Source organism: Pholcus phalangioides, unplaced genomic scaffold, assembly GCF_987345545.1.
Source record: "Pholcus phalangioides strain wild (caught in Gottingen) unplaced genomic scaffold, Ppha-v1.0 ptg000013l_1, whole genome shotgun sequence".
NCBI lineage: Eukaryota > Metazoa > Arthropoda > Arachnida > Araneae > Pholcidae > Pholcus > Pholcus phalangioides.
Genome location: NW_028301606.1, coordinates 13,983,537 through 14,055,625, shown reverse-complemented (window position 1 = coordinate 14,055,625; position 72,089 = coordinate 13,983,537). Strand labels below are relative to the sequence as shown.

Here is a 72,089-nt window from a genome sequence, read left to right as displayed (position 1 = left end):
CTCGGCCCAACAGAAGCAGGTCAACGCCATCAATAATGGGGGGGGGGGAAATCAGTGCTTAAAGCTCAGTTGTGAGCAGAATATGTGGCAGCAGCACCATTGTGCAATCACAGTGATATGTGACAAAGTTTAATGATGAAATAGTGCAGAAAACGTTTTGTCCAATCGCTAACACACATGCGTGGGAATATGCAAATAAGACATGAGGGAATGTAACGAAATTGCTACAGCTATAACCGTAGATGTGATTTTGTTTTTATTCAGTCGTGGACCCCTCACCCCCTGAATATTAATTTTTAAAAAATGAATAAGAAATACTGCGGCTGAGTGCAATGAAATATATTACAATATTTGTGAATCAATAAATGATAGCAAGGCCCGGCGAGCCGTTATTATTGTCAACTTGATGCACCTGAACCGCATTTGATTAAATCAGAAAACTTTTTCATAATGTCTGTTATTAATATTATTTCACTAAGCCAGTTGAAAACCCTAATAGACAAAAAAGGCAGTATAATGCAGTTGGAGCAGGCAAGCACAGAAAAAAATAAACAAGCGTTTCCCAAGTGGCTCATTTGACGACATTCTGAAGTTTATCTAAAACACACATCAACCCTGCCTTCCTTATTTGATGCACTGTCGCAGGAGGAGTGAATAACGTGAAATTTTTAATATTGATTTGCTTTTTTGGAACCAATTTAGTGGCAAATTTTTGGGGCGAAAACAAGGCTTTCTTTGAGACAGACTTGTCTTAAAAATGGAAATGTTTTCTCATCAGATTTGATATTCGTCCATGGAAAACTATAACGAGCCAAGGATATATATTTTTAGTGAGCACAAGCGCAAGAGAGCTGGGACACTGATGACGATGGGAATTAAAAGTGGGGGTAAAATTATAATGATAGGAGGTTGCCAATGAAAAAATTGTATATAACCAAATCACTAAGGCTATTGGTAATGGAGGGGAACCCACCTAATTGGCTGTAACCCCCAAAGCAGAATATTTTGTGGTGTTCTGCAATGAGCCCTCAGCTGACTTAAAATGTTCTGCGGTAAAAATTTGCATATACATAATAGTGTTTTTCTACACACTTTTCTTAAAATTCTTCCAGATTGTTCTGCACCAGCACTGGTTGTTCTGCGATGTACGTTGCACATTTCGGCATATTCTGCTTTAGGGGCTGTAACATCACTCATAAAATCATAGCCCTATTGTAGCGCATCATAAAGTTATTTATGTTTTTGGCTTATTCTCTTGGCTATAAAAGAAACCTCATCAGTGCCTTAGTGATTTAACTTTATGCTATAATGGTTCTCAAACTATTGGTGGGGGGGGGGGGCCATGATTTTGTAAGCAGTGAGGTTGCATCGTACTAGTCTGCGTTTATTTTTTTTATTTTTTCATTCTTCTCCGCCAGCCAGTACTTTGGCTCCTTCTAAGTATTTCATTGGCAACTGAGATGCTTTTGAAGCCTATGCGTCTTAGTCCTATTCATATCGTTTTGCCATTTTCGATTCTTACTTCCAACAGTGTCTTAGCTCTCTTGCGTTATCGTGCTTGTTACAAATATGCATGCTTGTGCTCGTTATTTTTACCATGAATGAATATTTTCAAATCTGACGAGAAAACGTTTACGTTTCTAACAGAGGTTGGTCTTCTACCAGCGAAAGAAAGCCTCATTTTTTGCCCAAACTTCTGCTGTTAAAATAGTTTCAAAAATTGATCTGTGCAAATAATTGTGTCTGCGATACATTTTTGGTATATTTTGGGTTATATTGTGTTTGATTTCTGAGGGAGCATACCTTTTTTTTCTTTCGTGATTTGCCTTTTTTAGCTGTTGGTGCTTTTCTTCCTGTCAGCCACTCTGCGACATGCATCCAGCTGAACAGGGATACAAATGCTTGCATGGGTACATCAGCGCCATTAATTTCTTGCCGATATGGCGAGGCTCTTCGAATCAGGGTTAGTACAATGTTATTATACTCATTTTAAGCACGCATGAAAAGTGCTGTGAATATTCATGCTGCCATCTACTACTGTTGTATCTTCCATATAATATATCAAGTAATATAAGTTATAAAATATATTTAAATAAAAAATATATTTTATAACTTTATCATAGAAATTTATACACCTTTTAAATTGACAAAATATCTAGTTACATCCCTGATGTGGCCCCCAGGATTGTAACGCAGAATTTTTTCATGGAGCGGCAAACATAATTTTGCAGCTGTGTATCTCCTAAAATTTTCTGCCCGAGGCATACGCTCCTCCAGGACGTCAAAGTCTGTCACTGCATTACCTATGAGCTCTTCACTTTCATCATTAAGTAACTTTTCAGAGATTTATGTCTTGATTATCGGTTTTTCTCACTTTTGGCATTTCTTGCGATATAATTACAACTACTACACTAAACCATGCATGTAGGCTACCTCGTCCATATTGCTCTGTGGAACCTCTAACGAATTGGTACATGTTGGAATGTACGTGTAGTGAAACCTGACATGAAGTTTGTTTCTGTATAATGCTTGTTATGTGTAGTGCTGCAATCTCTCTCTGCCACCAGTTTTTTCTAACTGTAAGTGAAGTGTAATGATTGAATAATTGTATCGTTGTAGGAAAATCTTGCGAATGTAAGTACAAAAGTACAAATTGGGAATTTGCCCACGTCATCGCGAATTTTTGTATTTTTGCCCCGGGAAATAGGGTATGGTTGACCTCTTATGGTTGTTCAGTAATTTGTACGCTTTTGCGAACGATTCTTGAGCTGCTTTCACTGGAATCGGTTTTTTCAACGAACACAAAGGGAAGAAAGGATCACGAACGACCCACAAGTTGATTAGAACCGCTGCGGAGGGTGGGGGGGTTGTGCGTTGCAAGATCGGCGCGCTAGTGTATACGCTCCTTTAGAGGTTAGTCTAGTATACCAAGGTTTCTAGAATATTTAAACCTTGTAGTGTAGTAATGAAATTTGAAGTAGCCGTTTCTGCCTTTTTTTTTTTTAGTGGCTAGTTTTATTGGTCTTCAGTCTTCTCAATAGTGGCGACATCTATTTTGAAAATTCGGAAACGTGACGTCACTAGGGTGCGCACGCAGGCGTCGTCTTTCCTAAGTTTTTGAACCAGGTAACCCTACATATAATCGAGCTGATATTACTCGGAATTCTTTTTCGCTCAGTGCTCGTCATCGAGCTTATATTACTTATTACTAGGGTGACCATACGTCCCGTATTTCCCGGGACAGTCCCGGTATTTTCTGTTTTTTTGGCTGTCCCGACTTTTTAGCAAAAGTGTCCCGGTTTTTCCCGTATTTTGCACGAAGCCTACTTGAATTTTTATTCTTTATCGAAGTCGAAGATTGAAATTATTTTCAACTTATAAATTATATTATGATAACTGCAACTATAAATGAGTATATGAATCTCCCACATTTGTCTTAGTGAAAAATTTTTTTCGTGGAATTCATTTTAGCCCACTGCAATTAGCAGTAATACTGCATTTCCCGCCATTGCGATTTCTCCGTTATTTCAAAAATATTTGGCAAGTTTGTTCGGTTTTGGCGTCATTTTTGGCAATAATTAGCGATGTCCTGTATTTGGAATCCCAATGTCCCGTATTTCTCTCGAGGAAATATGGTCAGCATACTTATTACTAATATAAGCGCGATGCTATATATAAACAAATAGATATTTTTTATATCTTATCCTTTATGCTGCCATCTATCCAGAAATCTAAGAAACAGTGATGGATAACAAACAAAAAAAATTGGCTGCCATCTATCTGCAAATTTAGGAACGTCAATAACGGACTACGAAAAGAAACGTAGGACTTGTGCTGCTATCTAGTGTTGCAAAGTCAAACAAGAACAACCTTCAACAAGTACAATTTCTAAATCCTAGATGGCAGAGATCGTATGAGGTTTTTGGCTCACATGATATTTTTCTTTTTTGTTGAAAGACATACTAAGTAACCAATATGGCGACTTCCTGCGCGATTCATGAAAGAAACAAATTTAAATTAAAGCAGCATGGAAATGAATATTTTTTTTAATGGCGGCTAGAAATTTCGAACTTTTTTTTAACTTCAAGTTATCGACCTGCCTGTTTTTCCTTCAAAAAATTGCTTGATTAAAGCTGCGGTTCTTCGATGTAATTTATATGGGCCCATAATTATGTAAAACTTTTCAATGAGTAATTAATTACTCATTGAAAAGTTTTCCATTCAAATAAAATCGCAATTAAAAGTATTTCATTTATTCAACCAGTAACGATTAGGCCTAGGGTAATTTTGAAACACCCTCTGAAGGTTCATTAACAAACGTTCATATAAATTTATCAATACGTTATATAAATTGTAATTGCATCCATCTCGTGTTTTTTACGGAAGATCAGAGGATTCGTGATATCTGTCAACAAGTGAAAAAGATGCAATGAATTCTTTGGCGTGTATACATTGAACTAAAGAAATGAATTTCTTTAAATCTTTTTCTTTTCGATAATTATAAATAACGCAAATAATTATATCTATAATTATTGCATTTTTGAAGGATAAAAGAACAAAAGGCGACGAAAAATCACTGCCATCGGCTAAACTCAGAGATTACTCAATGGTAATTGTAATATAACTAATCAATACTTTTAAACTTCACTAAATAACACATGGTGATTACTGCTACAATAGCGCGATCGGTAGAGGCATGGTGAGATACATAGTTAGACTGACCATATTTTTTCTAGAGAAATACGGGATATCGCCAAAACCGAACAAAGTTGCCATTTATTGTTGAAATTACGGAAAAATCACTATGGCGTTAAATGAAGCGTTACTGCAATTTGCAGTGGATTATAATAAATTTCACGAAAAAAAACGTTCACGAAGACAGATGTGGGAGATCGATATTTTCATTTATAGTTGTAATTATAATATAATTTATTAGTTGAAAAATAATTTCAATCTTTGACTTCAATAAAGAGTAAATATTCAAGTAGGTTTCGTGTAAATTTTGCCAAAAAGTCGGGACGACCAAAAAAACAGAAAATACCGGGACTGTCCCGAGAAATACGGGACGTATGGTCACCCTAGGTTTGAATCAATACCTTCTTGCTCTAGAAGGTGTTGGTTTGAATCCGACCAATGCCAAGAAGTCATACTTTTTTTTTTTTTTCGTCTCTTGAAATAGCGCCATCTATCTTCTGAAATTCGAACTATTTGCAAATGGTCAATTTTGAACGTTTCCAAAGTGGACATAATGACCATTTCATCACGTCATGTTTGAGACATTTTATGACTTCCAAAAACCGTTTTTATTGACGTCAGCCGACAACTTGGGACCTTCGAGGAATCATATTTTAACAAATGTACAGGACATCTTCCTGTACATTTTAACATGATGCTTACATATGGCGTATAAAATTCAGACATTTATTTTTTCACTTCGAAAATATGGAAGGCAGATGGCAGCACCAGTGTAACATGAAACAAGCAAAACCCTGACAGCATAGATACATTAGGGCCACGAACAGACACACACATAGCATGTTCCTCAATGTACCAATTTGTTAAAAATGCTCTGGATCAATGTTTATGAGGTGCATGTAAGGGTAAGTATTAGTGCTGCTTAGGTGGTCGTAGTGACAGACTCGCACCCCGGGTTCGAGGACCACAGTGGTGGTCGACTGAAGTTGGTTTTCTGTGGTTTCCAACTTTGAGGTGCAAATGCGAGAGCAGATCTCCCCATTAAAAAGTCTCGCCACAGAGAGCAGCAACACAGGCCTACAAACAGTACAAGTATTCAGTCATTACACTTCACTCACTTAACTTCTGAAATATAGATGGCATTACTGAAAAATCGAACACAACTAGAGAGGCACTCAGACTATTTAGGTACAAACACTTATTACACTTCCAGCATAACTCACTAGGTAGTAAATTGCACATGGCGATAGACCTGAGTTGTGATCATTTTGAAGAAAAAAAAAGATTAATAGTGAAAATTCACACGACTATATTTTTTCTACACAGAAAAGTTCTTTCCCATCCCCTCGTTTCCTGAAAATATTTCCCAAAGATTGTTCTGCAATGTATATGCAGCATATTCATGGGGGAGGGATGGGCTTAGCCCCAGACTGGCAAAAAATTTAAGGAATGATATTATAGTCGAATGGGAGAAATGTGTTAAAATTTGTGTAGCATATAGGCAGAATCTCCCCCCCCCCTTGCGTAGACAGTGAGAGACTATGTAAGTGAGTAACTTAGGAAGTTTGCCAGAGATTAGTGATCAAAAGAGTGACCTATAAAGTGAGGGACCATATCACTGAAGACCAAAAACTTAACCTAGAGAGTTTTCAAGCTTGGGATATGTAAGTGACCTACAGAGCAACGCACCAGATCAGAAAGTAACCAAGACTTTGCAAGCATGTGAGTGATCAAAGGAGTGACCTAGAGCATGTGCAAGCCTGTGAATGACCAAAAGAGTGACCTAGAGATTAAGGGACCAGGTCCGTGAGCAGCCTACAGATTTCGCAAACATATGAGCATAGGCATACGCAGAATTTTCTCGAGGGGGTTCTCAGATTTTTTCCCATTCTGAGGGGGGAGGGTTTACGCTTTTTCCTGCAAAATAATACTATAATCTTGACTCAAGGCCCCCCCCCCCCCTTTGCATACGCCAATGCATGTGAGTGATCTACAGAACAAGGGATCATGTCGTTAAATGACTAGAAAAGTAATTTAGAGAGTGTGCAACCTAGACAGCAAGGGACCAAATCACTGGAAGAGTTTCCTAGGAAATTTGAAAGCATGGGAGTGATTAGAAGAGTGACTTAGCAATCAATCACTAGAGTTTGTAAGTATGTGAGTGATGAAAAGAATGGCCTAGATCATGTTCAAGAATGTGAATGACGAAAAGAATGACACACAGAGTGTGGGACCAGGTCAGTGAGTGACCTAGAGTGATCAAGAAAATGTGCAAGCATACGAGTGACTTGAAAACGGGGGTTCTAAGCTAGCTATAGCTCAGGGTGCAAATGCATAGAGAACAGTAAAATTTGTACAGCAGACAGTCTACAAAACCAAATACTAAATCGAACCAAATACTAAAATGATTTTTGGCTTATTTGATTTTGGAGGGAGTAGACTCTTTTTTTGGATTCACCTCGACACCAGAGTTTCTTTCGTTTACGTACTGGATTGAGGAAAAATCATCTTTCTCTCTATTATCTGCAATGTCACCCTCAATTTAACAAATTTGATGTGGGTCCAACATTACTGACCAACGTGTTGTGTACACTATTTCAAAAGACTGTCCATTTTGGAGTTTAGAAATTTTCTCGAATTTGCAAAAAAGACTGGGCGAATCATTCTAAAATTTTGGTCATATATAAATTATATTGATACTCACCATTTTCAGTGAAAATTTAGTCATGAGTGCTTGCTGCAGAGAGCAACAGGCCTACAATTATTAATTCATTACACTTTACTCAATATAATTTCTGAAAAACTCATAGTTAAAAAAATTGATTGCAGATGGCAGCACTACACATAACAAGCATTACACAGAAACAAACTTCACAGAAGGTTCTCTATACATACACACAAATTCCAGCATATGCCAATTCGTTAGAAGTTCTGCAGAGGAATATGGACGAGGTGCATGTCTGGTTTAATAGTAGTCATGAGTGCATTTAGGGAACCGACAAAAAAATTAAATAAATAAAAGTTTTTGATCAACACCCTGTATGAAACAAAGCTGCAGATAACTGGCAACTTCAAAAAAATGTTGCACTAACTTTGTGCAATATTTGGGTGCATTTCCCCGAGAATAGCGTGTATATTCACGAAAAAATGTGAATGTTTTCTACAAAACTTCCCATTTTCATCACGCATTTTTTACTTAAACATGCAGAGTTTTCAACTAATTTTTTGAAAATCCACAGAAAACGTAACGCTATACATAAGACATACTGTGTAGGAATTTAAAATGTGACAAATTATTATTTGATGAGATACGAGTATTTTTAGTAAATGACTATTAATTGCACATGTACAGAAATATGAATTTTATTTTCCATAATTTGATTACCAGATATATAGCGCAACTTATATGAATATTCCAGCTGCATTTTGTGAAAATTCAGAAAGGTACACAAGATGTGGTGAGCTATAGTTTCGAAATTTTATGAACATAATTGGATAAGGGATTTCCACAAATTGATATGCAATTATTTTCTGGTATTTTATTTTGAGTGTGGCGCTGCTTGTCTCGTGCAATTTTTATATTTTTATTATGTTTTTATGATCAGTAGCTAGGCATTATCTAGTGTCTTCTTGTATTGGAGTTCAGTCTGGCTCCAACTGTCGACCGAACATGTAGCAAAAATCTCTCTCTTCTATTTCTTCTATTAAATAACTTAAAAAAGAAAAGGAGTCATGACTCAGTATGTTTCCAAAATAACGAGACATCCACCAGCACCTCGCGTCACCACACGAGAGTGAGCCCATAGCATTATGCGATTGCGCGAAGACAAGTGTCTGATGCTATGTAAGAGAAGTGCTTTAGCGTAACAAGCATGTATGATGTCAACATGAACAAACTGTTCAGCTTGTTTTGTCAAAGTGAAAAATCAGCAAATAATCGTATATTAATTTGTAAAAAAATCCCTTATTATTCAGTTATTTTCAACAAGTTTCAAAATTACAACTCTTAATAAAAAATTACATATATCTTTCTGAATTTTCATCACATACAGCTGGAATTTTCAAATAAATTGCGCAACATGTCTGATAATCAAATTATGACAAATAAAATTTCTATTTCTTGTGCATGCAAAATTAATAACCATTCATTAAAAATACTCATATGTCATCGAATAATGATTTGTCACATTTTAAATTCCTACACAGTGTCTCATGTATAGCGTCATGTTTTCTGTGAATTTTCAAAAAATTAGTTGAAAACTCAGCATGTTATAAGCAAAAATTACGCGACGAAAATAGGGAATTTTTATAGAAAATATTTATATTTTTGTGAATATACAAGCTATTCTCACAAAAATGCGCAGAAGTATTCCACTAGTGTTTCCTAAAGTGGGCAATAATATAGAAAGGTCTAGGGGGGGGGGGGGGATAAAAGCTACTGGTTTAATATAGGATCCTATGGGTTTGGTTGAGTAGGGGGCGATAGGAGAAAAAAATTTCTGAAGGGGGCGATGGAACAAAAAGTTTGAAAAACTATGTACAACCTCTGACAATAAAGTTCGGTCAATAGTCCTGTAACATTAATGTAGATGAAATGTTAATGAAAGTTACCTTACTGTCCTTCGAAATAGTCACCTCCCATTACTATGCACCGCTGAGATCTCCTATACATGTCCTGGAAACTTTGCAAGAAGTCTTCTTTTGGGATGGAGTTCAAAAGCCTCGTCACGCTTCGGTGGATGTCAGGAATATCGTCAAATCTCTTTCCTTTCAAAGCGAGTTTGAGTCTTGGGAATAGGAAGAAGTCTGGAGGATTGAGATGTGGCGAGTATGGTGGATGTTCAATTTGCACCACCCCTTTTTTTGCCAGGAACTGTTTGACGATATTGGCTGTGTGAGGGCGAGCATTGTCGTGAACAAGAAACCATGAACCTTGTTGTGCATACTGAGGTCGTACCCTGGATAGACGTTTCATGAAACAGGTCAAAATTTCAATGTACCTTGCAGCATTCATCGTCGTTCCCTCAGGTAGAAATTCCTTGTGGATAATGCTTTGACTATCAAAAAAGGTAATTAGCATCATTTTGATGCATGATTTTTCTGCTCTGACCTTTTTCCGACGAGGTGATGCAGGAGAACGCCATTCCATGCTTTGCCGTTTCGTTTCAGGGTCGTACCTGAGACACCAGGACTCATCCTCAGTTAACTTTTGTTGCCACTGCGGAGGTTGAGTGGGCATAATGACGGACTCGCGTCGCGAGGATCCGGGTTCGAACCCCACCGTCACCGCAGTGGTGGTCGGCTGAAGTTGGTTTCCTGTGGTTCCCAACTTTGAGTTGCAAATAGGAGCCGATCTCCCCATTGAAAAGTCTCGCCACACAGAGCAACAGGCCTACAACGATTAATTATTCAATCATTACACTTCACTCATAGTTAGAAAAAACTGGTGGAAGATGGCAGCACTACACATAACAAGCATTACACAGAAACAAACTTCACATCAGGTTTCACTACACGTACACGCACATTCCCGCATGTACCAATTCGTTAGAGGTTCCGCAAAGGAATATGGACGAGGTGCATGTCTGGGTTTAGTAGTAGTAGTGATCTTTTTGTTTGTTCATTTTCCTGTTCTCAGTTAAGAACCAACGCACTAAAGAAGCACTTTGTAAAACAAGTCTTTCACGGAACACAAACGACGCTCAACTGAACAACGGTGGCGGCAGATGGTCAACACCTGCCGCTACGCATGTGCAGCGTTTTGCTTCCCCAGTGTTGCCAGATCGGTCGTTCTGACTTCATTCACCGAACTTTATTGTCAGAGGTTGTAGATAACAAAATTAATACAATATATGTATTGTTTAAAGTTGCAAATAATTTGCGACTTTTTCTCATATAGGGTGGAGCAAACAAACTTTTTTTTCGTCGGCCCTCTAAATGCACTCAAAACTAAATCTCCACTGGAAATAAGTACTAATGTAGGGTATATATACGGCCAAAATTTCATAACAATTCACCCAGTATTTATCTAGAAACTTCAGAATATGTCGAAACTCCAAAAAGGACAGATTTTTAGAAACATAATGTAGGTATGTCAACATCTCTCAAAATTTGGTTTATCTTTTCAGAATCACCCTACAATTCATACATGGAAAAAAAATACAGGTTTTCAAAAAAAATATTCTATTTATTATAAATATCAATTTATACGAGTACATTAATAAAAAAAATTCCACCCAAAACCAATGTATATAATGTATAAATATATAATAAATTAGCCATTGGAAGATAGAAGATTAATGATAATGATTAATGTCTCTGCATGTATATAATCAGACCTCCGCGTGAACCAGGGCCGTCTTAAGAGCATCATGGGTCCCGGGCCAAGTGGTGTTTCCTGAGGTCCAAACTGGTAAATTGTAGAAAATATCAACCAGATCTCATTTCTGTTTGGGTCAATCTTCTCTTGAGGGCCCCCGGGCCGAGGCTGGGTGAGCCCATGAATTAAGACGGCACTGCCATCAACCACTTTTGGGGACAGAATAAAAATTACTTCTGAAGCAGAGTAACTTGATAACAAGTCAAATTTATTGATTATACTATGGCAGTGACCTTAAAAAACTGACATCATAAATACGGTGATTTTAAAAGTTATTGATGTTACACCAGGGCTTGACAAGTAAAAAAAATTTAGGCTGCAGCAAAATTTCTCAGGAGTGAAAAATGATTTTTATATTCCCAAGAATTAACAGTCTAAAATAATATTTTCCCAACTTTTCCGATACTTTACATCTTATCTTTATATGATAAAAGACATTGTCATGAAATCAGGAAATTTTGTATCATTAATAGGCATACATATTCATAGATATTATTCATAGACTCCAATTTAGCAATCACACACAAAATTTTAGGCGCCATACAGATTTTTAGTCAACATGGTTAACTGGAATTTGTCAAGCGCTGCGTAAAACAGACTGCATATTAATATTGAGACGATAATAGAGAAAAGACAAAGAATGATCTCAAGCAAAATCTCCAGTTCCCTAAAATATCTTTAAAAAAATATAAATTTTCTATTTTATTTTACATAGTAGCCAAGTCTTCCAAATTTCAACCGGACTCCAGAAAAATTCTTATATCTCCTGAAGTTTTTTTGATAGTGATGGCAGAAACTCCTAATTTTAGGGGGGGGGGGGAGGGGAAGGAAAGATTTTTCCTGAGGAATGTCTCTTGTCTGTTTTTTCTCCATTTGAGAAATGTTCGATTTAGGCAGGAGAAAAAAACCAAATTCGCAGAACAGCCAGCATCAGTTCCACTTCTAGACACAAGTGATTAAAGTGATTTGATCTGTATGACCATACATCCCATTTAGTAGACATGCCACTTTTTATTTTTTGCTCAATGGCGATTTTTTATTGATGCGATTATTTTGATCTGCATGTAGTAATGACACATAGAACGCCCTACTTTTTTTTAGTACCAATTGGCAATGGCTTCCATCATGTCACACTTTTTGAAGGGAGAGAGAAATTCCTACACTCTCTCTACTTCACTTTTGCCAATCAGAAACCTCCTATTTTGTTTTGAAAATTTGAAAATTTCTTCTTATATTTGTCTGCAAGGGTTTTTATGCGGAATTTATATCCATGTGAAAATCCCACTTCTTCGCAGTTGGCAATTATACCTTTACATCAAAGTAGCAATATGAGCACTATATACAGTGAAATATCTATATAACAACACTCAAGGAACTGGACAAAGGTATCATTATGGGAGTTATTGTTACAGATACAATATATTAACACTGTGAAAGAAACACAAGCACCAGAAAGCAATATCCTTATACAGGTGATTACCGTTACAGTGCGCAGGGGGTGAACCTTTCCAGTTTGTGAGCCAGATATGCTGTATATTTGATGCTTGCTGGCCAGAAGCTTGTATGTATAGGGTGCCCACATGACCAGTATTTGATGGAACATGCCTACAGAGCCCTAGCGTGCCCCCCCCCCCAGTTTCAGCCCTGCATTCTTTATAGAATGTTTTTACAAATGTTTTTTTTTTTATGAATGTCCTTTTTTTCTCTCTTATTTTCAACAACGCTCACTTTACTCCTTTAAATCAAGAATCACACGATCATTTTCATTAAATCATATAACGGAAATTGATTCAATCATAATTATTTATAGTCATATAAATATATTCATCTCGCATAAGCCTATTTGTAAAACATATTGCATGTAGTTAGTTGTCTCGTGTTGGTGATCTGGCATGGATAATGTGCAAGTAACCTTTGTGGTTATTTTTAATTACATTTTCACCTATCCTGACTGGTAGGCTGTATATATATAGTAGCACTCTCTATTTCCTGTCATTGGTGATTTTTCAGCAACAGATGGCAACTTCACTTGTCTTTGACAATTTTTTTTTTTTTTTTTTTTTTGCTACAATCATCAACATTATTCGAACGCAGATCCAGGACGATGTGATGGTGGGAGCAAATTGCATAAGTTTGTTTGAGTGTCCTGTATTTCACAGGACAAATTTTCCCATATTATTCGACTTTGGGAGGGGCATTCATTCCTATTGCTCTTTTCTGGATAAGCACCTGAGCGAAGCGGAGGCAGGCATCTTCAGCTAAGCCGAGGCAGACATCCTCAGTGGGTGAATGTAGTGGAGTCAGACATCTTCAGCTGGGGATGGAATAGATGCAGACAGATGCACAGTAATGTATCGGAGTGACTTACTGTGAAGGTGCATTGACTCATCCCATATTTTATGGGACAGACAAATTACCCCATATCATACGGCTGTTCCCCCTGGATCAGCGCTTGACTTCACTGGCATTTGAGGCAGTTTTTACTAGCAATTTTTTTTCAATGATTGGTGATATCCTGTATGAATCCTGAATTTCCCGTACTTTTATGCAGAAAATTTGGATAGCCTAGGCATCCATCATCTTCTATGTATTGACACTTTCCTACCAGAGAATCTTTTGTGAGCTAGATAGAATCCCCTAGTGCCTAGTGGGTCACATTTGGCCTCCAGACCGGAGATTGTGAACCCATGTTGTAGATAGTATCATTACAGAAGATTTTCACTGTGCATATAATTAACCTTATCTAGACCTTAGCAGTGGTAAGATGCTTGTCATCCACTATGAAGGTTGTCGTCGAGGTCCACAAGTTCGAATTCGGGCAACATCAGAAACAAGTTTTTTAGCTACTGAACCTGGGACGACCACCGATAGATGGCACCTTCATTTCCCACCCAACTCCACTGGTTGGAAATAGTCGTATGATGATATATGACCGGAGTTGTTGTTGTGTGGTAAAGTAGTCTTTATCTAGCAGCAGAAAAATTTCTATTCCCCATTTCGAGCAATCCTAACTGAAACAAGAGCTCTCCAACAATGGTGAAATGAGCCCTTTGTAGCATCTCTATTCAACTCAATATAGAAAATTCATTCATATGAAATGTTGGAAAAATATTATTTAAGAAACTTGACAATTTTCACGGCAAAATTTGTTCACTGCAATCATCACCAGCGCCAATGTTTGCATGGAGAACAGGATCTGGAAAACTTCCAAAATCTTTTTTATGAATATTAGGTTCTTGTTGTTCCAGCTGCTTATTTGATGCACAACTACTTTCGCCATCGCCAACCACAGGTAAAGATTCCAAAGCTTCCGTAGCACCAGTCGAAAGATTTGATGTGGTATCGATGTCTGTTTCATCACTGTCATCGCAATTTTCACTGGTGACTGGATATTTAATCTGCAGATAATCGGACAAATTACTATCTTCTTCTGTATTATCACTGTAATTGTTTTGTATCATTGAATCATAGTTTTCTTGCTTAATATCATCACAACTATTTCTCTCAACTTCGGGATACCTATCTAAATAAATATTATCACTCATCGTGGAAGTATTGAAAACATCACGCTGGAACATGAAACTGTTTTGTTGCGAGTCAAAATTACGTGTGGATATGGCAAAATCTAGCAGTTGTTGACTGAAAGCTGGTTCAATTATATCTTTCAGATTCCTTGGAGGACCATTAAACGGTACCATTTGTCTCACTAGAGGCGGCCTATTCGCAGTGTGGTTTGCCATATGTTGCTCGAGTTGATCTTTATAAATAAACGATTCCCCACACACAACGCATTCAAATGGGTTTTCACCGATATGTCTCTTGATGTGCTGCATGAGAACAGATTTCCCGCTGAACGATTTTCCACAAACCTCACATTTTAGGCATTGCTCGTTTGTGTGTGTTTTCGTGTGTTGCTGGAGACTACATTCTGACGGTAACATGAGGCGACATACAGGACACTCATATTTTGCATTTACGTGTAGCTTCTTATGTCGCTTCAGATTACCACTGTGCCTGAACGCCATAGGGCAAACATCACACTTGAAAGGCCTTTCGCCATTATGTGTACGATAATGAGGCACAAGGTCACTACGTCTCACAAATTTTTGGTTACAGATCTCACAATGAAACTGTTTTTCTCCGGTGTGTACAGCCATGTGCGTCAGTAGATGGAACCGTCTCGAGAATTTCTTGTGGCACACTTCACACTCAAAAGGCTTTACACCTTCATGGACCATCATGTGTTTCTTCAGGTAACACTTGAACGAGAAATTTTTTCCACAAATTTCACAAGTGAATACTCTAGTACCAGCATGCATCCTCAAGTGTGTCAGATAATGCCCTTTCTGAGAGAACGTCTTCGCACATATTTCACACTGGAAAGGCCTAACACCCGTATGCACCGCCATGTGCTTGTCACGAGTTTTCTTCTCCGAGAAGCCCTTGTGACAAACCTCACATTCATATGGCCGTTCTCCTGTATGGATCCTCAAATGCACGAGATAGTCATATTTACTAGTGAAACGTTTCTTGCACACTTCACATTCATAAGTTTTTTCGCTATTATGTATTGCCATGTGTCGCTTCAATGTACTCTTACAAGTGAACGCCTTGTCACAGACCTCACACCCGAACGGCCTCAAACCTATGTGCAACATCTTGTGTCTCGTTAAAGCATGCCTGCGGAGAAATGTCATCGGACACATGTCACACTTGTAGGGCTTCTCGCCAGAGTGGATCTTGACATGCTTCAACATTCCACCCCTAGTGGCGAATACCTTATGACAGACATCACATTCAACACTTTTTCTTTGTGGATCACTGGTTTTTTCAGAGACATCTGGCGAGGGATTACAAAGATCTTGTTTCGTGGACTCTTGAGCATTCTCCGGTGGGACTAAAGACAAAGAATCTGGAATTTCCCCATCGGAATTTTCAAAGAAATTCGGATCATCAGTTTCTTTCTTGATTTCCGACACAGAGTATCCCAGCGAAGCAGAGCTTCCGTCCAATGAATTCGGTGGACTCGGGTTCGATCCCTCATGATGATGATGGTCATGAATGGCATCATCAGCTACCTCAGCGAACTCCACTTTCAAAGACATCGTTCATGACATGTCAAGCTCAGCTCATCTGTCACAGCCCAACGCCCGGTCAAAAATGTCAAGAAGCAATCGTGTGAACAAAATTAAAGCATCACTGACCCTCCATTCACGAAACTTGGTGGCGTAAACATCAATAAACACCTGTCAACAGAACCCCCAACTTGAGGTCACATGAGGTTTTTGAACCAATCACATCCCTTATCGTAACTGCACAAAAACCGAGGTGGGTTCTACGATTTTTCTCTTATATTTGCGATGCAAATGAAGTGTCTGGAAAGCAAATTCTTAAACCATTGTCTGGTAGAAATCAGAGCAATTAATGAGTTAATGTTAAAATTTTTTCTAAAATTATTCGGAATGATCCAAGTATTATTTATTTAATTAATAATCAAAAATAAATAAATGAACTCATAAACGAATGGGTGGTCACAACCGTCTATGTTTACCCTTATTCTGAAAAAAAAAATTGAATGGGAAGTATATTATATATGTATGGCACGAATATAGCAATTGTGAAATTACTTCACATCTGGAAAAAAGTCTTATTAACATCAAATTTGAATTATCGGTTAGATTCCGACAATGAGGCTTTCGAATAGACGTCATAATCATCCACTCTTGAGGGACATACAGTAGATGATCCCCATAGAGATCAATGTTAAAATTGCCAATTTTAGCGTAGAAATACGGGAATTTAGTGGGGTTTTCCGCCACATCTCAATAATTTTAAAAATTGGATTGAATTTTTGGTTTTCGAAATATTGAGCTCGTTTAGAGATACGAAGCCTAGAAAATTAAATATAAAATAACGAGCAAGACCCACTTTTGAGGTGGATATTCATGCAATAACATTGATTTCAAATTTTTATTTATATTTTCTCAAGCAGAAAAATGAGAATTAATGTCTTCGTGTTGTCTTATATTATCCAATTGCATCAATCCATATAGTTTAGGATGTTTTTAAATTAATTATGGGCCCATATAAACGGCCGCAACTAGTGGGGGGGGGGGAGCATTCGGGCCCCGGGCGATGGACCAGAGGGGGGAAAGCAAATTTTATTCTCAAACCTCTCCTTCAACATTACAGGGGGGGGGGGGGAGCGCCAAAAAGCGCACTTGCCCCGGGTGACGAAGCATCTAGTTGCGGCCCTGCATTTACATCGAAAAACCGCAGCTTTAATCAAGCATTTTTTTGAAAGAAAAACAGGCATATCGATAACTTGAAGTTAAAAAAAATTCAAAATTTGTAGCTCCCATTATAAAAAGAAGAAAAACGATTCATTTCTATGTTTCTTCAATTTAGATTTGTTTCTTTCATGAATCGCACAGGAAGTCGCCATATTGGTTATCTTGTATGTCCCTCAAAATATCACGTGATCCAAAAAGCCTCATGGGGATTGCATGCCGATCGGTGAAATTTTTTCGTCGACAGCATACGATACTTGGCTGCAGGGCTGGTCCAAGTGGCGCCCTGACCCCAGTAGCACAACGATATAGTACAATATCTGGACCATATCGTTATATATCGAAATGTCAGAGGAATATCAGATGTCATAACTATGATATAGAACGATCTCGTCTTATATGGTGCAAATTATTTATTATGTTAATTGATCAAGTCTTTAATTTTTCAGCCGAATATGTATTTGATTCCATGTGAATAATCTCTACTTTGAAGGACAACAACTTGGGACAATAAATTATTTTAATATAGTTTGAAAAACATAGATCTATATCGTGCACCTGACAAAGATCTATATCAGATTCTCGATATAGACCTGATATAGATCTATCAAAGACGACATAGCTCTATATCCTGAGCATGACATACATCTATATCATGAACCTGACAAAGATATATATCAGATACACAATATGCTGATATATCAACATATCGTGTGCCTTTAAATAAAAATATTGCCTTGAAATAAAAATTTGGAGAAAATTTAAAGTCGAGTGTACAATTTTTTGTTTGAATTGAAATTAAAAACATTTGAATTTTTCATATGAAATTTTGATTTTAATAGGATTAATTATGTTGATATATCAAAATCATTTCGTCAGTTATGATTGAATCCTTACTGTGTATGTTTTACATCGTAGATGTTGGTATTTTAGAAGGAGCGAGAACTTATCCACTCTAACTTTAATTGCCACTTTATAATTGCACATATTTTTTAATTAAAAAAAATTGCTTTTGTTTTTGTTGTATGTGTGTTTTTCTTAAAATTATTTATTTTTTTCCTTTGATGTTTTCATTTTTACCATACTTTAAAAAATATGCATCACAAAAGAGTTAAAATTGTCATTCTGTATTTTTTGTTTTATTAGCATATAAATTAATAATTTTAAATAAATATACTACACAATACATTAATTTGTTTCTTGTGTTTTTTGTATTATATATAATTTCCTCAATTATAATATAATTTTTCTATTATCTGCCTCAAAATGATAAATATGTCTCACAATTTCTATTTTGTAGTTTTTGTGCAGACATGAAAATGAATAAATTTGATTGGAAATATAAGTAAAAAAATTATCACTTGTAATTTAATGTTATAATACGAAACTGTAACCAGTGCTGTAGTGGTGAGTTGGTAAGATACAGAGTTAGAGATGGGAAGAGTTCAGGGTACACGGGTTCAAGTCCACCCACCTCCAAATAATTACACTTTTTTTTTTTCTTCCGAAAGGGCGCCATCTATCGTCGAAAATGTGAAGTATTTCAATATATCACATTCACGATATAGATCTATTTATCTCCGACTATGCCTTTTTTAGCCAGAACGATATCGTGGCCTGATATAGATCTATATTGGAAACTGAAATTTTACGATATAGATCTATATCTTTGTGCTACTTGGGGAGTAAAACCAGCAGTCAGTGCCCCCAACAACACGATACTGACACATAACATGAAAATTCAAGCAATTTCCATCTTTAGTTCAGAAAATGGAAGACTGCAAACACCAAACATGGCCCCCGCTCTGTCCCTCGTGGGATATAAGCAGGCTACCTTGCGGCTGGACCATGCTGGAAAAAAAAAAAAAAAAAAAAAAAAAACACACCGTAAGCCACAGGGATCACCCCCCCCCCCCGGAAACCCCCGCCATGGAGCTCGGGCGGATCGCCCGCAACAGGCCAACGAAAACATTCCGAGCCATCTGCCTTCATCACTGTGCTGTGTCCCCAACCATCAGCCAATCTGCAACACCAACTTCTCTCATCTTGTCTTCTGTTGGAAGGGTTTTTTTCATAGGTCCGAATCTGAAAATAGAACATGAAAAACGGGATACACATGTACAAATTCAGGTCCAATGAACTATAAATATGTGAGTGGGAATTATCAATATTGATCAATTGCTGGTATTAATAATATCACAAGGCTGAAGGAGCCGGGGGGACTTTCCATTGCCAGTTAGAGACTTATTTAGATATGGATATTATAGACCTAATGACGAGATCAAGTCCGGAGAAAGTACAAAGTTCACTTGAATATACAAGGTTCAGTTGCGCACTAGTGGATTCACCGGCGGTATACATTCGAATACATGAATATATTGATGAAAAACAATAATTATGGCGTTTCGTATAGCAGTTGAGAAAGTATATATAATGTGATTATAAGCAGGTGTCCAAGTGCAATGTCAGAATTTTTATAACAGATGGGCTCTGGGAATGATCTAGACAGAAAGCGATGCCACGAAACGTAAGATATATAGCGTACATACATGATGATACGATGTAAACATTGTATAGTATATAACATAAGCGTAGTGAATATACATGAAATAGGATAAAATTTAATTATTCGTATAGGACAACATCTACAAACTACGCATGATTCATAATAAAAATTCAGTCAACAATTGAACCAAAAATAAAAATTCTATCGACAATGCAATGAATAAAAAAAAAAAAAAAAAAATTCAATCAACAATTGCGTTCAGCCCTTCAAAGCAGAGTAGCAAAATTCAAACAGGATATTATTAAACATTGAATCTGAAGTATATGCTTTGGATAAAAGAATATATCATATATGAACATGGAACGAATACATACTGGCATCACTGACAATGAGAATGATAAATTTCATCAAAATATTACTATATATATATTATAGCACATGGGGTTAGGAAAGACGTCGCAGTTATGGTACATAGTCTGAGTCCGAATCAGAGTCCAAGGGATCTTCTCTGTCTTCATATGCAATAGGTCTCGGGAAGATGTATAATTCTTGATTATTTTCCATAAAGTTGATAAGATTTTTAATCTTATGATAAGTACCAGGATTTTGGAAGACCTTCAACTTCCAAGACTGTGTATCAGCAACAGGGATTTGTAAGTGGAATTCTTTGGTCAACGGGCAGGCTGTAGCGTAGTGGATGACCGTGCCCTCCCCGCCACATTTGCATTTCTCAGTCTGTCGATGAAACCTCGCCAGATATGCTGGGAAAGGACCATGTTCAGAAAAGAATATAACCATTTCTCTGGTCCATTTCCCATATTTGTATCTAGCTGTGGGGAGGAGGGCATATATTTTCCTGCCCACTTTGCGTTCTGTCTGCCATCGATTTTGCCACTTCTGCATCATTTCCTCAGATAATATGTTTTTTGCCCACGACGTAGGGAAGAGCAGCGAAAAATCAGACGTCACTCTTGCAGTCGCAGCTTTTGCAAGTTGGTCTGCCTGTTCATTCCCATATGTTCCTGCGTGAGCTTTCACCCAATTGAGACTGATTTGAGGATTGGCACACAGAACCTTTCTGATTTGCCTAGCGATGAGGTGTTGAGACAGGGGATCCCTGATTGAATGGAGTGATGAAAGTGAGTCTGTGAAGATAGATGTTCTCTTCTGGAATTCTTCCGCTTTCTTAATAGCCATAAGTAAAGCAAAGAGTTCGGCTTGGAATACCGTGTTATTGGTATTCAATTTACAAGTCCATCTGTAGAAGATGTCATCTTTCTGAAGGATAGTAAACGCCGCTGCAACTCCATTTTCCGTCTTTGAACCATCGGTATAGATGTCGAAATAGGATTTTTTAAACAGTTCCGTGTCAGTCGGGTCTGTAGATATTTGTCTATCATCAGGATATTCTGCCGGGTGTCTCGTCCATCCGGTGATTTTCCTTTGGAGTTGAGTGTGACTGATGTGAGTTGCATCATGTAGTTGGATATTGCGTTTGTTCCGAAGTGCCCCTATTTTAGCTTCGTACTCCACGATATATCTTAGTGGAGGCAGACCAGCCAAGATTTGCAGGGCGTTTGTTGGTGACGTCGAGTAAGCTTTGAGGATGTACAATAAGCAACCACGTTGGATAGAATCAAGACGTCTACCCTGTTCCTCCGTTAATGTGATACCCCAGGCTGGGGCACCATATGCGATGATAGAAAATGGAAGACAGATGGCAACACGAAACAAGCGCAACTCGACAACATAAATACGTTAGAGCCACAAATACACACAGAACACTCATTCCGGCATGTGCCGATTTGTTTGTTATTCCGTAGAGGAGAGTGTACGAGTTGAACTTACGGTTAAGTAGGGATAGTCAGTGATGGTAACTCGTGGGAAATTTCCCATATTCGTGGGAAAAATTGGCCAAAATTAGTCAACATGCGAAATTTTTTGGTATTTCTGTGAAATTTTGAGAGTTAATCAAACAAAAGAATTTTTGTTGAAAAATATTCAAATGCAAAACAATGCTTTTCTAGAGTGTAAAATACTTGACTACATATTTCCACCGATAGATGGCAGTACATTTTGCGGAATGTGTGGGAAAAATTTTCTTTAAAAGGGAAATTTTGCTTGACAAGGTTACCATCAGTGAGGTAGTAGTAGTTGGTGCCCCCTCCCCCCAGTAGCACATCGATATAGTACGACGTAGAGATTTCGATACCGTTCGACGTCGTTTACTGATGTTGTTCTACGTAAAATTTTACGAATTTGTCGAACTATATATGAGCCGAGACCGACGTAAAAATGTCATACATTTGTTGACGTAGTTTCACGTTTACGATTACGTTATCTATGATTTACGTTATTACAATATAAAACATGTCGACACAGTTTTTTTCGAGAAGTCGGCCCTTTGTTCATCCTTCGGCACACTTGAATTCAAATAAAATAGAAAAATATTTTTTTTTTGTCGGAAAATTTATTTTAAATAACTATTTACTATAATCGGTCACAAAAAATAAATTAAAATTCAAAAACTCAGTCAGTCTGCTGTTAATTTAATTTAACGTTGAATACAAGTTAATACAGTTTACAATGTCTGCTTTTGCTAAATTGACTTTTGGGCAGGGATAGAGTTTAAATATCTTTTTGTAAAGATTTATTATTTGTAATATAGATTTCTGTATTCCATAGTATCAAATGAAATGCAGAAAAGATTGCTTTCCACAAAAATAATGACTAGAGCCCGGGTTATATGCAAATGCATATGTGCATATGCATTTGCATATTTTTGCCTTTTTTAGCATTAATGCCTATATATAAATGCATAAATCAAAGTATTTTCAGAATAACTGCATATTTCTGAAGGTTTATTTCATATCTCACTCAATTTTTTTTTTTTTATAATTTTTCAAATAAATATTGTTTATAATATTTTCATAACATTTTCATTTTTTCCGTAGGTGGGATTTAGTGAATTTATATAGCGATGTTTGTATATAATAATGTATTTTCAAAATATCAACCGTTTTACAGAATTTGTAACCGATATGTTTATTGGTTGCATTTTCAAGTTTTATAAAAATACTTTTATCAAATTTTTATTTGTTTAAATAATTTTTTTTTTAATTTTAAAAAATAAATTGTTAATTTATATTTAATTAGGGGGAAATGAAGTAGTGTAATTCCCGCCTAAGGCTATTCCTAGAGATATGTCCAAAAGTGTAAAATTTTTTGAGAAAAATTGTCGACATAGTTTTTGTCACTGGTATTTCGTTACTGAGCAGCTACAGCAAAAAAAATTAAAAATATGTAAATAAAAAATATGTAGTGTTATTTGCATATGTACATATATACATATGTAGGCATATATTTTTTAAATGAATATGCACTAAGAAATGGAAAAATATTAATTTTTAAAAACATATGTCCTTTCTTGCATGATTTTTAATGTGAATATTCTCAGTTTTGATACATATTCTGGAATTTTTTTTTAAATTTTCCAGATATGCTTTTTATGCATATTTTGGGTTTTTTCCGCATTTTTTGTGGTTTTCATTACATATTTTGGCATTTTTAGTGCATATTTTGACAGTTTTAAGAGCATATTTTGACAGTTTTAAGTGCATAGTTGCATATTTTTAGAGCATATTTCACCATTTTTTTAGTACATATAATCCGGGCGCTAATAATAACGTATGATAACAAGAACAGAAGTATTTCTACATGCCTTTTTTAGTGCAATTCTTGAAAGTTCTTCCATTAAGTGATAACAGAAATGAGCCATGACCAATATTTTAACTACTGTTTTCTCTCAATTGGTCAGTTTCCTCTCTTACACATACATCTATATATAATTGGTTTGAAAAAAAGTTCCCCGCACTTAAGTACTCAGATACTGTATAATCAATATCTCTGGCTTCAGACGTCTTTTAAAAATTAATCTGATAATTTCCTTAAAAGATTTTTATGGCACAACTACAATTCTCATGTAGCACACTAGTTGAAAAACTCTGATGCATAAGTTCTTGTTAAGTTCAGAATTCAGTTTATTAATACTACTACATATACAAAACACTTATGTGTTCTGAACGTAAAAAATAGAAGTTTACTGTTTCAAAAGGTAAATGTAACAATAGTGAGCCAGTTCAAAATATTTAATGTAATTGTTCGTATAATGATTTTTTTTTAAATTATAATTCAAACTCATCTGTTATTTAGATGGCTTTTTTCTCAGCCAGAGATATCAAGGAAACAGTTATTTTTCCGGATATTATGCTGAGGTGAGCTCGGAAAGAAAAGTCATCACGTCTCCGCCGGGACTCGAACCCAGGCCCTCTTGCATACCGGGCAAGCATGCTACCATCTACACCACTGGAGACACATGAATCTGCCTTCCTAATTTCACGCACTGTGTCGTGAGGCGCTGAAGTAGAGGCATTAGTAGCCTCTCTTAACTTCAGGAAATGGCCCCCGGGTGGGACGGTTTAGAGAGATATAGATCAGCATAATATCCGGAAAAATAACTGTTTCCTTGATATCTCTGGCTGAGAAAAAAGCCATCTATATCTGTCTAAACCGTCCCACCCGGGGGCCATTTCCTGAAGTTAAGAGAGGCTACTAATGCCTCTACTTCAGCGCCTCACGACACAGTGCGTGAAATTAGGAAGGCAGATTCATGTGTCTCCAGTGGTGTAGATGGTAGCATGCTTGCCCGGTATGCAAGAGGGCCTGGGTTCGAGTCCCGGCGGAGACGTGATGACTTTTCTTTCCGAGCTCACCTCAGCATAATATCCGGAAAAATAACTGTTTCCTTGTTATTGTTACTAGATCAAATTTTGACTGCTAAGAATTATATAAATAAAATAATATTTACAGTCTATGTGCCAATAAGGGGCCACATAGATATTGAATGAAAAATATGTAATAGGCTTGACAAAACTGTAAAAAAGAAATATCACTGAAAAATATTATAATAAGTGGAATAGGTCTCTGCTATAATAATATAAAATGAAAATTTGACTTTCTTGTGTTCTTTCTCAGGTGATTTTTTTTTAATCCAAAAAATAAACAAGGTGCTGCTGTTCTGATCTGAACTGTGGAAATAATGCAATAATGTCTGGACATATTATGTAAATACATAATTTTGTACATGAACAAAACGCCTATTATTTCCTGTCAATCTCAAACCTCGAGCAATTATTTTTCTTTTATTTCTTCAAACGCATATAGTTATATACATTTTTGAGAGAGCATTTCTTTACATTTAAAAGTGACACAAACACATGAAACTTTAATTTTTATTTTGAGTTGTTTTATTTATTCTTATTTTTATTCTTTTTTCTAAGAAAAAAAGCCATCGATCTCTCTCTAAAAACCGTCCATCTGGGGGTCATATCCTGAAGTTAAGAGAGGCTACTAATGTCTCTACTTCAGCACCTCACGCCACAGTGCGGAAAATAAGGAAAGGTAGGGTCAGTCTCCAGTGGTGTAGATGGTAGCATGCTTGCCCGGTATGCAAGAGGGGCTGGGTTCGAGTTCCGGTGGAGACAGCTGTCTTTTCTTTCCGAGTTCACCTCAGCATAATATCCGGAAAATCACTGTTTCCTTGATATCTTGGGCTGAGAAAAAGCCATCTATCTCTCTAAAATTTCATTTATTTTTTCAATGCTTGTGCGTGTTATATAGGCTTAACGGATAAGTAAATGAATAAAAGAATCCAGTATATATTTAACTGGGGAGCTATATTAGTGTTAGTACTAGTTAGTATATTATTGGAGCTACTTAGTATGAGAATGTTATTTACAATGTGTGCGATGAATTCAGAAATGGTTTGTTAACTATAGGGGGTACGCACTTATCTGACCCTTTCTTTCTCACTCAGTCTCAATATTCGGATAATCACGGATACGAATTTACAAAGCTTTTTGTCATTTCAAAAGAAATTACTTATCCGGATTATTCTCGGAATCTGGAATGTACTTTCAACAATACACATAAAAAACTAGTTACGACTCTGAACTACATCCAAAGCATCATTTGTGGAAGTCATGTTAGAAAATTTTGAACTTTAGAGCACTTTCTGAAAAAATCCGAACTGATTGACAGTCGTGAAGAAAAAGATCGAAGAATGAAAATGTCCCCACAGATCACCTAGAAGTGGTTCCAGAGACTTCGCCTGTACAGGTATAACAAAAGCCGCTTGAAAGATGCAGCAAACTCTTAATGCAGCTTTGGGTATAACTGAGCGTGTGTAGGGGCGTTTATACTAAAAAAGGAAGGGTTTCGTTCCCCTCTTCTCTTCTCATTTTGCAGAATAAGAAACTGTCAAAGATTTTAAGAAATGTGAAAAATAAGTGTTTTTTTTTTGTTGGGGGGAGGGCATCCATTTAGCTCAGGTTCCTGGAGCATTATCAGGGCTGCCCCAGCCTAGTACAATTACCATCATTTTTTCATACTGTGAATCCATTTCCTGTGAAACTCTATAGTCTGTTTCAGGTTAACTTTGCAGTGAAGAGAAAGGTAGAGCGTGTATTCCTTCGCCGCAAAATATAGTTCTCATATATCGGAGGTTTAAGATGAACCTTTATACAGAATATTTCAATTTTTTTCTATGATTTTGAAAAAAATACTGAAAAAACATCGTTTTGAACCGATGTTTACTTGTTTAAAATTTTTAAATTATAAAAAATATTGGTTACCATTATTAAAAATCCATAGCAACGGCGACGACACTCTGGCGCGATATCCTAGAAATTTTCCCCGCCAATATCACTGTCGTGTTTTTTTTCGTTACACAATTATATACTGTATATATACATTTTTTTTTTTCGTTATTTGGTTGAATTTTCCATAACGATACAATTTTTCATTCAGTTTTACATGCAGTTGTAGGCTTACATAAAAACGAATATTCAATCAGTTTTATTTCCTCCTAAAAATAGGCTTCAGTGAGTTCAGATATTCACTCATAGATTACAAGAAGTGTTTCCTCTTCTACGAGAGTGCCGATACTATTGTGACTTGTGAGAGGCCCTCTATGGGTGCAGAAGTTTTGGTTATAGGTCCTCCTTTTTTTAATTATTTATTTTTTGCCATGTTTATGGGATAGTTTTAGTTTCCGATCACGGAGAGTGTTGACAGAGTCGCGACTTCCACTCACACGAACGGACGCCATCTTCCACCCACCTGTTTCTCCTCATGCCCCTTGCCTTTAGCGTCTCTTCAGATACAATAAATGAGTGGGGGGGGGGGGTCCACAGTGGTTTGGGCTTTCATCTGTTATGTGACAGTTGTGTCTTAATTTTCACCAGAGATAGCCACGCTAAAGTTCTCTGCTCTTCCATTCCTGAATACTATATTTTTGGTTTTTGAATATTCGTTGTAAACAAAACTCGATAAGAATCATCCGTAATAACCATGAGCACCACATCAACCGTAACAAAAGACTAAAGCTATCGGGAAAACAAGTGGCATCGACTTATACCGTTCGGGGAAGGTCGAGTGACGGAAATTTCGGCAAGAAAAGTGAGTAAAAAAATTCTAAACTTTTCCGTATCATTATTATTATTTGGTGCTATTCCTGCATTTACACGTGAAAACAGAGTTAACCTGCTTCTTCTTAATTTATTTAACATTAATTTTTTCCATATAAATTGAAGAAAGAATTAAAAATCCCCAAGTTTTTGAGAGCCATGGTTAATATACAGTATTTTAAAATTATACGTTGCTTTCATAATATTGTTAGGATTTTTTTTTTAAAATAAATTTCAGCTGAGGGAAGGGAAATATTGCAGAAAAATATGACTGTTTTTTGAAATTTTTAGTGTTATCTACGGTACATCAATGAAGATAAGTGACACGCTGATAGAAGATAATTATTTTTTCTAAATTTTAAAACACTTTCTAATCAAAAAACAAAACAAATGATTTCAAAAACCTCACTTTAATTTCTGCAAGTATCGGCAATGGTTTTCTTTTAATTCTATAATTATTACTAATTTAACTGTGCAATTAAGGAAAACGTAAAAAATATTTTTCTCAGTGAGATTGGCGAGAATCGGCCATACCTTACCGAGGCCGCGCATCGATACATTGGTTAAGAGGCTTTCGTTCCCATAGCAACGAGTGATGCGGTTCCCTCGTAGCTTCCCCTTCACTGCAAAGTTAACCTGAAACGGACTATAGCTTCGGGGGTCCGTCAAAGATTTCAGGCTAGAAGCCCTTCTCCAGTATGTGGAAGTCCATGGCCCTGCTTATAGCCCCCGCTGATTCCCCCCCCCCCCGGGAAACACGTCACTAGATGCCACCGACAATCTGTGACTAGGAGTGAAGATCATTTTATTTTCGGTGGGGGAAAGCATCGAAATGCCTCCTCGAGATCGACTGAGATGCCGCAAGATATTTAACATTTTTGAGAGTGCTGCGAACGTTAACAGGGCATATAAAAACCCCTCTTTGCGGTCACCGGCGGGACAAAAAGAAATTCGTCCGTAAAAAAGAAGTGACCGTGAGAGGAGGATACTTATTTAAACCTTGAGAATAATTGTTCATTTTGAAATAAACACAATTTTGAATAACATAAGTAAGAAATACTACATACTTTTTAGAAATTCTCCAATTTAATTTACAATGGAACATAGAAAAAATTAAAGTAATTTCCGATAAATAAGTCGCATCCTGAAAAAATGACCGGAAAAAAGTTTTTGTGGAAAAATCGCCACTTTTTGCATGCCACAGTTATAAATGCTGAAACACACTGTACTGACGTGACATGATTATTCCGAGTCTAGGTGTGGAAAACGCACGTATCCATGCGATTTTTTTTTTGGGAAGGGGGCCAGCTCTGGATCCCATTGGCCCAATACAAGTTTACGCCTACGACAGGTTCCAAGCACTTCCCTGTGAAAAATCGGGGTCCTCGCGAAAGATCTCAGTCCAAAAGCCCGGTCCAACGGAGACAGGATCATTTTAGTCGTGGAGGGAGGGAAGGCATGTAATTTTTTTACCCTCTCTCTCCACTGAAAAAATCGATCGAAACGATATTTTTCGTTCCCCTTCCCAGAAATTGGCAGCCCCTCAAGATTTCCGCCTGTGAAAACTAGTTCCGGCCCTGGCTATCTAAGTGTTGGAGGCACTGGAAACAGGGCTGCAACTGGGGGGGGGGGTCAAGTGTCCAGGGTGCCGGACCAGAACGGGGGCGCAAATTTCACCCTTTAACCTTCCTTCAACATTACTTGAAATATTTAAAATTTCTAAGAGTGCTGCTAACGTAAATAGTTTGGGAATCCCTGATTTGTAAGGAGGAAATTTCATATTCCTAGTATTAGAATGCAATGGTACCCGACTCAGGGGTTTTGAAATATTTCCACATTCATTTCTTATTTTTATTTATTTATTTTTTGTGTTAATTTTATTTTACTATTATTAATTTGATTCCTCATCAAAGGCACCGGAACCTAGGAGCGGAGGATATTTGAGCCTCCATCCCCCAATAAATTTTTTAGGGCGGCCCCCCCCCCCCAATAATTTTTAGAAAAATAATGCAGTGCGTCCTGTTTCCTGCGTATGTGCTTCAGCCCCGTATATACGGGACAGCCAGTAACTTTCAGCGCTCTCTCCCCACCCAATGTTAAGTTCATGTCAGCGCCTCTGTTGTGAAGGCTCGAAAAATCGGGCCTTCGAACTTGTTAATAAGCTTAATCGTTGTTCACTTTACCTCCTCCCACTTTTTTCATTTTTTCTGTTGTCTCATGTCCCCATCCCCAAGGGTCACACTCAATAAACCTCTGGGAAGATCCAATTTAGGATGAATGGATGCCGGGGTGATTGCGAGATAAGACTATTATTGTCACAGAACAAGTGCATTGAGATTCTAAAGTAAAAAAAATAAAATTTCGAGCAGATGGATTTCTACTATTTAGAGAAATTTTTTGTCAAAAAGGTTTTTCTGAGCCAAGTGTGAGAAACATATCCACTCGATTTTTTTTTTTTTTTTGGGGGGGGGGGGGCATGGGCGAGCAGGCTCTTCGAAAATATTGGAGGGGGGCCCTCGGGCCCATGGGTCGGATACAAGTTTACGCCTATGCTCAGTCCTGGCACGAGGCAACCGTCAAGATTTGGTAATCCATCCAAGGTCAGCGTGATATTTTTTATCCTCTGAAGACGACAACCATAGCTTGTCGAAATGCATTAGGAGTTTTATTTTCCTTGTGTTTGTATTTTTCGTTGGTGATTTTTCTGAGTAGACTAGTGTCATCTTTAAAGTATATATGTATGGTTTTTTTTTTAAATAATTTAAAGACATTCATTCTTATCACAACTACATATTATCGAAGGGAAAGCAGCTGTAGATAATAGAAGCCTATAGGATTCACACAAAGAAATTCAGATGGTTTTTGTTTGTTTGTGTTTTAAGGTATAATCTGCGGCTTGTATGTAGGAAATTATGTTCACTTCAGCGGGATGCCTGGAAATATTCCTGGATTTTTAGGTAGAGTTAAACAAAACCCACTATTTAAAAAAATCAATGAACCAACAACAAGACAAGAATGAACTTACTAGTAATTATTGTGGCAACATTCACCGTTTCTGAGTGATATATATGAGTGTTGAACAATGATTCATTTACAGTCAAAAAATTTTTTTATTTCGAGACCACCCACTCCTCTAGATTATTTCACTAGTTACCGAAGTTGCGAGGTAGAGGGTTTTTCGGCATCAATCCAAAAAGGTAAATAATCGTCTGCACCATAAGTATGAACAGATCCCACCATGGTTTGTACGGCGGAGATTCCCCTCGAGTTATTAGCACAGCAGCAATCGTCAGTTCTTCCATGAATGCGTGTATCGAATCATTTCCAGAGGGGTACCCGATCTCCAATGAATTCATTATGTGGTACGAGCAGCAGATATTTGACAATACAAAACTTGTGTTCATTCAAGAACCATCTTCAGGGCCACGAGATGTTAATCCGCGCCAGGATCAAAACGAAATGAACGAAGGACACCCGAGTGTGTGGCGCCCTCCTCCTGAGTGTGGACTCGCAGCGAATGAGGTGGAAAACTTGACACAGCATGATGCCGTAGCTTCGAACAGCATCCAAAATGAAGACATCGGACTGCGTGGTAACACAAACCTTTTTGTTGACGTTGAAGTTGATGGTGCTCGTTTGGATCCAGAAATCCCCTCACACGACTACGGGGAAAAATTCAAATTGGATCGCATTTTTGCATACTTCAAAGGATTCTTCAATTGATGTTGATCAGCGAATGATAATGCACGAAAGGATAAGTTACAATCGAGATTAGATAATTAAATCCAAAAACAGATCAGTTGAAAATCAAGCTTGAAACGAGAACTTGTCGACATAAACTTACAAACAGGAAAATAACGATAGATTAGAAATAAAGGCACTTGTTTCATAAATATCCAGAGTTGCTGGAGTATTTTCTAAATCTGCTATCAAGAATTCCATAAGTGATCAAAACTCATACCTTTCATTAAACTCTTTTGGCCACTCACTGTCCTGTACCCTTCCTCTCTAGGTAGGATTGATCTGAAGAATTTGCAAGCGAGTGGCCTGAAGGGTTTGCAAGCATGTGAGGGGACTACAACAGTGTGTAAGCAAGTGAAGGACAAAAAGAGTTATTCAGAAACCAAGTCGTATTTACATGTTCGGGGGGGGGGGGGGGCGTTGGTGCTGAACGGGATATATCTCAGGGAGGCAGAATTTTGTAGTTAGCCAACAGGTGACAAAACCGTGAACCTATTGGATGCTTACTAATTGTGTCGTAAGGGTGCTCTTCGTTTGATGATGAGTATAGGTAGTGCTGGCGACTCGATAAAGACCCCCCCCCCCCAATCCAGTATGTAATTAGTCAGCCAGGGCAAGCATGCTTTTTGGCGTACCTCGGTTAAAGAGCGATATTTTGAGCTCCTTCTGGTCTGGACCGTTGTATTAGACCTCACTTGTGTCCTGGCTGCAGCCCCGGCTTTGAAAACGTGTCGCGAGCCACATAAGTGATCTGTTAATGTGCCGTTAACCACTCAATTAAATTAAGATGTGCCGCTGGTCACTTAAGCAATTTTGTAAATGTGTCGTGGGCTGCTCAAGTAGGGCCCTAGGCTAGACTCTTTTGCTGGTCCCCAGACCAGACTATCACGGGGTCCCCTTTATGATGAATTTACAGCGTGAAAAAAAAAATCGTCCCTGGCCCCAAGGCTGGAGCCCTGTCAGCCCCACCCTTGCGGGGGACCATTCCTAGTACTGCCGGTTAGTTCTCTTTGTTTTTGACACTGTAAATTCAATATGGAGGGCCTCTCATCAAAGATCCTAGCCTATGGGCAATGCTGCAGGATGTGGAGGCCATGACCAGATCGCTTAAATGACCCCCGGTTATTAACACACACACACATATGTGTATATATATATATTTCGGCCCCCTCCAAAAAAATTTTATGTAGTCACAAAGAATTTTATGTCATGATACATGCTCAATCAATGACCTGTGGGCCAAACGTGGCCCTCGGAGTCATCTGATGTGGCCCACGACCTGAAATAATAATTTTGTAAAATTGAACTAAGGGGCACATTTACAAATCATTTGCGTAATCTGAGGTACAGTTACAGATCATTAAATGAACCTGTGGAGCTTTCTATCACTTAAGTCGCCTACGACATATTACCTACCATATTACCATCCCAAATAACTGTATTTACATAGGCGGAGATAGCGTTGAAGGTCTATTTCCAGATCATTTGAGCTGCCCGTGACATATTTTAAGATCACTTAAGTAGCCCGCCGCTCCTTTCCAGATAGTCAAGTGACCCGCAGTGCAGTTCCAGATCACCTTAGTATCCCAGGCCCTGGGATACTAAGTCACCCCCCCCCGTTCTAGAGGCTCGCAAAAAAATGGGGTTTTTTTTGAGCCTCTAGAACGGGGGGGGGGGGATTCACATTTTCTCAGTGTGCATGGGCATCTGATGCCCGCCCGGTTTGCATTCGAAGTTAAATTTTGACGACAGTGCCCGCTGCCAGAGAAAAATGTTGAAGTCCCCCCCCCCCCCCCCCCCACAGATCATATTTTTCTCACATCCTGAAGCAAGGCTGTGTCATGCCCCAGATATTTAAAGGTTGAGGGCTGTTGAAGCTAAAGAACCGTTTATCTACCCAGGGCCGCAAATATATAGCAACTAGATAGCTGTATAGTGCAACTCAGCCAGGCAAGCATGCTTTATGCCTCTCTCGTGTAATTTTGAATGATTTTAAAAGAAAATGTAGCGCCCTCGCTGGTCCAACGCCCGGAGCACAAGATTCACCAGCAGCCTTCTAGTCTTCACTTGACGGGGGGGGGGGGGTTCCTAGGTCTGGATTTCATAAGTTTGGACAGAATTTTAAGCTATGCTTAATATGTAAATATTGGGTACATGAACGCCACATATAGGAGCAGGACCTCTGGGCTTGAATTTTTGGTGCCCCCCCCCCCCCTCCGCTAGGCTACTTCACCAAACACCAACTCTGGCCATATCGCTATATTGCAATTTACTGCCATTAGTAAGATGGGTTGGAACTGAAGGCGCTGTCTATCGGTGGTCGCCTCGAGTTCGTTAGGGAAAATATCTTATCCATATCCTCCCTTGGGTTTGAACCCGGGACACTGACAACAACCTTCACGATGGTAGACGAGCATCTTACCACCATGCCACTCGGGCACCTCCCTGCCAGACTGACTCTTCACGGACCCCCCCCCCCCCAAGCGGCCAGTGGCACATGCATTCCAGAGCACTTTAGCGGCAGACCTAGATCTATGGCCCCACATCATGGAGCAGGGCCCCTAGGCTAGACTCTTTTGCTGGTCCCCAGATCAGACTATCACGGGGTCCCCTTTATGATGAATTTACAGCGTGAAAAAACAAAAATGAGGAGAATCGTCCCTGGCCCCAAGGCTGGAGCCCTGTCAGCCCCACCCTTGCGGGGGACCATTCCTAGTACTGCCGGTTAGTTCTCTTTGTTTTTGACACTGTAAATTCAATATGGAGGGCCTCTCATCAAAGATCCTAGCCTATGGGCAATGCTGCAGGATGTGGAGGCCATGACCAGATCGCTTAAGTGACCCACGGTTATTAACACACACACATATATATATATATTTCGGCCCCCTCCAAAAAAATTTTATGTAGTCACTCCCCGACTTAATACACTTTTCGAGTAACGAACATAAATCTCGAAAAGGAAAAAAATTATTCACAATGAACTCATTTTATTACACTCATTTTTTCATTTTTCTATTATTTCAGAAACCCGTAAAGTACGAGATGATTAGATGGATCTACATATCAAATCACTCCTCCGATATATCGTTCTGGATCCGCTTGCCTTCACTCAATTTCCAGCTCAAATGCCTGTCTCAGCTCTATTCGCAGCTGAAGATATTTGCCTCAGCTCTATTCGCAGCTGAAGATATTTGCCTCAGCTCTATTCGCAGCTGAAGATATTTGCCTCAGCTCTATTCGCAGCTGAAGATATTTGCCTCAGCTCTATTCGCAGCGGAAGATATTTGCCTCAGCTCTATTCGCAGCTGAAGATATTTGCCTCGGCTTCATTCGCAACTGAAGATCCCTGCCTCCACTCCATTCACGGCTGAAGCCGTCTGCTTCCACTCAGGCGCGGGTCCGGGGGGGAGCCAGGGCCGCAACTAGATGCTTGGTCAGCCAGGGCAAGCACGCATTTTGGCGCCCCCTCATAATGTCGAAGGAAATGTTAAAGAGTGAAATTCCCCCCCCCCCCCCTCTAGTCCGGCACCCGGGTCATGAGAACCGCCTACATCCATCTAGTTGCGACCCTGGGGAGAGCGATGGGAACGAAAACCTCTTCCGAAAGCAGAATAACATGAAAAAATTTCTCTGTCCAGTGAAACACGGATTACCAAACGAACTTGTCAATTTATCAATCGACGCCCCTCCCGTCACATTGTCCTGGGTTCGCGCCGGCACTAAAAACTCATTTATATATGACATGGAAGGAGAAATATAACTAAAAACTGAGGTATTCAGGGTCCGAAAACTAGTTGCAAAATTGGTCGCATTTAATCCGTCTACAGTTTCAATTAGAGCTTATAATAACTGCATTATTACCCAAGTTAAATTGATTTCAAGACCAAAATAAAGTATATGAGGTTCCCCCAGATCTCAATTCCGGGGTCACCATGAGACGCGGAGTTCCTACATACTACTTTTTATATTCCTGCATATGCGGGACTTCTCCAAGTACTGTGAGCCCTGTGGCCACATCTGTCACACACCCGTGAGGACAACTATCGTAAATTTAATCGAATACCGAAAAATATGTATGTAAAATGAATAGCCATGGTTGTGTCCCATTATGAAGTTGTATAGCTATTTATGGTATTAAAAAAAACCAAAACAACATGGGACCCCAGAGGTCTGTCTTCTCCTAAACCGCCTAGGGTGAGTCCTGACGTCAAATTATGACCTCTTGGGACAGTCATCGGCGAAGCTGCATTAGGAGTCATTCATGTATTACGTCAGCATCGATGGGAGGGGGTACATTTTAATTGTTTTAAAAATATTTTTTGCATAAAAAGAATAATTTTTTTCATCGTGTGGGGGAAGCATAGGGGGCTCGTGCCACTCCCACCTCACGTATATCTCTGACCCTAATGACCATTTTTTTTTGTTTTTTTCATGCAATAAATTCACTACTTTTGGGCCCGTTAAACATCTGACAAGGAGAACCGCCAAAGATCAAAGCCTAAGGGCCTGCTGGAGAACCGGAGAAACCGCGAGACACCCAGGCTCTGTCGCAAAAACAACGTAAGCACTTCGCCCCCCCCCCCGGGGGTACCAGGGCGTATCCGGCATAACCAAAATTTATCGATTCGTCAAAGATCACATATAGTGCAAGGTAATTAGAAATTATATAAATCGAAGAATCAAATTAATCATGTTAAAGTCAAAGTGCAACTGGCACTGATAATAAACAATCATAGAAAGTTGTATAAAATCATATCGCAAAAGGCGAAATCAGAAGTTTGATTGATCAAGGATTGTATGATCAGAAGGGCGGAGCATCCCGTTGCGCTCGGACAGTTTAATACACCCAGTCTAATTCACTTTTGATCACTGTTGAAGATCTTTAAAATTTCTTCGGGACTCTTCATTAGATTTGAGATTCATTCTGATCCTCGCTTGCAAACAGTGCTACCAGCGCACTGTCAGGGTGAAGTCGCGGCAATGTTCTTATCGGCGCTGGTACCGGAGTTACAGGTGCTGGAGGAGGAAGATCCCTTATCTTCTCAGGATGTTTCTCAAGGAATTTTACCATTTTTCTTATCTTTTGATTCCTTTCGACGTAGTATGCCAAACATCCATGGTCTGTGTAGATGGGCAGCCGAACGGAAGTGAAAGGGCGTTGTTTCTGGACAGCATGCGGCGTAGTGTAGGGGCGTGCCAGGCTCAAGACAATTTCTAGCCTTTCTTTATAACTTCATGAGTTGATCTTCCTGACGTCTCCGGCATATCCCAATGAAATTGCCAATTTGCTATCATGTTCCTCCAGAGGAGTTATTTGGCGTAAAAAACTGGATATCGAAGCTGCTATCGTCAAATTGGACTAACTTTTCCTCGGGTAAGGTTGATAACAAAAGACTGATTCCTTGTTTCCGGAGAACTAACTTTGGTGTTTTGAGAGGAAAGTTAGAAGTTTTCAAAGACCGGTTAGAATCAGTAGGGGTGGTAAGTCAATGGGAAGAATTTAGCCTGAAGCTGTCCTCGGTTTTGCACGACGTCATACCCTTTCTTCGAAAAAAGCGTATTTGTACTAGAACTCCTTAATACACGTATATGAAGGCGCCTTAATTTGTACATCGCACCCTTTATGGTTCACGGATAGCGTGCGTAACCTTTATCTTGAAAAGAAAAGAGCATTCAGAGAGTATAAAAGTTGACGAGGTGACTTATATACGGGGTGATTATAAAAAAACTATCCCGACATATGGGCCCCTAACTATCATACCATTCACAGAAACTGAATGAAATTTTGGCATAAGGTATTTTGAGGTATGCGCTCAAGGATGATAACTGGAAAATAACAGTGTCACTCTAACAGTTACGGTTACAGTGAGAAAATTTCGAAAATATCAAATGGCAATACCAAGTTTTTGTATTGGAATGTGATGTCCATACTGAAAAACACTAAATAGCGTAGGAATGGCACCTGTAGCACGAAAATCCCCGGAGCTAGGCAAGGAAAAAGTAAAAACATTAATGTTCGTTTCATTCGTCACACCGTTTCTTCGGCTGAGATCCCAGCCTGATTAGTCCTCCACAAGGTCATGTGGAAACACAATAAAATGCTTTATTTTATGCTGCTTCTCTGTCCTTATTGGTTGTCCTCACTTTTAGCCTATCTACCGCCGGTGATTTTCATGCTACAGTTGCCGTTCGAACGCTATTTAGGGTTTTTCACAATGGAGATCACATTCCAATACAAGAAACCTGGTGTTGCCATTTGATATTTTCGAAATTTTCTCACTGTAACCGTAACTGTTAGAGTGGCACTGTTGTTCTCCATATCATTCTTGAGCGCATACCTCAAAATACCTTATGCCAAAATTTCATTGAAAAACTCTTGAAGCGTTTACACGAGATTGGAATTGGGGGCAACTTGCTGAATTGGATAGAATCTTGGTTAAGAGATGGATCGCAACGAGTTATGGTGAACGGAGAATTCTCTGGTTGGACAGACGTCACAAGTGGAGTTCCTCAGGGAAGTGTCCTTGGCCCCATACTTTTTTCACTTTTTATCGATAAACTCGATCAGGGTATCGATGGGATTACTAGCAAATTCGCAGATGATGTGAAGCTAATGGGGGTAATCGGGAATGAAAGCGATAGGGAGTTGCTCCAGACCAACTTAAACAGGATTGCAGCATGGGCAAATAAATGGAGCATGACGTTTAGCGTTGATAAGTGCATGGTCGCTCATTTTGGTTCGAACAACCCACGGTTCTCTTACGAGTTGAATGGTGTTACTATCCCGGATGCAACTAGGGTCACCGATTTGGGAATTCTCATTGACGAGCGACTTAGGTTTTCTGAACATTGTTCAGCGGTGGTTAAAAAATCGAATAGACTGCTCGGTCTCATTTTCAAAAAGGACTCTTCGCGTTCTCCTAAAGTCATTCTTCCGCTTTTTCGAGGCTTAGTTCGTCCTGGACTGGAGTATGCTGTAAGGTTTTGGAGACCATACCTACAGAGGGACATAGACTTGGTTGAAGGGTTGCAGAGAAGAGCTACGCGTGTCCTTATTGGCACACAGGGCTTGCGTTATGAAGAGAGACTTCATTTTTTGAATATGTTTACAGTGGATGAACGCAGGTGTCGAGGAGATATGATCGAAGTGTTCAAAATTTTCAATGGGATGGACAGGATGCACCATGAACTTTTAGTACACCGCCAATCGACTGCTTTTACAAGGGGGCACCAGTATCGATTGGTGAGGGACAATGCGAGGTTATGGTGTCGCAGGGAATTTTTCTCTAATAGGGTTGTTAATAAATGGAATAGCTTACACCCGGAGGTAGTACATTGTAACACCATTGACACGTTTAAAAAGAAATACGATAAACATGTTGGGGTAAATCGAGAAGCTATCCATACTTAGAATAAGACAACCATAAGTATTCTTTATGGGCGTTGCATAATATTTTATCATGTGTATATACTGTTTATAATTTGTGTTAATTGCATTTTTAATTGGGTTGCTGTGTTTTTGAAATATATGACGTCCATATTTTTATGGGCATCTTTTTATCAGCCACCTCGTTGGGCATTTTGCCTGTTATGGCGTTGTTTTTGTATTTGTCATTGCTTTGACGCTCCCTGTATATAACCACCAGTGAGTACATAATTTTTGTTAACTGCAACTCAGTTTTTCTATATGTAACTGCACTTGGATTTCATATAATGGATTGGATTGGCACTTGGATTTCATATTCACTGATACTAGACAGATATGGGAAAAAAAAATTTTCCCCTTAATAGTTTAGCCAAAAATTACAATTATGATACTAAAGTTATTAGGGGTTTCAAGTTATTTTCATTTAAGTTACATTTTGATCAAAAGCTAAATGTAGATTAAGTTAAATGCATTAAGTTAGTGAATAACTTGATGCATATTTTAATTTTTAATTGAAATTTTAAATAATATTTATACGTGGCTAATGATATTGATTTTTTAAAAAGTGTGATTAATTTAAAATCTATTTTAAAATGTTATATTTTTAAAATGTTTTTGATTTATATTTTACTGTGGTTAACCACTCTCAATTTTCACATGCAATGTTCAGGAGATCTGTATCCTTCACCGATTTTCCCCTGCCTGTTAATTCCCACACTGAACATTTCATGCTTGATAGCTCGATTACTTTATTTATTGACTATTTTATTTAGTTCATAAATTTTTATGGCCTGAGATGGGCTCTCTCTCAGGTCTATCCCTCGCATAAAAATTTATGATGAGGCAAAATCCTGCCGTCGCCATTTTTGCGTTTCCAATCCAATTGAGCTCGACTCGCCTCACCCCCTCACCGCAAAAAGGATGCACCCTCACTATTTAATAATGACTAATACTGACTATTTAGTTTTAATTTACATAATTATCTTATCTTAATTATTTTTAATAATATCCTAATCATAGGTCGTGAAACGGCATAAATGAAATAAATTCATCATGGATCGTCCACCTCCACTAAGGCCAGTCATCCACTGGTAGCTATCACGAGCGAAAACAAGTCACAGATCAAGTCGCGTGTATGTGCATAACCGCTACAGAATTGTACATACACGCGACTTGTTCCACGACTTGTTTTCGCTCGTGGTAGCTTCCTATGATCGACCGGCCTTGTTCAACATCCCATCGGCCTTACCCTCATCCTTCTTTCCACCCGATCATGAGAAAATAATCGAGTTAATGATGGATAATTTGATCGATTCTTTTATTTATAGTCTTACTAGCAAAAATGTGATCTCCCAACAATGGTTTTCCAAAAAGGTTGGAATCGGAGCAATAAAGAAGTGAAACGCATTGTTTGGGAACCATGGAAAACAGTCAAAAAGTCATTGTTGAGGCTCAAGATGTTTGGTGCACGACAAGTTTTTCAACCATTTAGGTGAGGGGTGCTAACTTTTCACTGTTCAAGGGCCGACATAATTTTGAGCTGCAGCGTTGCACCAGGAACAACACTCCGGCGTATAAGCCGCAACAGGAAAGTGACTCGGAAAACTCGAAGATTTGTGTCCACATAAGTAATATCGTGACAAACGGTCAATTTAGTCATTGAAATTTCACCCTCGGCTCCACTTTATAAACTGATGTATATATATTTTTTTTTTCTGGTTCCCAGCTAGTAGTACAACGCATCAAAAATTACTGCTTCTTTTGCAAATTAGTCCATTCAATTACACCCATAGTTTGAATTTTACGGACAAAACATTTTTCCCACATTCTTCTGAAATTATTTTTATCTCTTACTCCAGATTTGGCAATCGGTGTCACCGCACGGGTCGACTAGACGAAATGGGCGAAAAACTGTCGGTTCCTCAACAATCACTTTTGGAATGTTCACTTTAGTTACCGTGGTTCCCCAGCAATGCGTTTCAGACATGTACAAACCTGTATAAGATGGAACGTCAAGAGACTGAAATTATTTTCCGTTTAATGCCGAGACTACACTGTAAGAGTTTCATAAAAGTTCATTTATAAAATTAGAAAAATTCAACCAATAAGATTATCGGTTAAATTCGAAAAAATGCAGCTGATAACCTTATTAGTTGAATTTTTCGAGTTTTATAAAAACTTTTATGGAACTTTTTGTTGTGTAATCCCGGCCTAAGTTATAACTACCCATTGGAACCCTGTCTGACCAATTATGGTTTTCGGAATCCCGGCCTCAGACAGGTTTCCATTTTATAAAAGGTGCACACAAAAATATATATGCAGGGAAATATTTCTATAATTTTTCGAAACTCAAATTTTGAAAATATCACCCTACGGAAGCGGAATGCGAGAATTTATTACGCCGAATCCTGCCCTCAGGGCTATAGAAAGCCTGGCAAGCTGAAGATATCAACCTAAGGCAGGAAGTTACACAATAGAAGTTCTATAAAAGATCTTTTACTAAACTTGAAAAATACAATCAATAAGCGTATCGGTTACAATAGGCTCATTGGTTGTTTTTTTCTTCAAGTTTTGTACAACTTTTTTAGTGTAATCCTTGCCTAAACTACTATTAAAACCAACGAGAATCAGAGAAATACCTATTATAATTTAAATATTTTGTTTGCTGTTTGAAATTACTACACATTTAAAATTTCACATTTAATTCGTTAATTGTTAAAATTAATATAAAACGTTCTCCTGAAAAGAAATAGAATGAACTTTTGTCAAATGTGAAAGATTTTTAATATTTGAAAAAGAAAATATTACGAAATATCGCATTAAATTTTTTAATATCGTTACAATGAGATCAACAAGGAATATCGTTTGTGAAAGAAAGAAAGATTCTACATCTCTAACACTTCAATTTTGCTTTTATCTAGCCTCTATCACCTGCAGTTTTGTGTTCAAATCCAAGACGTGTTGCTTGTGCGGCTGGCGGCCATCGCTACCCGGAATGAATCTCTAAAACAACAAGGTATCCCTAGAATTGTGAATAATAATTCAAGCTCCCTCCCCTTATTCCACTTCCGAACGAGTTTAAAATGGAAATTATCAACTTTTTCTAAGAAACAAGAATACATCCCTACAAAATTCATCTTTATCATAAACGAAATGCTCTAAACGGGCTTTCAATATATATGCTTCAGAAAAAATAGTAAGCGTTCATTTTTCCGAGAAATAAAAGAGTTTCCTAACAAAAGAGAAATCAGTCACTACGACTCAATTTTTTCCCATTCAAAGGAGAAAGAAAACTTGCACTTGGCCAAAAATTCGTTCCGTTTCATCAGGTTTTTTATCTGAAAATAGACCAAATATGTCTTACGTTTCCGCGTTAGACCGTTTTGCGTCTTGAAGAGGTTTTCCATAATGGGAAAAAATCATTCATTATCCACTGGAATATTTCTCGGTTCCGTTCAAGACAGGTTTCACTGTATAATAGATTATTCCTTTATAATAGTTTGTCACTTTTTCAATCCTCCCAGAAATTGAAGAAAACCCACGACAACGCCGGGTAGCAAATTTCGCAAATGCACCGCTATTCCGCGATTACACGATTTCAGCCAATCACGTCTGTTCATGGTTTGCGATAATTCCCACTACCTTAATATCGTACGATCTGTTGTGCTTTCGGTCACATGGTGGCTTCGTTATGTAATTACTGGAATGCATTCAGAAAGATTGACAAACAATATGCCAAACAAACATTGTTTAGATACATATGGGAAAAAGAAATACAAAAAAGGAAGTAGTTACAAATAAAAATAGTATAATTAATAAAAAAATGAATAAAATGTTAAAAATTGTAATTTATATAATAAAGGATATTCTCATGCACCGGTGGAGGTGCTATAAACATTACATATGAATAATATCAACATTAATTCTTAATATAGACTTTATAACCCAAAAATAAAAACATGCTAATGATATACATGATAAATATGGAGCCAACACATGACCATTATGGAAGATGATTTAAAGATACAATTTAATTAAGCATAATGTTAGAGGATGAAATCAGAAATGGGACTCAGTGAGTTCGAACAGAGATAAAGTTTGAGACGTTTTTTAAAGGGAGTAAATGAAGTAGTGTCAGTGATTTCTCTTCTTAGATTATCATAGAATTTAGGAATCAGAAAGCTGAGAAGTGCTTTTTAAGAATATTTTCATGAACTAATGGCAGTGAGATGAAATCTAGACCAGCAGAAGTACGTGATACGTTAAGAGGTAAAGATCATTTTTGAAAGGGGAAGTTCACACACATCTTTGCACTCTCAACTTGTCATAAGTTTTTAGTTCAGTGCCTTCAATTTATTTTAAAAATTCGATACATCCCATTAAATGTCTGTGGGAATATGATTAATTACAATGATATGAAACTAAAATAAAAAAGTGCAATTTTCATAATTTTTTTCTTTTAACTGCTTATTTTTCCATTTTATTTCGTTCATCATTATGATAGATCCGGGGCATTTTGAAAGTCTTTCAGGTCTGTGGGCACTCGTCTTAAACTTTACGTGGGGGAACTTTCATTTCTGAATTAATTCTGAGGTGCTCGAGCACCTTCTGATACCATCCTGAGGGAGTACATAATACGATACGTGATTGCTCGATTTGAAGGAGGGGTGTGGAGTGGTTGGTGTTGGGCAGGGCCGCAACTAGGTACTTTGTCACCCTGGGCAAACCGTCATTTTGGTGCCCCATTGCCATGTAGAAGATGCAATTAAGGAGTGAATTCAGCGCCTCTTCTGGTACAGCGCCCGCGACACCAGACCGGCTTGGTCCCCCCCCCCCGGTTGCGGCCCTGCTGTTGGGTGTCAAGCACCATGCCCCCTCCCCAAGTAGGACTCCAAGGCTGGGACTTTTGGTAGACCTCAATTTATTGCGTGAAATAACAAACACGCATTACTGAAATACGCCGCCTATAAAATGATAATCGTCATGGGCCCAGGGCTAGAGCAATGCCCCCTTAAAAAACACAACACCCTCTTTAGGGGATGTTTTCTAGGGCCATGTCAGCGCTACCCTTGACGGAGGAGCGTGGAGTTGACAGGACCCCCCCCCCCCCAGCATTGGGACGATTTAAAAAATATATATTTTTTGCTTTGTTTTTCATGCCATAAATGCATGAATAGAGGTCCTCGTGAAAAGTCTGGTTTGGGGCCCCGCCAAAGAGGCCGAGCCAGGACCGCAACTAGATAATTTGTCACCCGGGGCATACCAGCATGTTGACGCTCATTGCCATGTAGAACAAGCAGTTAAAAGAAAATTCAGTGCCACTTCTGGTCCAACGCCCAGGGCACCAGATCCACTTGTCCCCACCCAGCTGCGACCCTGGGCCGAGCAACCCGCCAGGATAAATTCAGAAATGGTATATGGCGGTGTATTTCTTTATATGGTTTTAATACCCGTAGGCTAATCAAATTTCGCCATTCTTCTTCAGTTATAGTCCCATATTCTTGGACGCACGTATTACTAAAATATATTTCGCCCATCCGAATTTTCCGCTATAGTATTGAGGATAAAAAATATTAAAAATATGAAACTTTTTTATGAGCCGCGATGAATCATCTCTCTGGCCTATAGTATCTAGGAAAATAAACAATGGGGCTGTTTCCCCCCCCCCTCCCCTCCTTTTGTACCTATTACTCTGCTTTAAAGAGGTAGATGTACGAAAATTTGACAAAAAACACATTTTCAAATTGAATTTTTAATTTAAAATTGTCTGTGGTCGAATTTTTGTTCTACCCCGGACTAGAAGTATTTCTAAAATAAACAGCTGAAAGGCATTATATATGCTAATGTTTTACATTAAAATACTCTTTGCACAAAAAAAAAATTCTCAGATTTTTGCAAACACCGCTTGTTCCTGTCTTGAAACATTTTCTCTTTCAGCACTGAGAGGTTCACAGAGTAAGAATAATATAGAAGTATAATTAGAGATAATACTAAGAATAATTTATATCTTTAGTCTATGGAGGGGTTGCATGCTTTGGCAGAATTTTTTAAAAATTAAAATGCTGAAAAGAAATTTTATATGGCACAAGATACGAGTAAATTTTGTTTATTTTTGCAAAACGTTCCATGTTGTTGAAATTAACATTCGAAAAGAAATAACTAAAATTGTGAAAGCTCTCGTTCAATTGTATAAATATATACACAGAATTTGAGAAAAAAATTTACTTCCTAAAGTGGACAGAAGAATTTTAAATGTTTTTTTTAAAAACGGGGATTTTTCTCATAGAAAAGCGTGGAAAGCCACGGTTTGTTCGGGCTTACTTGGTCCGTTTAATAGAGAGATCACTGGCTTTATCTAGCAACCCTGTATCTGATTCCCGATGCTCTCTCAATGGACGCGCTGGCCACGACACTTCCCGTCATTAATTCCTCCAAGTATAGATATATCGAGAGGAGTTTTTTATTATTCGGATGAAAAGCTTGCCAAAAGCCATTCGCGTTGATCGCATTGACCATTCAGAATTGGTGCCCGTGATGGCACCAAGATAAAATGGCCTAGCTTCGCTTGGGCCAGGTAGACTTCGTGTAGATGTCAAAGGATGCACACACACGCACCATTTCCCGATTCTTATGCATATCTATGAGATTATATGCATCGCAGATCTGGTTCCGTGTATTCTTATTACTTGAGCTGCCTTATTGGAACGCAATATCGCATTTTGATTTGAGAAAGTGTTAAGTCTGTTCAACGTGGAATGCCGCCAACCTTCTACATCAAAATGTAGATATATCTGTTTTTGACACAAAAAGTCATCATGTTTGGATGGGAATTTTTCTTGTTCAACGGAACAATATGATCCCGACCATCCCATGACGCATTTTTGCTCTTTGGAATTACGTATTAGGGTCTGCGTCAAGGCGGTGATAGACTTGGCAGTCTGGGGTGGGGGGGGGGGGGCACGATGATGTCAATTCATATATATATTAGATCAGTATCAGTAAGTACACACCAATATTTACTTTTGGGAAATACATAGATATTTTGATTACGGCTGTAGAGCATATTGAAGAAAATCTTGTTTTGGCCATACTGGGAGTCATATGTTTTTACTGATGACAGTAAAAAAAAGTTAACTTTATGACAAGGCATCCCCTCGAAATTGCCAGGGCCGTAACTAGATGCTTGGTCACCCGGGGCAAGCGCATATTTTGACGTCCCTTGTAATATTGAAGGAGAGGTTTCTGAATGAAATTGGCGCCCCCTCGGGGCACGAGATCAGCCTGCTCCCCCCAGTTGCGGCCCTAGAAATTGCTCTTCTAATTTTGAAGAAATTGCGGGAATAAGAACTCTCTTTGGGAGTCTCTGGATCACGTGAAGTTTTAAAGCGATTGTCACAGGCTTTCGAACGCCACTTATATTTCCAACTCTTTCCATCAAAGATACCCCTGATAAATGACGCAATGGAAAGATAGCAGTTTAAGATTGTCCGAACAACAAACCGGGGGGATATCCCAGAGAATACTTTATTTTTTTGCTCTTGGGGGCTTTGTCCCGCCCTCACCACCTTTTCTATTATCCATCAGTGACTGGAAGGTAGGGGTAGGATTTTCAGGATTCAGGATTTTCTCGGGAGGGGCCTGCGCTATTCGTGGTGCAAATATTCTGTGAATAGTTTTATTAAACAATGCTTTTTCTTTGAAACTGGCGTTTTCAAACACAACAGCTAATGTACAAGTAGATCTATGGTTCCTAACCTATTGCCGTGGTGCCTGGTAATAAGTAACAAAATTATATGCACTAATTATAAGTTAGTTGATGTGAAGAAATTTTTGAAAATAGATTTGGACTTCAACCCATCACCTTCGCAGAAAATTACACATGCAACCTTAGACATAAAAAGGTTAAAAAAAAAACCACTGAATTAAAAATAGGGCTTGACAAGTTCCAAGATTGCCATAGCAAACTGGAGAATCAGTATTGGCGATCGTTACGTTCTGTATAATTATTTGCTAAATTGGAGCCTAAGGATGGCTCAAAAAAATTTTCTGATTTCATAAACATCTTTTCCAACTCTGAAGGGGGTCATTACCTTAAAAAAAAAGTACTACTGAGGACTAACTAGATGCTTGGTCACTGGGGCAAGCGCACATTTTGACGCCCCCTTGTAATGTTGAAGGAGAGGTTTCAGAATGAATTTGGCGCCCCTTTGGGTCTAGCGCCCGGGGCACGAGACCCGCCTGCTCCCCCCCCCCCGTAGTTGCAGCCCTGCTTGCACTTAAATGTTTTTCTCGACTTGCCGAGCCCTGGTGTAGAGCTGCAAAAAATAGAAATTGCTGCAAACTCTTCATGTGAGAAATGTGCAAAACAAATTTTAAATAAATATATAAAAATAGACTATAAACAATTTTTTTTTGAATATAAAAAAAGACCGGTCGGTCATTTGCTTACAGACCCCTGGCTAGTTTCTTTTTAATGTTAATATACCTTATACAAAAACAAACATATTTACTACAAAACACTAACATGTGAAGCTTACATTTCAAGTTTATGGGTCAGCGATGAAATTCATTCTCACTGAGACCACAAAGTTTAACACTTTGAAAGCTTTTTTTTTTTCAGTGACTCTTCAGATTGAAAATTTCAGACAATGACAAGTTCAAAGAAAATCAGCAAATTGCACATGAATAATCAATGATGAAAAACAAATTTTTCTTTGAAACAGAGCAAAAACAAATTTTATCTATACATTCATCAGAGTGTGATAGAGGGTACACAGTTTTTTTTTTCAAGCGAGACTTTCTGTACTCAGACTTGTAATTTGATGCAACTCTCATTAAAGATCAAACTTTCTTGATAAGATTTATATGCTATTATTTTCTGAATACACAACTGTCTTTTTAATACACGATATTAACTGAATGATGTTTTGAAAGAGCTATTTAAGAATCTCTGCAGGACTTTGGCTTATGGTTGATGTGAATATAAAAGGTTTATTTACCAACTACTTGGCTGCGCAGGACATAAAAAAAAGTGATTTATGACTGTCTTCCCCTTCCCAAAATGGTTTTAGCACTAGCAACTTGAAAATAAAGCAAATCTGGTACTATTTCCCTCTATATATATTATAGGCATACAGAGGTTTATGTCTTTCTTCATCATAAGCGATAAGGGGTGACTGCTGACTGATCTAGTATGTACTGACATAGCGCCCACAGCGGTGGATTTATGCTTTTACCACCTGGGGGATAAACAAATTTGTCCGATCTTTATCAATTTTGTACAGCCAGACATAGCCCAGTCTCTGTCCCATGGGGGATGTAAGCGACACACTTTAAAGGGCTGGGTCAGACTGAAGCATTTACCTATTCTAGTTTAATTTTCTTGATCATTCATTCTTCAAATTAACATCCTCAGGCTATAAGTCCATTTCCTTCCACATAAATATGTTGTTTCTACGTCACCCTTGTGGTTGCTCTCACACACACATGCTTCGACACTCTCTAGGTCGCTCTTTTTTTGTCTCTAACTAATATGGTTCCTCACTCTAGGTCACTGCCATACACAGCCTTTATAGGTCACTCACATTCTCTCGTAGGTCACTTTTAGTCACTCACTGCCCCCTCACTCTCCCCAATTTGCCACCTGACGTCAATAAAAACTTTTTTGGAAGTCATAAAATGTCTCAAACATGACGTGATAAAAATGGTAATTTTGTCCATATTGAAGATGTCAAAAATGCACCAGAAAAATGATCATTTGCAAGAGTTTGATTTTTGGAAGATAGATAGAGAGGAGAAAAAAATAGTGTAAGGTTTTTGATGTTCTCGGATTCGAACCCAGACCACTCGTAATTTACCCATATGTACTGCATTTGATGCCATGCCTCTACTGATCACACTATTTTGACAGTACACACAGAGTGTTATTTTGTAGAGACTTCCAAAGTATTGATTATTACATTATTTCCTCTTGATTATTAACCTCTTATTGAGTCTAGCTAAATGACAGTTATTTACTCTTTTTCTTTTATTAATTTTCTTATCCTTGAAAAATTATAACACAAATAATTATTTGCAATTTTCAAAGAAAAAAAGAGATTTTAAAATAAATTTTTTTAGTTCAATGAACATCAAAGCTGTTTTAAAGAGCATTTTAATACAGCTTTGATGCACATGTGAAAGAATCCACTGCATCTTTTTCAATGGTTGACTGACTTCACAGATCCTCTGATCTTCGGTAAAAAACATGATATGGATTCAATTACTACAATATATACACTGTGTTAATAAATGTCATATGAACAATTACTCATTGAAAAGTTTCACATTTCCATTCAAACAAAATTGCAATAAAAGTACTTTCATTTGTCTTGTGACAAAGAGTAGTTTTTGAAACTCTCTCAAGACTTAAAACAGACATTTTGGATAATTTTTTTATATTTTCATCTGGAACAGAATTCCAATTCGAAAGAAATTCATGATTTTTATGACGCAAAATCATTTAGCTACATCATAAAAATCATTTGTGTCATTATCAAATATATGACTTCATTTCATGACCTTCATTGGTCAGGAAGGTCATGAAATGACCTGATATTTCATTAGGGTCATCAGGTATCACATTTCCTGACCTTTATTGTTTGTGGTTATTAAATGACGTAATTTTTTTTTGGACTGACGTCTCATTTAGAGAAAATAACCAAATTTTTAGGTAATATTTGAAGTCAGGTGACTACTTGGGTCTAGATTGCACCTTCAATCACTCAATGACTTGCACCTTGCAATTTTGGACACACATGCTTGCTCACTGTTTTGGTTCCTTTTTCGAACACTCACATGCTTGCTCACTGTTCTGGTTCTTTTTCTTGGACACTCACATGCTTGCAAACTCTACAGGTCAGCCTTTTGTTCACTCGATGACCCGTCTCTCACTCTCTAGGCAGAGGCAGGTTTATGGCTTTGCTGTTATTTTGCTCCAATTTGCTTCACCACTCATTCCTCAAATTGGCTGCCCCTTAGTACTCCCCACCGCTATGAATATTCTTGTGTGTGCCCCTCAGCTTTTTTGCTTTGTACCTTCAAACAATAAAATAGACCCTCTTTCCAGAGGGAATCATGAAGGTATCATTCCCATCAAGCCAATTATTCATGATGCAGAATGTAAATTTCTCAAGTAAGCTCTTTGATAAGATAATTTATGCCTGTGATATCTCGTTAACAATATGTTTGTTATCATCTAAGTTCGTTATATCATCACCGTCTAGATCTTTAGAATTATCAACATCCAATAAGACATGTACCGATTCTAATGTCTTATTTTCAATGTCTCTAGGTACAATATCAAACATATCATCACGCGTCTGATCGTCAGAGTCTGTCATGGTAACATGGTCTAGAGATGTTTCCGAACACTGAACAAATATTTCATCAGCAATGTCATCACCACAGTTGAACAAAACATCTTCACTAGGCATGTCATCATCATCATTATGGTCCAATAAGACATCTTCAACAGCAATGTCATCATTATGATCTAATAAAACATCTTTGTCTGTGATGTCATCACTACAGTCCAATAAAACATTTTCATTAGTTTCAAGTCTCGAAACTGCCATAGCACCATCCCTGATTGCAGTGGGTCCTGGAGGACCTCTGAATATCTTGTGGACTTGCCTCTGATGCTTATTCAAATTGACTTTATGACTAAAGCTAGCTGGGCATAATTCACATGTTACACGAACACCAGAATGCTTCTGCACGTGAACTTTCAATGAGTATGGTCTGGCAAATCTGGCGTGACAAATATGACACTCAAACTTTTTCTCATCCGTGTGAACTGGTAAATGCAACTGAAGATGAGAATATCTTGCAAATTTTTTCTGGCAATATGTACACTCATATGGCTTATCGCCCGTATGAACTCTCATATGTCTATTCAGATAGCATTTAAACGGATACGCCCTACCACACACTTCACATGTGAATAAATCAACACCCAAATGCATTTTCATATGAGTTCTACAATGTCCACTCTGGGTGAAAGTTTTCGGACAAAACTCACACCTGAACGGTTTAACACCAGTGTGAACAGAGCCATGTCTTTCGAGCGTACGCCTATCCGCGAATGACTTCTTACAGATTTCACACTCATACGGCTTCTCCCCGGTATGAATCCTCAGATGTGATGTAAGGTAACAACTTCTCCTGAACTGTTTATGGCAAATGCAACATTCAAAGGGTTTCTCGCCACTGTGAAACAACATGTGCTGCTTAAGATCAAACCTCGATCTGAAACCTCTAGGGCACAGTTGGCACTCGAACGGTTTATCTCCCGTATGGGCCATGACATGTTTGTTCAAAGCACTCGTGCACATGAATGACAAGGAACAGAAATCACAGTTGAACGGTTTCAAACCCATATGGATCTGCATGTGCTTTTTAAGAGACCACTTCGAAGCGTAGAATTTTTGACACAGATCACACTGATACCCACCAGGAGGCTTCGGGTCTAAACTTCTTTTCCTTGCCGACTTCTTTGCTGTCCTAACCTGAGACATAAACTGGGAGGCGTTAATTTCTTCTCTCGCTGGACATCCATGATTATCATTGCCAAGAATTGAACTCTCAAATTCTACATTTTTCATGGCTTCTAATGGCATCATTTCGTCTTGTAAGTCTATTGCAATATCTTCTCCACCTTCAACATCAGTCCCTTCCTCATCTTGGACATCAGTCCCTTCCTCATCTTGGACATGAGTCTCATCCTCATCCTTGACATCGGTCTCGCCCTCATCGTGGACATTTGGACAGGAATCGCCTATATTTAGATTTGACATCCTTATCACAACTTTTTCTTTACATAACCCAAGCGCTCATTGAATGGCTCTTTACGTCCATTTATGTCTAAATCGCAACACGTGTTTATAATGTCCAGCATGATCGTTGGAGAATCAATTGATTAACATTGTGTGTGAAAATGTTTATAATTTTGTTAAATCTCCATCTGTATGTAAACATTTCCGTGAGAATTTATTTTAGGCATGATCTGCATGACTGTGTCCTCAATCCCTTACGAATATGAAAATATAAATTTTCACTTTAATAATCTACCTATTTACTCCAATTGAAAAAGAATCATTTATATAATAATTAGAATTAAATTTAGCGAATACGCTTGACATTAATAATCAAACTATTGAATAATGTGAAATAGCAACCCGGTTCTAAAAGTTACAATATCATGACCATATTTTGAAAAAAAACGGGACATGTCATTTATGCACATTCTACGTAAAACAGAGAATTCACCATAGAAAATTTTGAAAAGGAATTTATCAGAATATTCATTTAAATGAGTATTTTTACGAAAAAAAGATGAGTTGGCTGTAATTGTGTCTATAAAAAACCGGACTTATGGTCATGTTGCTGAAAACAGATAAATTTGAGGGAATGAATAACATTCAAAGGGTATTAGTTTTCTTGATCACAGTCGTTTATGTGTTATCGAATTTGTTTATATTTACATTTTAGGGCAATTTATTATTTTGAGTACGCACATGTAAAATTAACTGTACCATATATAAATTATACCTTCATTTCACCCGGCAACACCCCCCCCCCCCCAGGTGGCATTAGTACTGTTTTGTTTAATAAAACGAAGTTTCTAATACTTGGTGATTTTTTGCCGTCACCAAATTAGCGTGTACGCCGAAAATCATAGCCAAAACCCCTTCCCAAGGACATGTCCGATGATGGCTAAAAACTACTTCCGAATGAAAAAACCGTCAACACGAAGTGACCCCATCACAGAGTTGAAAAAAGCAGTCAATGGCCTCGCTAGAAATCCTGACCTAGTATTGGATGAAGTAAAAATGAAGCAAATCAAGGAGCTATGCAAATCGTGCCCTGACAACATACCTCGCCTCTACCATTTCTTGATGATCCAGTTGCGTAAAGATAACGCCAAGGTGCGATACAATATGCTGCTGGCCATCAATGACTTTTTCCTTCGTTCCCATGCCTTCAGAAAGTTGTTGGAAAATGATCTTGAAGAATTCTTACAACTCACCGTCGAGACAGAGATCAGGAAGCCATTACCTCCTCCGAAACTCGTAGCTGAAAAACTGAAGCAAAAAGCATTAAGTTTCATCAAAGGATGGCATCAACAGTTTGGTTCAAGTTATAGTATGGTGAAAAACGCATACTCTTTCCTGCGTACTTGTAAAAATGTAACTGATCCAGAATGTGAAGACGTCAGTTCATCAGCGACTAACAACGAATGTGCTGGTCCCGACACCAGTGGCATAACAGAAATATTCAGAATGAAAAAAGAAATGGAGGAACATAGTGAAGACATATTTTCCATTGTACTACAAATGGAGAAATGTTTCCAAATGCTTTTCCCTCTACCAGATGATTTGTTTAGCGAATCCGACCTATTGATACCAGAGTCAAATTCAACAGAGACGTCAGTTACACAGCATTCAGATGGCACAGATTTTATCGACCAAAGTTCTTTGAGACCACACGGAATTTTCAATATGAATACTGTTGTTAGTATAGAAATAAACAAAGTGTCGAACTTTACCGTGGAAGTAAATGATTGTACCTCTCCCATATTAGAAAGTCTGAAAACTATGCGCTCAAATATTATAAATTTATATCTGCCAATGATTTCTAATTGGCTCACAGCTTTCAATAAAGAGTGTGGTGTTTCGAGCTTGATCAGGAGAGCTACGGAAATGAAAGAACAGTTAGAATCAAAACTAGCAAAATATGACAAACTTAAAGAAAACGTCAAGTCAAATATACTGAATGAAAAAGAAGAGGACAAGCCACTATCAGAGGATAGTGATAGTGACTTAGAAGAAGTGTTGGAGAAAGAAGGTTATGAAGCAACAGTTCCAGAGTTTGAAAGCGATGCTCCAGATACAGATGCCATGCCCACGTGTTCAAAATTTCATAGCATGTCCAATTCAAGTAATAAAAGTAATGTTGGAGTAGTAAACTTCAACCTTCCCTCTACGTCGAAATTGTCAGCGGATTGGCAAGATCCGGTTTTGCTGGCGGAACTGGAAGCTGCTACAGGAGTGAACTTGAAGATGCCGGAGAGAGGGAAAACAAATACAGATGAAATTAAGCGTGAAAAACTAATGAAAAAATCTGTCAAGTCGAATTGCAAAAAATCACCAGAAACTACTTATAGCCGTCTTCATAAAAAGTTACGTAAACTGAGGAGAAAAAACAAGAAATAAATGGAAATAAGGAGATCGGTGCATTTGCATGAATGAAAGTAACTTTATTTTGATTCATAAAGATGAGATATTTATTTAAAAAACAAGAAATTTTTCGCATGTTTAATACATTTTTATAAAAATCTATATTTGTGATTAAAATTGAAATTATCCAAACTGCTCTTTTTTTTAAATTGTCTTTGGAGACAAAAGCATGATAATTATAGTTAGACTTTGGTATATGATATCTATCATTTTTATTATGTCACATAACATCAGTTTTCAAAAGTTTCTTTGGTATCATTAATGTATTGATCTTATCTGCAGACACAGATTTTTATGATTTTACCACCCTCTACACATTCTAGTCTTAATTTTCTTGATCACTGATTCCTCAAAATTTTCACTCTGGGTTATAACCCACTTAGGTAACCCCCCATAAATATACCTCTGTCTTTAAGTCACTCTTTTGGTCATTCACATGCTCGCGCACTCTTTTACTTCTTCACTGACCTGGCATCTTGCTCTCTAGTTCACTGCTTTAGTCATAGGCGGAGATCGACTTGGAAGTCTGGGGGAGACGATGATGATGTCTATACATTAGATCAGTCGACTCCACCTTTGACGCTGGGGAGGGGGGGGGGGGCAATGCCTCAGACGTTCCCCCAATATCTCCACCCATGATTTTGATCAGTTATATGCTTGCACACCCTCTTGCTCAATGGTTCTTAACATTTTGAAGACTGCAGCCTGGTTGATTTGTTTTTGTGAGTTAAAGGTCCGGTCGTACACACGATTAATAGGAAAATATGAAACTACACACGCACACATATGAATCACTTACAGCTCAGTTTAAATGAAGTCAGAGCCTGGCAGTTGAGAAATACTACCACTCACATGCTTGCGCACCCTCTAGTTCACTCTTGTTTGGGCCGTTGCTCCCAAACTTAAATTTTCTCTCATTCACTGTTTTGGTCAGTCGCGTGCTTGTACACCCTCTAGGTCACTCTGGTGTTTGCTTTCAAGTTTAAACACTCTAAGAACTTTTTTTCATTATTGTCACAAAATTACTTACATAATTGTCACACTTACATACCCTCTAGTACACTGTTTTGGTCATTCACATGCTTGCCCATTCTTTAGGTCACTCTTTTGATCGATCACTGATCCCTTCCTCTCTAGGTCACTGTTTCAATCATTCATACACCGGCACACTCTATAGGTCAATAATAATGTTATAGACATAATTAATATTACGATTTGTGTTACATAAAACTACTACTTTCAATAAGAGCATTCTTTTTACTCATTTATATATAGTTTTAGCTAAAAAAAAGTGCTCGTAATAAAATCTAGTAGTTTTATGTGATGCATATCCTATTATGATGTACTGATTGTGTGTAATATTTCATGTGATGCGTCATGCTTTTTCTGATACAGTGCCATGTGTGGTGAAAAATTTTGAACACTTTCCTTTAATATACTTGAAAAAAAAAAAAAAAAAATTAGACTCCTTAACAAGTTACAGTGCAAACTGTACTTTTTATGTCAATTGGTTGATTTTTCACTAGTTCTCAAAACGGGTCTAGGATTTCTCATCCATTCTAGCAGCAGTAGCATTCAGAGCCGAAGTTGCTATGACACTATTTTGTGGCAAAGGGGGGTTTGGTTCCCCAGGAATTAATTCAGCCTGAATAACATCTATAGAAATATTTGGTTTGAGTCCAGGGCATATTTCTTGCATGGACAAACGAACGGGGCTCATGCCCAGGACCCACAAAATTTCGAGACCTATTCAGATGTCGAAATTGACATCTTTCGATATTTTGATGTTTTACAAAAATATTAAAAAATATTTCCAATTTTTGATCGTCTTGGGAGGGATGGACACGGGCTCTCCATGCCCTACATCCCCCTGCCTCAACGAATGCTATAGGCTGTATATAAAGGGCCTCAAAAAGTCGTGTTTGTCCAAACTTACGAGTAATAGTCAGGCCCCATTTGAGCCCTATCACATTTACTTCATGCCCATGTCCAAAGGTATATAAAACACTTCTAGGCTCTCCCGTTTGTGATTCAAAAAATGCTTCGAAAATTATTCACAAATTGACTCCCGATTATAAACTAAATACTGTAAATAAAGAAAATAATTATACACATTTTAGGAAATTACCTTTCTGTGTTGAGTGCTTCATTTTAGACATGCCGCTTTTTTTTTTAGCCATTATCTTGCAAGTTTGCTCAGCATAGAGGGGGTAGGAGTGTGTCTTTCAATCGAGAGAGTATCTACTGAAGGAAAAAAAAGTTAATTTGTGTGGTTTGTGTTTTTAGCTAATTCGACGAAATTTTTTTCATGAGAAATAAGGTTTTTTGAATGTGGATGATCATCTGATGTTCGCCTGCTGCCATCTACTGGGGAATTAATCAACAAGAGATTATGATGGATAGAACGTGGAATTGAGATGCCCTGATAGATGGCAGTAAAAGTCGCCGTTTGCGATTTTTTTACTAAAATTTATTAAACTATAGGGCCTAAGGCCGGGATTACACTATAAAAGTTTGATAAAAGTAATTTTATAAAACTTGAAAAATGCCACCAATAAGATTATCAGTTTCATTTGCTCGAAAGTAACCTATGAGCTTTATTGGTTGAATTTTTTGAGTTTTATACAAGGGATTTTATCAAACTTTTATAGTGTAATACCGGCCTAAGGCAGTGATCAGCATCAACCAAAGCTGCATTAAGAGTAATAATAATCTTTCAAGCGGCTTTGACATCAACTAACCTAGGGATCCAGCAGTGCCGTCTTAACGTACGGGCTCACCCGGGCACGACCCGAGGGCCTCCAGAGAGGGGGGGGGGTGTCAGAAAATTTTTTCGAAAATTCCACAGGTGGAGTCGACTGATCTAATGTATATATGAGCTGACATCATCATCATCGTGCCCCCCCACAGCAATAATTACCTTGCCCCCCCCCCCCAGACTTCCAAGTCAATCTCCGCCTATGGGTGGAGCCTCAAAAAATAACTTCGCCCGGGGCCCATGTTGCTCTTAAGACGGTCCTCTGTAGGGATCTTAATCTTTTATGTTCCAAGCAAGGCTGTCTTAACAGCATCATGCGCTTCCCTTCCCCCTGTGATAGGTGATGTCCGGAGGCCCCTACCCAGCTGTAGAGGTACCTGCCTATTATTTTCCACACTAAGCGCACGCCCGCGCAGTGCTCGGTGGAAAAATAATTTCAGGATATCAGAAGTTTCTTAATAATTTTGGGGCCACTCGGCCCCGATATATATATTCCATATATTCTGTGGGTGAAAGAAATCGGTGTGCAAAAATCCATGCATATTATTACATAACATAGAGGAACACAGAAAAATATTCATATAAGAAAAAATAGAGACAATTAAATGTAAATTAGCAAAAAAAAAATAAAAAATAAAATAAATAAATGAAAATTTTGAATTGAAGGAAATTTTAAATTAATGAAGGAAATGATTCTCCAAAACCAATGCAGATCAGGACCCAATGAAAGTTCAGAATCGATGAATCACAAACAAGAATAATAATTTACAGAGATGATTTATACACCCTCGAAAATTAATGATAAATGAAATAAATAATTCCAGCACCCGTGAAAATTCGTATTAAATGAAGGAATTAATTCTACAATTATTTCTTTTTGGATGAAAATGCAGAATTCCTGAATTGCTTTTTGTTATGGATGGAAATTTAGATTTCCAGAAATTTTCTTCAGATGAAAATTTAGATTACCAGAATTGATGAAAATTCAGAGGGCGCGGTAGCCCAGGTCGATAAGATGTTCGCCTAAAGTACCAAAGGATGTTTAGAGGTGTCGCGAGTTCGATACCCGGTTCGTCCTTGTCAGAAAACTTTCCTGACAGGGGTACGACAAAAAAACGGCGACTTGACCCCAGCAAAAAATTGCTACCGCAGGGAGTTCCCCCATCGAGGGGTTAGCGTACCAACCTCTCGATGAGTATAAAAAACAAACCTGCCGTTCGGAATCGGCAATAAATTGTAGGTCCCGGTCTAATTAGCCCTCGTGTGCAGAAAATGACCGTGGTGCGACAAAAATGATGAATGAAAATTCTGAATTACGGACCATAGATGCAAATTCAGAATTTCTGAAATAAATAAATAAATAGAAAACGGATGATTAATTAATAAGGGAAAATTCAGAATTTATAAAATAAATTATTAATACCGTAAGTGCAGGAGCCGCAAAACGTGGGGCCCGGTGCGATCGCACCCGTCGCATACCCGTAAGGGCGGTTCTGTTCGAAAATCGTAGTACCGAATCTCATCATGATGAGGCCCTTAATGCACTTTAGACCGCTCCCCGGGGTGGGGCTCATGCTTTTAGACAGTGCTGGTTGCTCCGACCCTTTGTGTCTATGAGATGAAGGACAAGGACCTCCCGTGTGTCAATAAGATGACCAGGAGGTAAGGACCAGGGACTCCCATACCAGACGTAAGGCCTGACGCGAAAATAATAGTGGGTCTAGGTGCATTTCCACAATTTGTTTTGGTATCAAAAAAGATTTAAGCACCCTTTCCCCGATTTTACACATTTTGTGGAATCTATTATTTCAGAAAATGTGTGCAGGAATGCTGTGAAATATATCTATACAAAGAAATTTTAAACACAACTACGAAAATTAACACAAAAAATTGGTGAAAATTTCAGCACTGAAGAATATTTTGGACTAATGAGAGAAAAGAAAATCCCGAAACTAATGAAAATTTCAGAATTAATGAATTAAAAAATAATTCCAGCACCGATAACAACTCAGAAAATTCATGTAATAAATACTTAAAATTAATGAAAATGAAATTAATGAATTAATGAAACAAATACTTCCAGAATTAATGAAACAAATACTTCCAGAATTAATGGAAGAAATAAATCCAGAATCAAAGAAAATTCAGAATAAATGAACGAAAAAATTAGAATTAATGAAAGCAATAATTCGGGAATTAATGAAAGAAACAATTCCAGAATTGAAAAGAGTAAAAAAATAATTGTGTGAGTTTATATGGAGGGGAAAATTTACATTAAAAAAATTTAGGTACTGTGAATATTTTTTTTCAAGTTAGTTTGAAACCCCTCTTTTTTGACAAACATTTTGGTGAAAACCGCATTTTAAAATTCCAATTAGGTGAATTTACATGATTTTTTGAATATTTTTGGATTCCGAGGCGAAGTGGAAGTATATTGTTAAAATAAACCACTGTTGCGATGTCATTGTTTGAATTCAAAGTGGTAGAGATAATATTCTATATTGTCAATAAAATAAAGTGATTTCACCAAAAAATGTCAAACCCATTGTTGTAATACATTTCTGCATTGAAATTGTTTAAAGTTGATCAATTTCTTTTCCTGTCACCTAGGCAACAAAAAAAGCTCGGGGAAACCCCATTCTCCGTCTATAACTTCATTAATGAATTGCTGAAGATTTTCATGAATGAACGACGAAAGATCCTGATTGGAGAATGACATCGTAGTACTACTAATAGTAAAAGTAGTACCATATGGATGTAAACAAGAAAGGTCAAATGAAGGTCACTTCCATATATGGAATTTACCCTCTGATATCATTCATTCATAATTTCGCAGTTCAGCCATAAAAAAAAATACTATTGGTGTGACATCAGTTCATTCATAAGTTTTCCCTGTACATTCATGAATTCTGCTACCAAATATGGAAATCTTTTACGTGACGCAAAACTGAGGACTTGACCAATTAAATCCTTGCATTAAATAACAGCTCGTTTGAAATAGTAATCAGACTTCATAGATTTTTAAAAGCGTTTTTGATGATCAAATTAGCTATAAAATTTTAAATTTATGATTGGCTGAAATAAATGAGATAATGTACAGTGAAATCTCGTTACAACGATACTCGATATAACTATAAATCCCTCTATAACAGTGTTTCTCAACCACCGGGCCGTGGCCCAGTACCGGGCCCTAACACTAGTCACACCGGGCCGTGAGTGTGATTCACAGTTTCATTTCCCCATTAATTTCTCGTTAGTTGTGTGTGTGTGTGTGTATGTATGACCAGGCCTTTCACTTACTCAAAAGAGATTTGCTGGGCCGTGGGTTTCCAACGGTTGAGAACCACCGCTGTATAACGATATATTTTCCAAGTCTTGTTTGGAAATGCTCTATACTTTAATGCAGGGGTTCTCTAACTTTTTCCACCCGTAGCACCCCTGCTGCCTATTCAGTGTTTATCCGCGAGCTCCACCTGCTCCCAAGAGTGGTTTAACAAAGAATATTTTCGAAAAGCCTTTGTCAGAGTGTCCGCGGCGCACCTGACAAAGGTTGGAGGCACACCAGGGCACCGCGGCTCACAGTTTGGGAAACCCTGCTTCTGTTGCGTCCATTCTGATGGACGGATTCCATTGAAACTTGGTATATATGCACATGCTTTATGGACCATGGGAAAAAGGAAAATGCAATAAAAAAAGCGACACTTTTTTTACCTGGTGGCCAAAAATGTAACTGTTTTTGTTACTGCATTAATCTCTCTCCCATGGTGTTATTAAGATATCCTGCAAATTTGGCTGCTTGCGGGTGAGTAGTTTTTTGGGAATTAATTATAATCACCCTGTAATTCAATGGGGGGGGGGGGTAGGTTGGGATTCTAACCCTCCCTTGAGCCAAGATTATAGTGTTATTTTGCAGGAAAAAACGTAACCCCCACCTCGAGAAAATTCTGCGCACGCCTATGGACGCAGATAAAAATATACTTTGCAATCGACATCTCTACAAATGTGAATAAAACTCTATCAAAACCACTGAATAGAAATTCCACGTGAGAAGCTCTAACTTGAATAGCAAAGATGGGGAATTCAATTAATAGCTGTAAAAATTAATCAATGTACACCACACAAAGATGAAAACAACATTATTCTTTGAATATGAAAGATGGCGAAATTCCAACAGAAATGATATTACGGACCCTCGATTAGATCTGTAGGCGAAATGATGGATGCGTTAGCGTAAAAGAAGCTTTCTTCCTCCATTAGCGAAGTAAATTGAGTAGAAAGCCCAATAAGTTTCTGGAAATTCGATCTGATCAAACGCTATTTCGCTGGGAAAACTAGCGTTGGTATAAATTGTATTGAAATAGGGAGACTTATATTTGTCTGTTTGAATACTGCTTCCAAGCAAGTACAGCATTTGTTCAACCGGGATTGATTTTTAATTATCATGGCAATGTCGAATGGAATTCTGCCTCTCTTTGTAATATAATTATGTACACTTCACTCAGAGACGCCGACGTGATGAAAACATTGAGGGGATGAAAGTTGTGTTAGTCGTCCCTTATATACGGGACTGAAGGCAATGCGCAGAAGGAGGACGGGTACATTTCATTCATTTATGTATTCATTAATTCATTTAGGGGGGGGGGGCTCGGTCTCTTCACAATATTCACTTGGGGGCCAGAAACAGCCTTAACTCCAAGATTACGTCGCCTACAACTTCACCTCTGGATGATTATTATTTTCGAAACTTTAAAGTTGGAAGATCTAACCTAGACAAAATCATAGTATCAACAGAATTTCCCTTCAAACGTCATTAATGGTTTGGTTGTCATTAATCTCAAATATGTTCGATGTTCATAATTAAAATTCATTTCCTGACATATAATAACTGAGGTCTATCTACCACAATTACGGGAATTTACGGCCGTTTCTTATCACTGGAGAGACGATTTCCACGAGATACTGTATATTTTTGGAGCTGAAAGTGTGCGCTTGGATATAAGCGCCACTACTCCTTAATCGTACATGCAACTCGTACACATTTCTCTACCTAATTTCTAACGAATCGGTACATGCAGAAAAGGGTTTTGTGGGAATATGCGCGGCCTTAACGTATTTATGTTGTCAGAGCCGTGCTTATTTCGTGTTCTTGCTGGTGCTTTCATGTATCAGTCATATCAGCCTGTTGTAGGTCTGCCTGCTCTCTGCGGATAGACTTTTTTTAAATGGAAGACCGGATGGGGGTTCGCATTCGTGTGTCGAAGTTAGAAAAACAACTTCAGCCGACCATCATCATCAACGGGGTTCGAACTAGGATTTCCACGGTGAGCGTCCAGCATGGCGTCCACGCGACTGCAAAAGAGCGAGCGTGGGTGCTGCCACCTATTACATAAATCAGCAGTTAAAAATCTGCGATGAATGTATTTCTGTTATGGTGAATATTCGAGGTACATTTTGTTAATGTTATGAGTTAAAGCTCATAATGTTCTTAATTTGAAAGACGTACCACATCTCTCTCCCATCACTTCCCCCTACCGAACGACAGTCTAATCCAGTGGTTCTCAACCGGGGGCCATATGGCCCCCTAGTGGTACTGGGGTACCTCAAGGGGGCCACGGAAGAAAATGGGGCCATGCCATGTGGTTTGGAGGGCTTCAGAGAGCTGAGAAGAAAAATTAAGGTGTGAAGAAATAAAGTTTTTACGTTAGTGACTATACACTTACAGAATCCAACAAAACCACCCATAAAACCAGGGCCGTCTTAGGGCATGGACCTACCCGGGCCTCACCGCCTACATTTTGCAACAAGTTCCTTAGGATGAAGTTTTCTGCAGGACCCTGGCTAGATTTTTCACAGACCCCCTTCTCTATATTGAATTATAGTGTGAAAAACAAAAAATTATGAAAACCATATCAGGCCTCGGGCTGCAGCTCTGACTGTCCCACTCTTGTGAGGGGTCATGTCCGGGGTCCTCATGTCCATAAGTAGGTAGAGACACTATGATATTTGTATGGTACAATAAATTTTGAAAATAAGTAGAAAATATGTTGGCTGTTTATTTTCAGCTAAGTATGGGACTAACATAGCATCACTTTGCCTGGAGGGAGGAGGGGAGGGGGGGCGTTGAGACGGTTCTGATAGAACTCGGACTAGCGGGGAGATCAATAAATTCTAGGCCAGTGGTCTGGATGCCAATTTTCTTTGCAAAATTTTCGTTCAGTATAAATTCAATGAAAAAATTATTTCAACACGTATAAAGGATCTTGCTTCTAGATGGGAGTTGAAGACTCAGGGTAATTCAGGGGGCCATGAGAAAAAAAAATGGTTCAAAGGGGGCCACGGGCAAAAAAGGTTAAGAAACACTGGTCTAATCCATAGTTTCCCAACCTTTTTTGTCCCATTGCCCCTTCTTCAGAAATTTTTTTCTCCCATCGCCCCCCCCCCCCAACGCAATGTAACCCATAGGATCCTATGTTAAACCCGTAGCTTCTATTGCCCCCCTGGAGCATTCCAACGCCCTCCAGGGGGTGTTAACGCCCACGTTGGGAATCACTGGTCTAATAAATTTTCCTATGAATTTCCAACTGAAAGGTTGTCGTCTGATATATCTATATCATCTATACTATATCATCACTACACGTACTAGCCACTGTCTAGGCACGCCACTGCCGTTTAGGGCAGCAACTGGGAGAGGTGTGGGGGGGGGGAACTGCCATCCTGAGCACTAGACTAGGAAGGACACCACGTTTACTATTTTTCCTTTCAAAATAACAGGGAGGGGTGTGTGCCAAAGTGGATATTAGTCCCGGGCGACAGAGTGAATTTTCGTTTCTAGTTGCGGCCCCGCTGCCGCTTCATTTAACAAACCAAGTATCTATTCGGTCCCCGTATTTTCATTTTTTTTATATTCCCGAACCGACTGTTACTGTTTCTCTTGATTTTGGTCATTGTATTTCTTTCTTTTGTTGCTCATTTAATGCTATCTGGGTACTAACTTCTCGAAAGGGGCCATTACTTGGCGCAGGCTTCCGCTATTACAAGAGATAGTAGCCTCTCTTTTTTACTCGGGAAATAGATCTCTCGTGTCTTTTGTTGCTAACGTTGCTCTTGTATTTTTCTTCCACGAGAATGCATACTCCCCCGTTGCCCACGAAGTTTATTGCTGAAGCCCTCACGAAATTGGCTCGTTCTTTTCCATCAAAAGGACTTCCCCCTTCTCCTGTTATATATATATATATATATATATATATATATATATATATATCATCGATACACGGCACTTCCACGCCTCGAATATGGGGCCAAAAATGAAAAAAAAAATGACTATTTAGATACGTACGCGTTAAGTGAATTTTTGCTGATGATCTTTCCTCGTGATTATGCATATCCAAAGTTATATCTGTTACGCTAAATGTGAAAAATCGGTGATCATCCGTAATTACTATGCATAATCACCAATCTTCTTGGTAAGATTGATAAATTTTCCTACATTTATCACTTTTACCGGCGATTACGCATAAATCTCGAATGAGGTTAGTATGATATACATGTGGAAGAAATCAGCGGAAATATCATTTAAATTTTATCACTTACTAGTTTCTCTCGAACGTGATGAGTTCACATTATGTTTTGCAATTTCACATTATGTTTTTGTAATTTAATAAAAATTAAATTAAATTAAAATAAGTGTTATAAGGATAAAAACGTATAAATTACAGTAAAATCCCTCTTATAACGGACACCCCCCTCAGAATACGGTCAAATAATAATTCCCCCCCGTATAATAAAGTATACATTTCAAACCCCTGATTAACGGTCTCCCCTCTTTTACGGATGAATTTTTTTTTCCCGTCGATGACAGCAAAAGAGAGGTTTTACTATATTATCAGTCTTGAAAAAAAAAATAGCTTTCCTCTTCACATTTATCAATATTTTTAAACATGATCGATCGAATCCACCATCCTAGACCAGTGTTTCTCAAAGTGTACGTCACGGCTCCTTGGGGTGCCGCCAACATTTGCCAAGGGCTTCGCGGTAAGCTAAATATATTGATTTGTGTTCCTATTTATGCTTTAGTTCTTTTATAAGTGTGTGTGAAAATAACTACTGTGAACTATTCTGGAGCACCGCAGATGAACCATGAATTGGGCAAGGGAGCTGCGGCTGACAAAAAAATTTGAGAACCACTGTCCTAGACTGAAGTTTGAGCAAAATGTCCGGAAAATTTAAGCAATTCATTGACGATCCATCATATTTACCAATATTCAGGTAAACGCGATGAATTCGTAAAATTCTCCTAAATGACCAAAACGGCCGGTGATTATGCATTATAACCGACGGTTGTGCGTAATCACCGGATTTATCACAATAACGTGACATTATCACGCATAGTCTTTAAGGTTGATCTTCGGTATTTTGTGGTTCGATGAAAAACACTGTCGCAAACCTCTATAATTCACTATTCACGAGAGAGAGTTCACTATTTTCTCGCCAATTTTTGTAAGAAAGCTATAGGATTATTGCTACAGTGATAAAATGTCATTTTTTTAAAAAGGCCCATTTTGACATTCTGTCGTATGTACAATATTTGACATTCTGTCGTATTTACAATATTTGACATTCTGTGTCGTAGTTATAATATAGAATTCAACTATGAAACAATTCTGACGCGCGCGCGAACGCGTGCACGAGAGAGAGAGAGTGTATATATATTATACCATTTATCATTTCTCTACTCTCATAATGTTTTTGAAATTTATTATACGCAACATACATACATGCATATATATCCTATAAAAATCGTTTATGCAATCATTAGTTTACGCAGAATGTGGGATATACAAACATGCATATTATAGCCCGAAAAATGAGATTTCTTTAATCGTCCATCTCGTTTCCAGACCCATTGGACTCCATGGAATGCCCAATGGAAGCAATAAACACACACACACATAGAAATTTATGAATGTTACCGTTGTTGCAGGAAGGGGAAGAGATAAATATGTTTTATGAGTTTTTTGGAATGTTTGCGGGCGATTCCCATCAAAATCTCACTGGATATGGTCAATAATAATTTTTGTGCCAACTGTAGTGTTTATCCTGCCGTGGTTATCACATTACTCGCGAAAACAACGCGACTCAGATCGATAGAATCGACAGCCCTATCTACCAATGAGACCTAAAGAAAATACACTCTACACATCTTCTCTCACAAGAAAATTTTGTACCTGGGAGGCGAATGACAATGTGTTTGCTCGAAGCAAACTTCCGTGTTTACCTTCCTCGTCATTCCGTTTCGATACGACTATAGCTGAATAAAAGGCGACCAGCTTCTTCCTCTTTTATCTAGTCGTATCTGGTCTAGTGTGTGTGTGTGTGTGCTTTCAATTTGTTATCCTACCGACCGCATACATATAAAGCACATCTCCAGTCAGTCGGTTATTGTTAGAGTGGAAAGAAACCGGCTTTGACGTGTACCTGTCAAAGTCGAGAACGATCTTGTGGTTACGTACAGAGTTGGACACAAGAAATAGAACAAGAAAATAAGTACTGTTTTTGTATGGTACCATTCGCCAACAGAGTGTTCCCCCAAAGTGGGCAATATCGCCCTCCGGTGGCGATGGAATGGTCCAAGGGGGTGATAGAGTTGAGGGGCGATGACAGAAAAAATTTCTGAAGAAGGGGGAGATGGAACAAAAAGTTTGGGAAACTATGGTCTACAGAATATATGACATCCATATTTTTATGGGCATCTTTTCTCAGCCACCTCGGTGGGCATTTTGCCTGTTGTGGCGTTGTATTTGTATTTTTATAGAAGTGTTTCTCAAAGTGGGCAATATCGCTCCCTGGTGGACGGTGGAATGGTCAAGGGGGGCGATAGAAGCTATGGATTTAACATAGGATGCTATGGGTTCACGTGAATTAAGGGGCGATGAGAGAAAAGAAATTCTGATGAAGTGGCCGATGGAACAAAAAGTTTGGGAAACTATGGTCTACACACCAGAGGTCTTCAACATTTTTCTAGTCGCGAGCACTCTGCCTGTACCTATTATCAAAAGAAGAGCACCCTCAAAACAAGTTTGGCATACCAATGCATGAATTTAGGACAATTTCAATCCTTTGTACAAGGTGTTTACTTGGAGACGTTGTTCAAGTGCTCGCGAGCATGAAATCGGACACGAGCACTCTGATTATTTTAGGGAGCACCGTGATGCTCGCGAGCAACGGGATGAAGATGCCTGGTGTACAGCAAGGGTGCTCAACGTTTAGGATAGTGCGGGCCACTTCATTGGTTTGAAAACGTGTCGCGGACCACTTTAGTAATGAGGAATAGTGCCAAGATCACTTAAAAGATTAATAAATCTACCGTGGTTGTCTCTTGACTAATCTGGGAATACGCTGCGGGCTGCTCAAGTGATCTGGAACTGTGCCTCAGATCACTCAAATGATCTTTAAATGTGCGATCTGGAGATGTGCAGTATGTCGCTTAACTGATCTATAATACACTGGTGAAACAAATTAAGAGAATTTGCATATTTTATTGAATTTCATGAAAAGAACTGAACTGAATGTAAAACCACTGCTTCTAGACAAAAATGCAAATCTTGTACGTCAAATACGTAAGCGTACACGTGTGTGTTGGTGGAGCCAGTAGAGAAACAGGCTTTATAAGCGCGCGTAAGTTAAGACTTATTTCGTTCGCTAGCACACCTTGGCGAATTTCTTGGTGTTATTTTGCAGCAATCGGTTAATTTCAAATTGTAACAGTAAAAATTAGTAACCACCAACTTTTAGATGATGGAATGAGGTGGCGAATTGTAGGGTATTTGTAGACAGTTCAATTTAAAACCCAGCTTCATGTGTAACTTATGGAAACAGATCCAATATACCGGATCCATCGAGAGAAAGCCTGGGCAAGGTCGTCCAAGAGCCACCACGGCCAGAGAAGATCGCCATTTGTAGATTATAGCGAGGCGTAACAGGAGTGCTATAGCTCCTCAGCTCTCTCGTGACTTGTATGCAGCCACAGGAACTCGTGTATCAAGGGTGACTGGTTCCAAAAGACTTCGTGAGAGAGAGTTATTCGCAAGAAGACCTGCTGTTTGCGTCCCGCTCACTTCTACGGACAGGAGAATCCGTTTATCATGTTGCAGAGAGTCTAGAGATTGGAGTATGGATCAATGGGCGACCGTTCTCTTCACTGATGAGTCCCGGTTCAGCCTAAGCACCGATTCTCGCCGTACGTTCATACGGAGAGAATCAGGGACCCGCTACTTACCCTCCAATGTCCGCGAAATCGACCATTATGGCGGAGGAGGTTTAATGGTCTGGGCAGGCATCATGTTGGATGGCCGCACACCTCTCCGTGTCTTTGAAAGAGGCATTGTGACTGGTGTGAGGAATAGGGACGATGTCTTAGAGCCCTATGTTCGCCTTTTCAGGGGTGCAGTTGGCCCTGAGTTCATTTTAATGGACGATAACGCGAGGCCACATAGAGCTCTTCTGCTCGACGATTTTCTAGAGAGTGAGGATATTCGCCGGATGGATTGGCCAGCCAGATCTCCAGACCTTAACCCTATAGAGCATGTCTGGGACGCTCTGGGGAGGGCAATTGCAACTCGCAACCTCCCTCCGGGAACCATCCAGGGAATGAAAACAGCGTTGCTGAACGAGTGGGACCAATTGCCACAGGAAATGATAAACTGCCTTATTTCAAGTATGAAATCACGCTGCGAGACCTGTATATTTGTAAGAGGGGACCATACCCCCCTATTAACCCATTTTTTTGTTTATTCTGCAACCGCTGTTTCATACCTTCCGGCTCCAATGAGTGTTACGCACGATCATGCGTGTGTATTACAATTATTGAATGGTTATTTGTTTTGTATTGTATCAACGTATGCACATATCAAATTTCATTAAAATCGGTAGAGTAGTTCTAGAGATAATCGACCAAGTCTGCAAATTCTGTTAATTTCTTACACCAGTGTAGTCAGAGTGCTGCGGGTCACGTGAGTGTTCTGTAAATGTGCCGCGGAGCAATTGAGTCATCTGGAGCTGTGCTGCAGATCACTTATATGATCTGGAAATGTGTTGTGGGCCGCTTGAGTGATATGGACCTGTCGTTGCTAGTTGGTGCGAAGTATACAAGACTGAATTTTGTACATAACGAAGTACCGTGACTGACTCACAAATTTTATTCTGCGGTTTATACTAATATTACATTACTACAAACAAAAACTAACTGTTAAAATTTTGAAGTAATTTGAATATTTTAATTGACATCTTTGCTTATAAAATTACTTATAAACATGATATTGCATTGTGTTTTCTGTATGCGGCACAATTGAAGTGGATTTTTTGGTATTTTTCATATTTCATAGATGACAGCAGAGATTCTAGAGTAGCGATGTTGTTGTATATGTACACAACTGAAAAAAGTTCGTTGTACATATACAATACCTTATAAACAAAGGATGGTCACCATTGACCGCCCAATAATTCCAAACATTATTCCTCGTGGAAAACTAACACGGAAAAGTGCTTTCAGTTTCTTTATTTGACCCGTAATTAATGAGTCATATGGAACAAGCTGGGCCTGGGTTAGAATAGCATCTGCCCTGTTTGGAGGGAACTAGGATTCTTGTACTCTGGGAATTTCGTCGGCGAGTGGTCAAAGCGTGTAACCACGCACGCACGCACACAAAAATTGCTTCAGAATCAAAAAGGAAAATAATTCCGGAAACCTGAGAAGGAGGACAAAAGGGAGAATTTTCTAAAACGTAGGAGGACTCTTGAAATGATTACAAGAAGGAGAACATTTCCCCCTAAAGAAGGACGTCTGGAAACCTTAACTGAGCGAGTTCTATCGGAAGTGTGTCTCTAACAGTCTGAGTCCGTATCCAGTGTTGTGTGAGAACTTTTAATGCCGGATCTATATCTAATATATAATGTCGCATCTAGATATTTCTATATTTGAGAGTGAAGCGCCATGACCGAATATTTGTATCTTTATAGGTCTGTTGATCCCTATGGCGAGACTTTTCAACTGGGAGATCTTATCACATTTGCGCCTCGAAGTTGAGAACCACAGAAAACGAATTTCAGCCGATCAGCACTGTGTCGCTTGCGGGAATCGAATTCGGGTCATTGCGATACGAGTCCGTCACAAAGCCCGCACGACCGGCTTCAGCGGCATCCACACTCTACTGAACACTACAAAGCAAACATCATTTCCCAATAAAATCTAGAAAATATGTATTCTAATGGAAGAAAAAACTTCTAAACAATTAACCTTAATTTTTTGTATTATGAAGCTTACAAGAGGGAACATTGTAATTGACTGTTTAATTTAGATTGGCCAACGTGCTGGTCTCTTCCAAATACCCGATCAGAGCCCATAAAATGACCAGAAAACAATTTTAAAATGAGAAGGTATAACTTTTTCTTCGCTCACACGACTACTGCAGTGACAATCGTCAGAAATCTAATGTCTAAATCAGTGTTTCCCAAAGTGGGCAATATCGCCCCCTGGTGGGTGATGTAATAGTCCGTAAGGCATCTTAACCCTTGGGTCTATGTGGGCATGACCCAGGTCTTCATGTCTATAATGGAGGGAGGGGGACTGCAATATGTGGGATCTGGTACTAATGATTTTCATATGTAATCTGGTACTAATGATTTTCATATGTAATCTGGTACTAATGATTTTCATATGTAATCTGGTACTAATGATTTTCATATGTAATCTGGTACTAATGATTTTCATATGTAATCTGGTACTAATGATTTTCATATGTAATCTGTTACTTAAGAGCTATAAAGCTGTTACTTAAATCATAGTACCAGATCTAGTACCAGCTAAGTATGGAGGGCCGCCAGAGCAACGGTTGATGTGTTAAATCATGTTCGTTGGATCATCTCGTATTTTACACAGACCCTTTTTTACCATATAATTTGACTCCTGGGAGAGATGATAATCCATCATTTGAATCCGTGTCTAGTCAGGATTCCAGAGACTGACCTGATTTATATTAAAATTTCATTCATAATAAAACAAATAGAAAGTATCTCACTCTTGGATGAGAGTAGAGGGGGGCCCTAGATAGGACAGGGGGGCCACGAGAAAAAAATGGGATCCATGGGGGGCCATGAGTTGAAAAAGGTTAAGAAACACTGGTCTAGATCATTGTCGAAATTTAAGTTTTTTTGTGGTCTCTAAAATGACGATTGATGAAAAGTGTACTTTCGCCCCCGTTGTGCATTTGTTTGTGCTCTTCTCTTCAACTACTGCGACTTCTCTTCAATTATTGTGACTTCGTGATTTCTCACCGATCGATGTTTCCGTACTCTATGGTTTTCTCAGCTCAGCTGTGAAAAATTTCTGATAATAACTTCGCTTTTGGGCATGAAGATGCTACTGCGTAAATGAGAAAGTTTGCACCATGACACTCGCAAAGGTTATAGAAATCTAAGAAGTAACAAAGAGAGAAATGACCTTCTTACTTATTTACGCATAATTTCGGTGTCAGGGCAGCAGCAAATCGTGATTTGTTTTATTTTTTCATTCTTCGATCGCCATTACCTCAATTATCGTACTTCGGTGTGCATTGCGTGCGTGTATAGTACGTGGGAGCACAAGGCATGCCGTACACTACAAATGAAAGCTGGTCACGGAACTACAGTCGTGCAAAATCAATACCATCAACAACGTTTTGTTTTGTTTAGAATAACATATAAACTTATGCGATATTTTCTCCAGAATGAAGCACATGAATTTCATAAATACATTATAATCATCTCTTATATCCGGAATACGAAACAATTCTTTTCTTTGACAATAAAGGGGTCATTCAAGTATTACGTCAGCATCGAGGGTGGGGAGGGGAAGGGGGTTTGAAGGTTGCTTACGTCATCAACCACCCCTTTTCGAATACATGAAATATTCTAAGCTGCTGACGAAATTTTGCTGACAGGGGGAGGGGGGGGGGTTAGTGTTTTGCTGACTTTTGCTGACAAGGAGGGGGGGGGGGGTTCACAATGGCTGAAAATCTGCTTACGTAATACTTGAATGCCCCTAATGGATAATAAAACGTGTTTCCATAATGACATGGCCACTGATATTTCTTTTTTTAACCCCTTTGCGATCACAGACAAAATATTTCGTCCAAACGCCAGTGGAATAAATTTATTTCTCTGTGAGTTTTCTTTCCTCCCCCCCCCCCCATCCTCACAATTGTGAAGGTTTATTGTAACCTTATAAAAAAAAATTTTCCTCCCCTTCTTTTCTATACTCTTGATAGCGATTTTTTTACCTACATATAATGTATCTTTCTACTATATACATGTAAGAGCGAAGGAAAACATGCAGTGTGAGCGTGAAAAAAAGAAATCTATTGTATACTCTATTATCTACTATTTTTTCTTTTAATTTCTTTTTCTCCCTTTTCTTCTATATTTTCCCCCCATATTCTTCCTTTTCCTAATTTATGGT

General features: G+C 38.4%; 2 protein-coding genes across 2 annotated transcripts; one reads left to right on the top strand and one right to left on the bottom strand.

The window, feature by feature from the left end:
- Nucleotides 1–12,288: 12,288 nt before the first annotated feature.
- On the bottom strand, nucleotides 12,289–51,595 carry LOC149078640 (uncharacterized). The gene is made up of 4 exons (XM_089241195.1): nucleotides 49,765–51,595; nucleotides 23,142–23,148; nucleotides 20,342–21,549; nucleotides 12,289–16,182 (listed from the first exon to the last, which is right to left on the bottom strand). Exons 1-4 carry the CDS (start codon nucleotides 51,397–51,399, stop codon nucleotides 14,209–14,211), a joined length of 4,824 nt encoding a protein of 1,607 aa, XP_089097321.1. The 5' UTR covers nucleotides 51,400–51,595; the 3' UTR covers nucleotides 12,289–14,208.
- A 468-nt stretch (nucleotides 51,596–52,063) lies between these two features.
- Nucleotides 52,064–53,963, top strand: LOC149078639 (UV-stimulated scaffold protein A-like). The gene has a single exon (XM_089240777.1). The coding sequence runs from the start codon at nucleotides 52,312–52,314 to the stop codon at nucleotides 53,815–53,817; it is 1,506 nt and encodes a 501-aa protein (XP_089096903.1). The 5' UTR covers nucleotides 52,064–52,311; the 3' UTR covers nucleotides 53,818–53,963.
- The last annotated feature ends 18,126 nt before the right edge of the window (nucleotides 53,964–72,089 follow it).

Coding starts and splice junctions, on each gene's coding strand:
- LOC149078640 (XM_089241195.1), bottom strand. CDS start 51,399: ATGTCAAATCTAAATATAGGCGATTCCTGTCCAAATGTCCACGATGAG. Junction 16,183..20,341: donor CTGATTCGGACTCAGACTAT/GTACCATAACTG, acceptor GACATGTCATGA/ACGATGTCTTTGAAAGTGGA.
- LOC149078639 (XM_089240777.1), top strand. CDS start 52,312: ATGATGGCTAAAAACTACTTCCGAATGAAAAAACCGTCAACACGAAGT.